The following is a 72,089-nucleotide window of genomic DNA, read 5'->3' on the forward strand; positions in this document are numbered from 1 at the left end:
CTTTGGGCGACAGCGGAAGCAGTCCACTGACCAGTAAATCCCTTCCTCTTGTAACCAAGCTCACGCAAACCACCCCACCAACTCCCTCAGTGTCAATTTCCTCCTTCCCCAGGAATGACAATAGTCCTGCAGGCCATGTCACTGGCAAGTCTGACGAGTCCTCTCCTGCCTGGGATTCCTCCGATGCATCCTTGCGTGTAACGCCTACTGCTGCTGGCGCTGCTGTTGTTGCTGCTGGGAGTCGATGGTCATCCCAGAGGGGAAGTCGTAAGACGACTTTTACTACTTCCACCAAGCAATTGACTGTCCAACAGTCCTTTGCGAGGAAGATGAAATATCACAGCAGTCATCCTGCTGCAAAGCGGATAACTGAGGCCTTGGCATCCTGGGCGGTGAGAAACGTGGTTCCGGTATCCATCATTACTGCAGAGCCAACTATAGACTTGATTGAGGTAGTGTCCCCGGTACCAAATACCATCTAGGTTCCATTTCTCTAGGCAGGCGATACCGAAAATGTACACAGACCTCAGAAAAAGACTCACCAGTGTCCTAAAAAATGCAGTTGTACCCAATGTCCACTTAACCACGGACATGTGGACAAGTGGAGCAGGGCAGACTCAGGACTATATGACTGTGACAGCCCACTGGGTAGATGTATTGACTCTCGCCGCAAGAACAGCAGCGGCGGCACCAGTAGCAGCATCTCGCAAACGCCAACTCTTTCCTAGGCAGGCTACGCTTTGTATCACCGCTTTCCAGAATACGCACACAGCTGAAAACCTCTTACGGCAACTGAGGAAGATCATCGCAGAATGGCTTACCCCAATTGGACTCTCCTGTGGATTTGTGGCATCGGACAACGCCAGCAATATTGTGTGTGCATTAAATATGGGCAAATTCCAGCACGTCCCATGTTTTGCACATACATTGAATTTGGTGGTGCAGAATTATTTAAAAAACGACAGGGGCGTGCAAGAGATGCTGTCGGTGGCCAGAAGAATTGCGGGACACTTTCGGCGTACAGGCACCACGTACAGAAGACTGGAGCAACACCAAAAACGCCTGAACCTGCCCTGCCATCATCTGAAGCAAGAAGTGGTAACGAGGTGGAATTCAACCCTCTATATGCTTCAGAGGTTGGAGGAGCAGCAAAAGGCCATTCAAGCCTATACAACTGACCACGATATAGGAGGTGGAATGCACCTGTCTCAAGCGCAGTGGAGAATGATTTCAACGTTGTGCAAGGTTCTGCAACCTTTTGAACTTGCCACACGTGAAGTCAGTTCAGACACTGCCAGCCTGAGTCAGGTCATTCCCCTCATCAGGCTTTTGCAGAAGAAGCTGGAGACATTAAAGGAGGAGCTAACACTGAGCGATTCCGCTAGGCATGTGGGACTTGTGGATGGAGCCCTTAATTCTCTTAACAAGGATTCACGGGTGGTCAATCTGTTGAAATCAGAGCACTACATTTTGGCCACCGTGCTCGATCCTAGATTTAAAACCTACCTTGGATCTCTCTTTCCGGCAGACACAAGTCTGTAGGAGTTCAAAGAACTGCTGGTGAGAAAATTGTCAAGTCAAGCGGAACGCGACCTGTCAACATCTCCTCCTTCACATTCTCCCGCAACTGGGGGTGCGAGGAAAAGGCTCAGAATTCCGAGCCCACCCGCTGGCGGTGATGCAGGGCAGTCTGGAGCGACTGCTGATGCTGACATCTGGTCCGGACTGAAGGACCTGCCAACGATTACGGACATGTCGTCTACTGTCACTGCATATGATTCTCTCACCATTGAAAGAATGGTGGAGGATTATATGAGTGACCGCATCCAAGTAGGCACGTCAGACAGTCCGTACGTATACTGGCAGGAAAAAGAGGCAATTTGGAGGCCCTTGCACAAACTGGCTTTATTCTACCTAAGTTGCCCTCCCACAAGTGTGTACTCCGAAAGAGTGTTTAGTGCCGCCGCTCACCTTGTCAGCAATCGGCGTACGAGGTTACTTCCAGAAAATGTGGAGAAGATGATGTTCATTAAAATGAATTATAATCAATTCCTCCATGGAGACATTCACCAGCAGCAATTGCCTCCACAAAGTACACAGGGAGCTGTGATGGTGGATTCCATTGGGGACGAATTGATAATATGTGAGGAGGGGGATGTACACGGTGATGAATCGGAGGATGATGATGAGGTGGACATCTTGCCTCTGTAGAGCCAGTTTGTGCAAGGAGAGATTAATTGCTTCTTTTTTGGTGGGGGTCCAAACCAACCCGTCATTTCAGTCACAGTCGTGTGGCAGACCCTGTCACTGAAATGATGGGTTGGTTAAAGTGTGCATGTCCTGTTTATACAACATAAGGGTGGGTGGGAGGGCCCAAGGACAATTCCATCTTGCACCTCTTTTTTCTTTCATTTTTCTTTGCGTCATGTGCTGTTTGGGGAGTGTTTTTTGGAAGGGCCATCCTGCGTGACACTGCAGTGCCACTCCTAGATGGGCCAGGTGTTTGTGTCGGCCACTAGGGTCGCTTATCTTAGTCACACAGCTACCTCATTGCGCCTCTTTTTTTTCTTCTTTGCGTCATGTGCTGTTTGGGGAGTATTTTTTGGAAGGGCCATCCTGCGTGACACTGCAGTGCCACTCCTAGATGGGCCATGTGTTTGTGTCGGCCACTAGGGTCACTTATCTTAGTCACACAGCTACCTCATTGCGCCTCTTTTTTTTCTTCTTTGCGTCATGTGCTATTTGTGGAGTATTTTTTGGAAGGGCCATCCGGCCTGACACTGCAGTGCCACTCCTAGATGGGCCAGGTGTTTGTGTCGGCCACTAGGGTCGCTTAGCTTACTCACACAGCTACCTCATTGCGCCTCTTTTTTTCTTTGCGTCATGTGCTGTTTGGGGAGTGTTTTTTGGAAGGGCCATCCTGCGTGACACTGCAGTGCCACTCCTAGATGGGCCAGGTGTTTGTGTCAGCCACTTGGGTCGCTGAGCTTAGTCATCCAGCGACCTCGGTGCAAATTTTAGGACTAAAAATAATATTGTGAGGTGTGAGGTGTTCAGAATAGACTGAAAATGAGTGGAAATTATGGTTATTGAGGTTAATAATACTTTGGGATCAAAATGACCCCCAAATTCTATGATTTAAGCTGTTTTTTAGGGTTTTTTGAAAAAAACACCCGAATCCGACAAAAAAAATTCGGTGAGGTTTTGCCAAAACGCGTTCGAACCCAAAACACGGCCACGGAACCGAACCCAAAACCAAAACACAAAACCCGAAAAATTTCCGGTGCACATCTCTACTAGAGTGAATGAATTTAGGAATGTGAATGATATTTCTCCACATAAAATAATACCAATATGCAAATGTCAGGAGAGAGGGTAAATCTGGGCTAGACACAATGGGGGTCATTCCGAGTTGATCGTACGCTGCCGTTTTTCGCAGTGCTGCGATCAGTTCTCTACTACGCATGCGTATGCACTGCAATGCGCATGCGTGTCGTACGGTTACACAGCGGATCGTTGCTGAGCTATGGATTTAACAAAGAATCCATTCGCATGGGCGATTGCAAGGAGATTGACAGGAAGAGGGCGTTTGTGGGTGGCAACTGACCATTTTCTGGGAGTGTCTGGAAAAGTGCAGGCGTGTCCATGCATTTGCAGGGCGGGTGTCTGACGTCAGTTCCAGCACCAAAAGACTGAAGTGATCGCAAGAGCTGAGTAAGTCCAGACCTACTCAGAAACTGCACAAAATGTTTTTGCACAGCTCGGCTGCACAGTCGTTTGCACACTTGCAAAGCGAAAATACACTCCCCCGTGGGCGGTGACTATGCGTTTGCACGGCTGCTAAAAGTAGCTAGCGAGCGATCAGCTCGTTATGAGGGCCAGTGGGCCTAATTCAGAGTTGATCGCAGCAGCAAATTCGTTAGCAGTTGGGCAAAACCATGTGCACTGCAGGGGGGCAGATATAACATGTGCAGAGAGAGTTAGATTTGGGTGGGGTGTGTTCAAACTGAAATCTAAATTGCAGTGTAAAAATAAAGCAGCCAGTATTTACCCTGCACAGAAACAATATAACCCACCCAAATCTAACTATCTCTGCACATGTTATATCTGCCCCACCTGCAGTTCGCATGGTTTTGCCCAACTGCTAACAAATTTGCTGCTGCGATCAACTCTGAATTACCGCCAGTACTGGATGCATCAGTCTGTAAACACACATGTGTATCCAGAGCTGGATTAAGGCTTTGGGGGGCCCGGGATACGAAAGACAGGGGGGCCCTAAGGTATAAAATTAAAATCATATACATATACCCTGTATACATATATCTGTGCCGTAACTAGACATTTTAGTGCTGTGTTTACGAAACAGCATCGGAGCCCCCCATATACAAAACAGGGCCAGTGTGTGCCGTAGGAGCATGTGCCAAAAATATAAGGACGTGGCTTCATGGGAAAGGGGTGTAGCCACTGATCTCCCTTTTACTCGTTATGGCAGGCACAGTCCTCTTTTACACAATAGGACAGGCAGAGCCACCTTTTATACAGTACGCAGGTAGAGTCCCCCTTTTACACATTAGGCAGGTAGAGCTCCCTTTTACACATTACAGCAACAGAGTCCCCTTTTTACCAATTATGACAGACAGAGACCCCTTTTTTACACATTAGGCAGGCAGAGTACACCCTTTACACATAGCAGAAGCAGAATCCCCCTTTTTACACATTACGCAGAGTCTTCTTTTTACACATTACAGCAACAGAGTCCCCTTTTTACCAATTATGACAGACAGAGACCCCTTTTTTACACATTAGGCAGGCAGAGTACACCCTTTACACATAGCAGAAGCAGAATCCCCCTTTTTACACATTACGCAGAGTCTTCTTTTTACACATTACAGCAACAGAGTCCCCCTTTTTTACACATTATGGCAGACAGTCTCCCTTTTACATATTATGGCAGGCGGGGGAATAGAGAGAGAGACTGACTCACCTGCAATGACCCGGCATGCCTCTCTTCTTCCTGCCACACGCTGCACTCTTCACAGTGAGGGCATTGTGGGTGGGATGGGGGCAGGCTAGGAGAGACGTCACCTCTCCCATCACTTGGGAAGGGAGCGGGGAGGATCTGCAGCATTGCCCGGCTACCTAGGGGAGAGGTAGCCAGGTAATGCAGCTGGGCGCAGGGCGGTGACAGCAGGGGGAGGCAGGCCGAACCCCACAGTGTGATGGTGGCAGCGGTGGCGATGGAGTGGCCAGGCTGGTGTTGCCAGTGATCCTGCACATCTGCGCTGTGTGCAAACAAAGTAGGATTCCCTAACTCAAGAGCCCATCCTACCCCCTGGTATCACATATAATATTTTACAGATTTGCTCCACTGACTGGTGTACTAAGACCGGAAGGAGTGCTTGTGCCTCTTAACGTTCCTCATAAACGGTGGGTACAGGAGGACACAGAGCACGGCAGGTAAAGGAGGACAAGGTACAGGAGGAGAGGGTACAGGAGGCATTTACAGGAGGAGGGGGTACAAGACGCGGGTACTGGACGAGAGGGTACAGGACACGGGCACAGGAGGAGAGGATACAGGAGGAGGGGGTACAGGATGCGGGTACAGGAGGAGAGGGTACAGGACGCGGGTACAGGAGGAGAGGGTACAGGATGCAGGTACAGGAGGAGAGGGTACAGGACACGGGCACAGGAGGAGAGGGTACAGGACACGGGCACAGGAGGAGAGGGTACAGGACGCAGGCACAGGAGGCGAGGGTACAGGAGGCGGTTACAAGAGGAGAGGGTACAGGACGTGGGTACCGGACGCAGGTACAGGAGAGGGAACAGAAGGTGGTTACAGGAGGACAGGGTACAGGACGCAGGTACAGGAGGCAGTTACAGGAGGAGAGGGTACAGGACGCGGGTACAGGAGGCAGTTGCAGGAGGAGAGGGTACAGGACGCAGGTACAGGAGGCGGTTACAGGAGGAGAGGGTACAGGAGGCAGTTACAGGAGGAGAGGGTACAGGATGCGGGTACAGGAGGCAGTTACAGGAGGAGAGGGTACAGAATGCGGGTACAGGAGGCAGTTACAGGAGGAGAGGGTACAGGACGCGGGTACAGGAGGCAGTTACAGGAGGAGAGGGTACAGGACGCGGGTACAGGATGCAGGTACAGGAGGAATTACAGGAGGAGAGGGTACAGGAGGCGGTTACAGGAGGAGAGGGTACAGGACGTGAGTACAGCAGGAGAGCGCAGATACAGGAGAGAGAGTTTCAGCGCACTTCCACTGCGCAATACAGGAGGAGTGAGTGTGTACCAGGAGAGAACAGCAGCACACGGCGAGTACAAGAAGAGATAGCGGCAGCGCACGGTGCTGTGCAGAAGGAGAGAGCGCGTGGCGTGACGTCTTCATGTCACGTGCGGGCGCCGGGACTAGCCGGGATGTGTTCTTATTGGTTGCTAGGTAGGGGTTGGTGCAGCATATTGCCGGCAGCTGAGTAACGGCTGAGTGTCAGTGGGCAGCACAGCACCACGCCGCGGATCGGTAATAGAGAACGATCTGTGGCGTGCGGCAGGGGGCCCTTTCAGATGGGGGGGCCCGGGGTACTTATCCCCAGAGCCCCCCCCCCCCCTTAATCCGGCTCTGTGTGTATCTGTGGTAGCAGCTGGGATAACTTGCAGCGACTCAGAACACTGGTGTTGTGGTGAGTAGACTGCGTGCAGGAGGTTTGGAAGCAGACTGAAGTAAGCACAGGTATAGCAGCAAGAGGCAGGCATGATGCTGGTGTTAATAGAAGCACTGATTACAATAGGAGTAGGTGGTAACTGTAGCTGCAGAATGGTGAGCACTGATGCAGGCTGAGTACACAGGAATGAGAGCAATTGGTTAGATAGTAGAAATAAAAGGAGGATGGAGCTCAAGAACTGGGAACTGCTTCTGCCAAAGGGGACCTTGTTGACTTTTAGTACTGGCAAATTCAGTGGCGGAACTAGCGAGCGGTGGGCCCGGGTGCGACAAAACGCTTTGGGCCCCCCCCCCCATCCCATCCAAGTCCACACCCTCACCCCTGGAGAGGATCTGGTGAGGGGGACCTGCTCAGGGCCAGAGAATTGGATACCTAGCAACAGTGCCGTAACTAGACATTTTAGCACTGTGTGCAAGAAACGGCATCGGAGCTCCACCCCTGCATGCCAAACAGGGGCAGTGCGCGCCGTAGGCGCGTGCAAAAATACATACGGGCGTGGCTTCGTGGGGAAGGGGTGTGGCCACAAAATAATACCAATTCATAAAACGGTGCACAGTAGTCTCCATTATTCAATTTACCTCGCACAGTAGCATCACTACACTAGTAGGGACCCTTTTACGCCTTACGGCGGACAGATTCCACTTTTTACACATTACGGCAGACAGCGTCCCCCTTTTTACACATTACGGCAGACAGCGTCCCCCTTTTTACACATAACGGCAGACAGCTTGCACTTTTTACACATAACGGCAGACAGAGTGCCCTTGTTACACATAGCGGCAGACAGCATACACTTTTTACACATAATGGCAGACAGCGTGCCCTTTTTACACATAACGGCAGACAGCGCGCCCTTGTTACACATTACGGCAGACAGCGTGCCCTTTTTACACATTACGGCAGACAGCGTGCCCTTGTTACACATTACGGCAGACAGCGTGCCCTTTTTACACATTACGGCAGACAGCGTGCCCTTTTTACACATAACGGCAGACAGTGCACCCTTGTTACACATTACGGCAGACAGCGTGCCCTTTTTACACATTACGGCAGACAGCGTGCCCTTTTTACACATTACGGCAGACAGCGTGCCCTTGTTACACATTACGGCAGACAGCGTGCCCTTTTTACACATTACGGCAGACAGCATGCCCTTTTTACACATAACAGCAGACAGTGCGCCCTTGTTACACATTACGGCAGACAGCGTCCCCCTTTTTACACATTACGGCAGACAGCGTGCCCTTGTTACACATTACGGCAGACAGCGTGCCCTTTTTACACTTACGGCAGACAGCGTGCCCTTTTTACACATGACGGCAGACAGCGTGCCCTTTTTACACATTACGGCAGACAGATTCCCTCTTTTTACACATTGCGGCAGACAGCGTCCCCTTTTTACACATCACAGCAGGCAGATTCCCCCTTTTTACACATTACGTCAGGCAGATTCCCCCTTTTTACACATTGCAGCAGACAGCGTCCCCTTTTTACACTTCACGGCAGGCAGACTCCCCCTTTTTTACACATGAAGAAAGAAAGAAAGAAAGAAAGAAAGAAAGAAAGAAAGAAAGAGAAAGAAAGAAAGAAAGAGAAAGAAAGAAAAAGAAAGAAAGAAAGAAAGAGAAAGAAAGAAAGAAAGAAAGAAAGAAAGAAAGAAAGAAAGAAAGAAAGAAAGAGAAAAAAGAGAGAGAAAGAAAGAAAGAAAGAAAGAAAGAAAGAGAAAGAAAGAAAGAAAGAAAGAGAAAGAAAGAAAAAGAAAGAAAGAAAGAAAGAAAGAGAAAGAAAGAAAGAAAGAGAAAAAAGAAAGAGAGAGAAAGAAAGAAAGAAAGAAAGAAAGAAAGAAAGAAAGAAAGAAAGAAAGAAAGAAAGAAAGAAAGAAAGAAAGAAAGAAAGAAAGAAAGAATTATACTTACCCTCTCCGCCGGCTCAGGCTCCTCAGTGGAGCTTCTGGCAGAGATCCCGGGCAGGAGAGAAGGAGGAGGAGGGAGGTGAAGGAGGGAGCCGCAGCAGCGCTGTGTTATTGGTGGAGGCGCTGCTGCTGCTGTCCCTCTGCTTCACTATAGGCTGTACTCCGCCGCTGTGAATGCTGGGATGCGCTTCACAGCGGAGGAAGACAGCCTATAGTGAAGCAGAGGGAAAGCAGCAACAGCGCCTCAACCAGTAACAAAGCGCTGCTGCGGCTCCCTCCTCCACCTCCCCCCTCCTCCTTCCCCCGTACTGCTGCGCTCCTCTCCTTTCTCTCCGGGTGGCTGTGTGCTGCGGGCAGCGGTTGCCCACGGCACACAGTGGCATGTAATGAGTCAGTTTGACTCATTACATGCTTTGGGCCCCTGGACAGTGGCGGGCCCCAGTGCAACGCACTGGTTGCACTGGTGGTAGTTCCGCCTCTTGGCAAAGTACAGGTGGCAGGGAGCAGTTTAAATGGTATACGTATAACGGTCGTTAGTTCGACCACCCTTAGGTCGACAGTCATTAGGTAGATCACTATTGGTCGACATGCATTAGGTCGACATGGTCTATAAGTCGACATGGTCACTAGGTCGACATGTACTAGGTCGACATGGAAAAAGGTCGACATGACTCTCACATATTTAATTTTTTTTAAACTTTTTCATACTTTACGATCCACGTGGACTACGATTGGTAATAGTAACCTGTGCCAAACACAGCGGTAGCGGAGTGAGGCACTTTGCCCGAAGCATGGTGAGCGAAGAGAGCCACGTGAGGGGACACGGGGCACTAATTTGGGTTCCTGGTCACTTAACAAAGAAAACAACACCAAAATTGTTTAAAAAACTCATGTCGACCTTTTTCCGTGTCGACCTTGTTTATGTTGACCTAATGACCGTGTCGACCTATGTCAGGTGTCGACTAATAGTGGTCATCCCTATGACCCATACCCATTTAAGCAGGGAGTTCCAGCAATGGATTGGATGTGTAAGTCATGTGCAGTGTAAGATCGCTGTGGATGGTTGATACTACTCAGCTGACCTTAGGCAAGATGGCAGCATCCTTGCTGCATCGGACTACAGCTACAAGAGAATACTGACATGACTGCCTAGCTGACATGCTCAAGCCAGTGAATTGTCAGCACTGGGTAGGGTAAGAAGGTCTAAGTACCTGATTTGTGACACTGCATCTCTAGTTAAAAAGAGGAATCAAATTTTGATCTAATTTTCACATTCATATTCCAGATTAAGGTAAAAAACAATTTAACATGTAACTGGCCATATGCAGCAGTGTGTTTTGGCCCAGAATGTTAAATGGGTGGATAGTAAATCCAATCAGACAAAGTATACAATCATCATCTGCCAGGGCTGTCAGCAGTAATTGTGGGACCCGGGACTGACGAAAGAGGCTGGACAGTACTGCTCACTTTGTCCCTTTAATATGCGTAAGCAGAGGATGAGAGCAGACACTGTATGAAATAGAATATATAAATTAGCAGTCAGGAGCTGATTGGCCGGTGCATTTATCACCTTGCACTTATCACTAGTTTATCACTTCCTTATGCCTTCTCCAGGTTAATACATCTGCCCCACTATGCTGTCTGCACTCTACGCCTGTCACATGCTCCACTGAGGAGATTGTTCTTCAGACCCTGCTCACCTATAGTAGTAAGTGGAGCTCTAAAGCAGGTGGCCTGGTCTGCTGGGATTTAATTAGAGATGAGCGCCGGAAATTTTTCGGGTTTTGTGTTTTGGTTTTGGGTTCGGTTCCGCGGCCGTGTTTTGGGTTCGACCGCGTTTTGGCAAAACCTCACCGAATTTTTTTTGTCGGATTCGGGTGTGTTTTGGATTCGGGTGTTTTTTTTCAAAAAACCCTAAAAACAGCTTAAATCATAGAATTTGGGGGTCATTTTGATCCCAAAGTATTATTAACCTCAAAAACCATAATTTCCACTCATTTTCAGTCTATTCTGAATACCTCACACCTCACAATATTATTTTTAGTCCTAAAATTTGCACCAAGGTCGCTGTGTGAGTAAGATAAGCGACCCTAGTGGCCGACACAAACACCGGGCCCATCTAGGAGTGGCACTGCAGTGTCACGCAGGATGTCCCTTCCAAAAAACCCTCCCCAAACAGCACATGACGCAAAGAAAAAAAGAGGCGCAATGAGGTAGCTGTGTGAGTAAGATAAGCGACCCTAGTGGCCGACACAAACACCGGGCCCATCTAGGAGTGGCACTGCAGTGTCACGCAGGATGTCCCTTCCAAAAAACCCTCCCCAAACAGCACATGACGCAAAGAAAAAAAGAGGCGCAATGAGGTAGCTGACTGTGTGAGTAAGATAAGCGACCCTAGTGGCCGACACAAACACCGGGCCCATCTAGGAGTGGCACTGCAGTGTCACGCAGGATGTCCCTTCCAAAAAACCCTCCCCAAACAGCACATGACGCAAAGAAAAAAAGAGGCGCAATGAGGTAGCTGACTGTGTGAGTAAGATAAGCGACCCTAGTGGCCGACACAAACACCGGACCCATCTAGGAGTGGCACTGCAGTGTCACGCAGGATGGCCCTTCCAAAAAACCCTCCCCAAACAGCACATGACGCAAAGAAAAAGAAAAGAAAAAAGAGGTGCAAGATGGAATTGTCCTTGGGCCCTCCCACCCACCCTTATGTTGTATAAACAAAACAGGACATGCACACTTTAACCAACCCATCATTTCAGTGACAGGGTCTGCCACAAGACTGTGACTGATATGACGGGTTGGTTTGGACCCCCCCCCCAAAAAAGAAGCAATTAATCTCTCCTTGCACAAACTGGCTCTACAGAGGCAAGATGTCCACCTCATCATCATCCTCCGATATATCACCGTGTACATCCCCCTCCTCACAGATTATCAATTCGTCCCCACTGGAATCCACCATTTCAGCTCCCTGTGTACTTTGTGGAGGCAATTGCTGCTGGTCAATGTCTCCGCGGAGGAATTGATTATAATTCATTTTAATGAACATCATCTTCTCCACATTTTCTGGATGTAACCTCGTACGCCGATTGCTGACAAGGTGAGCGGCGGCACTAAACACTCTTTCGGAGTACACACTTGTGGGAGGGCAACTTAGGTAGAATAAAGCCAGTTTGTGCAAGGGCCTCCAAATTGCCTCTTTTTCCTGCCAGTATAAGTACGGACTGTGTGACGTGCCTACTTGGATGCGGTCACTCATATAATCCTCCACCATTCTTTCAATGTTGAGAGAATCATATGCAGTGACAGTAAACGACATGTCCGTAATCGTTGTCAGGTCCTTCAGTCCGGACCAGATGTCAGCATCAGCAGTCGCTCCAGACTGCCCTGCATCACCGCCAGCGGGTGGGCTCGGAATTCTGAGCCTTTTCCTCGCACCCCCAGTTGCGGGAGAATGTGAAGGAGGAGATGTTGACAGGTCGCGTTCCGCTTGACTTGACAATTTTCTCACCAGCAGGTCTTTCAACCCCAGCAGACTTGTGTCTGCCGGAAAGAGAGATCCATGGTAGGCTTTAAATCTAGGATCGAGCATGGTGGCCAAAATGTAGTGCTCTAATTTCAACAGATTGACCACCCGTGAATCCTTGTTAAGCGAATTAAGGGCTCCATCCACAAGTCCCACATGCCTAGCGGAATCGCTCCGTGTTAGCTCCTCCTTCAATGTCTCCAGCTTCTTCTGCAAAAGCCTGATGAGGGGAATGACCTGACTCAGGCTGGCAGTGTCTGAACTGACTTCACGTGTGGCAAGTTCAAAGGGCATCAGAACCTTGCACAACGTTGAAATCATTCTCCACTGCGCTTGAGACAGGTGCATTCCACCTCCTATATCGTGCTCAATTGTATAGGCTTGAATGGCCTTTTGCTGCTCCTCCAACCTCTGAAGCATATAGAGGGTTGAATTCCACCTCGTTACCACTTCTTGCTTCAGATGATGGCAGGGCAGGTTCAGTAGTTTTTGGTGGTGCTCCAGTCTTCTGTACGTGGTGCCTGTACGCCGAAAGTGTCCCGCAATTCTTCTGGCCACCGACAGCATCTCTTGCACGCCCCTGTCGTTTTTTAAAAAATTCTGCACCACCAAATTCAAGGTATGTGCAAAACATGGGACGTGCTGGAATTTGCCCATATTTAATGCACACACAATATTGCTGGCGTTGTCCGATGCCACAAATCCACAGGAGAGTCCAATTGGGGTAAGCCATTCCGCGATGATCTTCCTCAGTTGCCGTAAGAGGTTTTCAGCTGTGTGCGTATTCTGGAAACCGGTGATACAAAGCGTAGCCTGCCTAGGAAAGAGTTGGCGTTTGCGAGATGCTGCTACTGGTGCCGCCGCTGCTGTTCTTGCGGCGGGAGTCCATACATCTACCCAGTGGGCTGTCACAGTCATATAGTCCTGACCCTGCCCTGCTCCACTTGTCCACATGTCCGTGGTTAAGTGGACATTGGGTACAACTGCATTTTTTAGGACACTGGTGAGTCTTTTTCTGACGTCCGTGTACATTCTCGGTATCGCCTGCCTAGAGAAGTGGAACCTAGATGGTATTTGGTAACGGGGGCACACTGCCTCAATAAATTGTCTAGTTCCCTGTGAACTAACGGCGGATACCGGACGCACGTCTAACACCAACATAGTTGTCAAGGCCTCAGTTATCCGCTTTGCAGCAGGATGACTGCTGTGATATTTAATCTTCCTCGCAAAGGACTGTTGAACAGTCAATTGCTTACTGGAAGTAGTACAAGTGGGCTTACGACTTCTCCTCTGGGATGACCATCGACTCCCAGCAGCAACAACAGCAGCGCCAGCAGCAGTAGGCGTTACACGCAAGGATGCATCGGAGGAATCCCAGGCAGGAGAGGAATCATCAGAATTGCCAGTGACATGGCCTGCAGGACTATTGGCATTCCTGGGGAAGGAGGAAATTGACACTGAGGGAGTTGGTGGGGTGGTTTGCGTGAGCTTGGTTACAAGAGGAAGGGATTTACTGGTCAGTGGACTGCTTCCGCTGTCGGCCAAAGTTTTTGAACTTGTCACTGACTTATTATGAATGCGCTGCAGGTGACGTATAAGGGAGGATGTTCCGAGGTGGTTAACGTCCTTACCCCTACTTATTACAGCTTGACAAAGGGAACACACGGCTTGACAAATGTTGTCCGCATTTCTGTTGAAATACTTCCACACTGAAGAGCTGATTTTTTTGGTATTTTCACCAGGCATGTCAACGGCCATATTCCTCCCACGGACAACAGGTGTCTCCCCGGGTGCCTGACTTAAACAAACCACCTCACCATCAGAATCCTCCTGGTCAATTTCCTCCCCAGCGCCAGCAACACCCATATCCTCCTCATCCTGGTGTACTTCAACACTGACATCTTCAATCTGACTATCAGGAACTGGACTGCGGGTGCTCCTTCCAGCACTTGCAGGGGGCGTGCAAATGGTGGAAGGCGCATGCTCTTCACGTCCAGTGTTGGGAAGGTCAGGCATCGCAACCGACACAATTGGACTCTCCTTGTGGATTTGGGATTTCGAAGAACGCACAGTTCTTTGCTGTGCTTTTTCCAGCTTGAGTCTTTTCATTTTTCTAGCGAGAGGCTGAGTGCTTCCATCCTCATGTGAAGCTGAACCACTAGCCATGAACATAGGCCAGGGCCTCAGCCGTTCCTTGCCACTCCGTGTGGTAAATGGCATATTGGCAAGTTTACGCTTCTCCGACAATTTTATTTTAGGTTTTGGAGTCCTTTTTTTACTGATATTTGGTGTTTTGGATTTGACATGCTCTGTACTATGACATTGGGCATCGGCCTTGGCAGACGACGTTGCTGGCATTTCATCATCTCGGCCATGACTAGTGGCAGCAGCTTCAGCACGAGGTGGAAGTGGATCTTGATCTTTCCCTCATTTTGGAACCTCAACATTTTTGTTCTCCATATTTTAATAGGCACAACTAAAAGGCACCTCAGGTAAACAATGGAGATGGATGGATACTAGTATACAATTATGGATGGACTGCCGAGTGCCGACACAGAGGTAGCTACAGCCGTGGACTACCGTACTGTACTGTGTCTGCTGCTAATATAGACTGGTTGATAAAGAGATGTAGTATGTATGTATAAAGAAGAAAGAAAAAAAAACCACGGGTAGGTGGTATACAATTATGGACGGACTGCCGAGTGCCGACACAGAGGTAGCTACAGCCGTGGACTACCGTACTGTGTCTGCTGCTAATATAGACTGGTTGATAAAGAGATGTAGTATGTATGTATAAAGAAGAAAGAAAAAAAACCACGGGTAGGTGGTATACAATTATGGACGGACTGCCGAGTGCCGACACAGAGGTAGCTACAGCCGAGGACTACCGTACTGTGTCTGCTGCTAATATAGACTGGTTGATAAAGAGATGTAGTATGTATGTATAAAGAAGAAAGAAAAAAAAACCACGGGTAGGTGGTATACAATTATGGACGGACTGCCGAGTGCCGACACAGAGGTAGCTACAGCCGTGGACTACCGTACTGTACTGTGTCTGCTGCTAATATAGACTGGATGATAATGAGATGTAGTATGTATAAAGAAGAAAAAAAAAACCACGGGTAGGTGGTATACAATTATGGATGGACTGCCGAGTGCCGACACAGAGGTAGCTACAGCCGTGGACTACCGTACTGTACTGTGTCTGCTGCTAATATAGACTGGTTGATAATGAGATGTAGTATGTATGTATAAAGAAGAAAGAAAAAAAAACCACGGGTAGGTGGTATACAATTATGGATGGACTGCCAAGTGCCGACACAGAGGTAGCTACAGCCGTGGACTACCGTACTGTACTGTGTCTGCTGCTAATATAGACTGGATGATAATGAGATGTAGTATGTATAAAGAAGAAAAAAAAACACGGGTAGGTGGTATACAATTATGGATTGACTGCCGAGTGCCGACACAGAGGTAGCTACAGCCGTGGACTACCGTACTGTACTGTGTCTGCTGCTAATATAGACTGGATGATAATGAGATGTAGTATGTATAAAGAAGAAAGAAAAAAAAACCACGGGTAGGTGGTATACAATTATGGACGGACTGCCGAGTGCCGACACAGAGGTAGCTACAGCCGTGAACTACCGTACTGTACTGTGTCTGCTGCTAATATAGACTGGATGATAATGAGATGTAGTATGTATAAAGAAGAAAGAAAAAAAAACCACGGGTAGGTGGTATACAATTATGGATGGACTGCCGAGTGCCGACACAGAGGTAGCTACAGCCGTGGACTACCGTACTGTACTGTGTCTGCTGCTAATATAGACTGGTTGATAATGAGATGTAGTATGTATGTATAAAGAAGAAAGAAAAAAAAACCACGGGTAGGTGGTATACAATTATGGACGGACTGCCGAGTGCCGACACAGAGGTAGCTACAGCCGTGGACTACCGTACTGTACTGTGTCTGCTGCTAATATAGACTGGATGATAATGAGATGTAGTATGTATAAAGAAGAAAGAAAAAAAAACCACGGGTAGGTGGTATACAATTATGGATGGACTGCCAAGTGCCGACACAGAGGTAGCTACAGCCGTGGACTACCGTACTGTACTGTGTCTGCTGCTAATATAGACTGGATGATAATGAGATGTAGTATGTATAAAGAAGAAAAAAAAACACGGGTAGGTGGTATACAATTATGGATTGACTGCCGAGTGCCGACACAGAGGTAGCTACAGCCGTGGACTACCGTACTGTACTGTGTCTGCTGCTAATATAGACTGGATGATAATGAGATGTAGTATGTATAAAGAAGAAAGAAAAAAAAACCACGGGTAGGTGGTATACAATTATGGACGGACTGCCGAGTGCCGACACAGAGGTAGCTACAGCCGTGAACTACCGTACTGTACTGTGTCTGCTGCTAATATAGACTGGATGATAATGAGATGTAGTATGTATAAAGAAGAAAGAAAAAAAAACCACGGGTAGGTGGTATACAATTATGGATGGACTGCCGAGTGCCGACACAGAGGTAGCTACAGCCGTGGACTACCGTACTGTACTGTGTCTGCTGCTAATATAGACTGGATGATAATGAGATGTAGTATGTATAAAGAAGAAAAAAAAACCACGGGTAGGTGGTATACAATTATGGATGGACTGCCGAGTGCCGACACAGAGGTAGCTACAGCCGTGGACTACCGTACTGTACTGTGTCTGCTGCTAATATAGACTGGATGATAATGAGATGTAGTATGTATAAAGAAGAAAGAAAAAAAAACCACGGGTAGGTGGTATACAATTATGGACGGACTGCCGAGTGCCGACACAGAGGTAGCTACAGCCGTGGACTACCGTACTGTACTGTGTCTGCTGCTAATATAGACTGGTTGATAATGAGATGTAGTATGTATAAAGAAGAAAGAAAAAAAAACCACGGGTAGGTGGTATACAATTATGGATGGACTGCCGAGTGCCGACACAGAGGTAGCTACAGCCGTGGACTACCGTACTGTACTGTGTCTGCTGCTAATATAGACTGGATGATAATGAGATGTAGTATGTATAAAGAAGAAAGAAAAAAAAACCACGGGTAGGTGGTATACAATTATGGATGGACTGCCGAGTGCCGACACAGAGGTAGCTACAGCCGTGGACTACCGTACTGTACTGTGTCTGCTGCTAATATAGACTGGATGATAATGAGATGTAGTATGTATAAAGAAGAAAAAAAAACACGGGTAGGTGGTATACAATTATGGATGGACTGCCGAGTGCCGACACAGAGGTAGCTACAGCCGTGGACTACCGTACTGTACTGTGTCTGCTGCTAATATAGACTGGATGATAATGAGATGTAGTATGTATAAAGAAGAAAGAAAAAAAACCACGGGTAGGTGGTATACAATTATGGACGGACTGCCGAGTGCCGACACAGAGGTAGCTACAGCCGTGGACTACCGTACTGTACTGTGTCTGCTGCTAATATAGACTGGATGATAATGAGATGTAGTATGTATAAAGAAGAAAGAAAAAAAAAACACGGGTAGGTGGTATACAATTATGGATGGACTGCCGAGTGCCGACACAGAGGTAGCTACAGCCGTGGACTACCGTACTGTACTGTGTCTGCTGCTAATATAGACTGGATGATAATGAGATGTAGTATGTATAAAGAAGAAAAAAAAACACGGGTAGGTGGTATACAATTATGGATGGACTGCCGAGTGCCGACACAGAGGTAGCTACAGCCGTGGACTACCGTACTGTACTGTGTCTGCTGCTAATATAGACTGGATGATAATGAGATGTAGTATGTATAAAGAAGAAAGAAAAAAAAACCACGGGTAGGTGGTATACAATTATGGACGGACTGCCGAGTGCCGACACAGAGGTAGCTACAGCCGTGGACTACCGTACTGTACTGTGTCTGCTGCTAATATAGACTGGATGATAATGAGATGTAGTATGTATAAAGAAGAAAGAAAAAAAAACCACGGGTAGGTGGTATACAATTATGGATGGACTGCCGAGTGCCGACACAGAGGTAGCTACAGCCGTGGACTACCGTACTGTACTGTGTCTGCTGCTAATATAGACTGGATGATAATGAGATGTAGTATGTATAAAGAAGAAAAAAAAAACCACGGGTAGGTGGTATACAATTATGGATGGACTGCCGAGTGCCGACACAGAGGTAGCTACAGCCGTGGACTACCGTACTGTACTGTGTCTGCTGCTAATATAGACTGGATGATAATGAGATGTAGTATGTATAAAGAAGAAAGAAAAAAAAACCACGGGTAGGTGGTATACAATTATGGACGGACTGCCGAGTGCCGACACAGAGGTAGCTACAGCCGTGGACTACCGTACTGTACTGTGTCTGCTGCTAATATAGACTGGTTGATAATGAGATGTAGTATGTATAAAGAAGAAAGAAAAAAAAACCACTGGTAGGTGGTATACAATTATGGATGGACTGCCGAGTGCCGACACAGAGGTAGCTACAGCCGTGGACTACCGTACTGTACTGTGTCTGCTGCTAATATAGACTGGATGATAATGAGATGTAGTATGTATAAAGAAGAAAGAAAAAAAAACCACGGGTAGGTGGTATACAATTATGGATGGACTGCCGAGTGCCGACACAGAGGTAGCTACAGCCGTGGACTACCGTACTGTACTGTGTCTGCTGCTAATATAGACTGGATGATAATGAGATGTAGTATGTATAAAGAAGAAAGAAAAAAAAACCACGGGTAGGTGGTATACAATTATGGATGGACTGCCGAGTGCCGACACAGAGGTAGCTACAGCCGTGGACTACCGTACTGTACTGTGTCTGCTGCTAATATAGACTGGATGATAATGAGATGTAGTATGTATAAAGAAGAAAAAAAAACCACGGGTAGGTGGTATACAATTATGGATGGACTGCCGAGTGCCGACACAGAGGTAGCTACAGCCGTGGACTACCGTACTGTACTGTGTCTGCTGCTAATATAGACTGGATGATAATGAGATGTAGTATGTATAAAGAAGAAAGAAAAAAAAACCACGGGTAGGTGGTATACAATTATGGACGGACTGCCGAGTGCCGACACAGAGGTAGCTACAGCCGTGGACTACCGTACTGTACTGTGTCTGCTGCTAATATAGACTGGTTGATAATGAGATGTAGTATGTATAAAGAAGAAAGAAAAAAAAACCACGGGTAGGTGGTATACAATTATGGATGGACTGCCGAGTGCCGACACAGAGGTAGCTACAGCCGTGGACTACCGTACTGTACTGTGTCTGCTGCTAATATAGACTGGATGATAATGAGATGTAGTATGTATAAAGAAGGAAAAAAAAACCACGGGTAGGTGGTATACAATTATGGATGGACTGCCGAGTGCCGACACAGAGGTAGCTACAGCCGTGGACTACCGTACTGTACTGTGTCTGCTGCTAATATAGACTGGATGATAATGAGATGTAGTATGTATAAAGAAGAAAGAAAAAAAACCACGGGTAGGTGGTATACAATTATGGACGGACTGCCGAGTGCCGACACAGAGGTAGCTACAGCCGTGGACTACCGTACTGTACTGTGTCTGCTGCTAATATAGACTGGATGATAATGAGATGTAGTATGTATAAAGAAGAAAGAAAAAAAAACACGGGTAGGTGGTATACAATTATGGATGGACTGCCGAGTGCCGACACAGAGGTAGCTACAGCCGTGGACTACCGTACTGTACTGTGTCTGCTGCTAATATAGACTGGATGATAATGAGATGTAGTATGTATAAAGAAGAAAAAAAAACACGGGTAGGTGGTATACAATTATGGATGGACTGCCGAGTGCCGACACAGAGGTAGCTACAGCCGTGGACTACCGTACTGTACTGTGTCTGCTGCTAATATAGACTGGATGATAATGAGATGTAGTATGTATAAAGAAGAAAGAAAAAAAAACCACGGGTAGGTGGTATACAATTATGGACGGACTGCCGAGTGCCGACACAGAGGTAGCTACAGCCGTGGACTACCGTACTGTACTGTGTCTGCTGCTAATATAGACTGGTTGATAATGAGATGTAGTATGTATAAAGAAGAAAGAAAAAAAAACCACGGGTAGGTGGTATACAATTATGGATGGACTGCCGAGTGCCGACACAGAGGTAGCTACAGCCGTGGACTACCGTACTGTACTGTGTCTGCTGCTAATATAGACTGGATGATAATGAGATGTAGTATGTATAAAGAAGGAAAAAAAAACCACGGGTAGGTGGTATACAATTATGGATGGACTGCCGAGTGCCGACACAGAGGTAGCTACAGCCGTGGACTACCGTACTGTACTGTGTCTGCTGCTAATATAGACTGGATGATAATGAGATGTAGTATGTATAAAGAAGAAAGAAAAAAAACCACGGGTAGGTGGTATACAATTATGGACGGACTGCCGAGTGCCGACACAGAGGTAGCTACAGCCGTGGACTACCGTACTGTACTGTGTCTGCTGCTAATATAGACTGGATGATAATGAGATGTAGTATGTATAAAGAAGAAAGAAAAAAAAAACACGGGTAGGTGGTATACAATTATGGATGGACTGCCGAGTGCCGACACAGAGGTAGCTACAGCCGTGGACTACCGTACTGTACTGTGTCTGCTGCTAATATAGACTGGATGATAATGAGATGTAGTATGTATAAAGAAGAAAAAAAAACACGGGTAGGTGGTATACAATTATGGATGGACTGCCGAGTGCCGACACAGAGGTAGCTACAGCCGTGGACTACCGTACTGTACTGTGTCTGCTGCTAATATAGACTGGATGATAATGAGATGTAGTATGTATAAAGAAGAAAGAAAAAAAAACCACGGGTAGGTGGTATACAATTATGGACGGACTGCCGAGTGCCGACACAGAGGTAGCTACAGCCGTGGACTACCGTACTGTACTGTGTCTGCTGCTAATATAGACTGGATGATAATGAGATGTAGTATGTATAAAGAAGAAATAAAAAAAAACCACGGGTAGGTGGTATACAATTATGGATGGACTGCCGAGTGCCGACACAGAGGTAGCTACAGCCGTGGACTACCGTACTGTACTGTGTCTGCTGCTAATATAGACTGGATGATAATGAGATGTAGTATGTATAAAGAAGAAAAAAAAAACCACGGGTAGGTGGTATACAATTATGGATGGACTGCCGAGTGCCGACACAGAGGTAGCTACAGCCGTGGACTACCGTACTGTACTGTGTCTGCTGCTAATATAGACTGGATGATAATGAGATGTAGTATGTATAAAGAAGAAAGAAAAAAAAACCACGGGTAGGTGGTATACAATTATGGACGGACTGCCGAGTGCCGACACAGAGGTAGCTACAGCCGTGGACTACCGTACTGTACTGTGTCTGCTGCTAATATAGACTGGTTGATAATGAGATGTAGTATGTATAAAGAAGAAAGAAAAAAAAACCACGGGTAGGTGGTATACAATTATGGATGGACTGCCGAGTGCCGACACAGAGGTAGCTACAGCCGTGGACTACCGTACTGTACTGTGTCTGCTGCTAATATAGACTGGATGATAATGAGATGTAGTATGTATAAAGAAGAAAGAAAAAAAAACCACGGGTAGGTGGTATACAATTATGGATGGACTGCCGAGTGCCGACACAGAGGTAGCTACAGCCGTGGACTACCGTACTGTACTGTGTCTGCTGCTAATATAGACTGGATGATAATGAGATGTAGTATGTATAAAGAAGAAAGAAAAAAAAACCACGGGTAGGTGGTATACAATTATGGATGGACTGCCGAGTGCCGACACAGAGGTAGCTACAGCCGTGGACTACCGTACTGTACTGTGTCTGCTGCTAATATAGACTGGATGATAATGAGATGTAGTATGTATAAAGAAGAAAAAAAAACCACGGGTAGGTGGTATACAATTATGGATGGACTGCCGAGTGCCGACACAGAGGTAGCTACAGCCGTGGACTACCGTACTGTACTGTGTCTGCTGCTAATATAGACTGGATGATAATGAGATGTAGTATGTATAAAGAAGAAAGAAAAAAAAACCACGGGTAGGTGGTATACAATTATGGACGGACTGCCGAGTGCCGACACAGAGGTAGCTACAGCCGTGGACTACCGTACTGTACTGTGTCTGCTGCTAATATAGACTGGTTGATAATGAGATGTAGTATGTATAAAGAAGAAAGAAAAAAAAACCACGGGTAGGTGGTATACAATTATGGATGGACTGCCGAGTGCCGACACAGAGGTAGCTACAGCCGTGGACTACCGTACTGTACTGTGTCTGCTGCTAATATAGACTGGATGATAATGAGATGTAGTATGTATAAAGAAGGAAAAAAAAACCACGGGTAGGTGGTATACAATTATGGATGGACTGCCGAGTGCCGACACAGAGGTAGCTACAGCCGTGGACTACCGTACTGTACTGTGTCTGCTGCTAATATAGACTGGATGATAATGAGATGTAGTATGTATAAAGAAGAAAGAAAACAAAAACCACGGGTAGGTGGTATACAATTATGGATGGACTGCCGAGTGCCGACACAGAGGTAGCTACAGCCGTGAACTACCGTACTGTGTCTGCTGCGACTGGATGATAAATAATGATATAAAAAATATATATATATCACTACTGCAGCCGGACAGGTATATATTATATAATGACGGACCTGCTGGACACTGTCTGTCAGCAGAATTAGTTTTTTATAGAATAAAAAAACACCACACAAGTCACACGACGAGTGTTTAACTTTTTCAGGCAATCACAATATAGTATACTATACTGGTGGTCAGTGTGGTCAGGTCACTGGTCAGTCACACTGGCAGTGGCACTCCTGCAGCAAAAGTGTGCACTGTTTAATTTTAATAATATGTACTCCTGGCTCCTGCTATAACCTATAACTGCTCCCCAGTCTCCCCCACAATTAAGCTGTGTGAGCACAGTCAGATATTATACATAGATGATGCAGCACACTGGGCTGAGCACAGATATGGTATGTGACTGAGTCACTGTGTATCGTTTTTTTCAGGCAGAGAACGGATTATATTAAATAAAACTGCACTGGTGGTCACTGGTCAGTGGTCAGTCACTAGTAAACTCTGCACTCTCTAGTACTCCTAAGCTCCAGTAAATCAAGTGTCTCTGTCTCAATCTCACTCTCTCTCTTCTAATCTAAATGGAGAGGACGCCAGCCACGTCCTCTCCCTATCAATCTCAATGCACGTGTGAAAATGGCGGCGACGCCCGGCTCCTTATATAGAATCCGAGTCTCGCGATAGAATCCGAGCCTCGCGAGAATCCGACAGCGTCATGATGACGTTCGGGCGCGCTCGGGTTAACCGAGCAAGGCGGGAAGATCCGAGTCGCTCGGATCCGTGTAAAAAAAGCTGAAGTTCGGGCGGGTTCGGATTCCGAGGAACCGAACCCGCTCATCTCTAGATTTAATACAAGACCTCCTTCATGTCTGGAGCAGCGCTGCCTCTGATGTTTGTCACTGCCCAGCAGCTACAGATGTAGCCACCTTTATCTTGACTGGCTGAGGCGTTTGTCCCGATAGAGCGTATGCAGCGTAGGGAGGCGCGCCTAGTCACAGAGAGGCGTACCTAATCGCACGGAGGCAGACATGGCGTTTGGCGTTACCTTTACGTGTAATACCTGCGATCAGCCACCAGATGTCGCTTTTTACAATCACCACTGCGCATGCGTGTGGTCTCCCGTAAAATACAATACTGGAATACATAATAAGGACTACTTTACTAAGGCGTCTCATTACGCTGCATACAGTAAATACTCATTACGCTGCATTATTTAATACAGTACTGTATATACGACACAGACGCAAATAGTACAGCATACAGTATATGATCCATCTACAATACTTTATGAATACTGTATGTGAGCGTCCAAGTCCCGCAGGCAAAACATAAAACCAGTAGTGTGCACTGTCGCAAATGGATGTGTGTTAGAAGTTCACTATTGCCTCTCAAGATTCGGAATTTTGTACAGTACTGTATGTTATCGTCCTAATCCCGTAGCCATTACAGCATAATCAAAACCAATGGATTTATACATTTGTCTGCGGCGAAGTGGTGAAGTGTTTCGCTTCCTATACTCAGAGTCCCGGGTTCGATTCCATGTACAGTACAGTACGAATGCATGTTAGTTTTTTTTCATACACTTTATTATTATTTTTATTCACATACAGTAAACCAGGGCAAAGCTGCATGAGTGGTTCTAATGTTAAGGTTCTATGCTCCGTACAGTACACATACAATTCTGTAGCTGGGCAGACTCAATAGAAATGGCTACCACCTACAGTATGACTCCTTGCCCCACAGAGGCCCTAGGCTACGGAGCAAGTAATAGTCCAAATTGTACAGACTATGGGGCAATGCTGAAGGAGCGTCACAATCCCCTAGCTAAAATACATACAGCAGTATGCACATTATGGTAACCGGACTCGATCGCATAGCACACTGGCAAAATGGCCGCCGCCCCTGAACCCTTTTGCAGGCTATGGGGCAATGCTGAAGTAACGTCACAATCCCCTAGCCAAAATACACAGGGGCGATGGGGATAAGTTACTATACTGTAGGATTGCATATTACGGTACACCGGACTCAATCGCATACTGTAGCACACTGTCAAAGTGACCACTACCCCTGAACCCCCACCTCGTGGCAGGCAGCAGTCGGGTATGGAATGAGAAATGGCATAAGTTGTGCAGGCTACGGGGCGATGCTGAAGGAGCGTCACAATCCCCTAGCAAACAGAGATACTGTAAGCAAGGTCTATGCACATTACAGTATGTTACACCGGACTCGATCGCATAGCAAGCTGACAAACCACAAGTTTTACATAAAGCAGGCCAAAGTTGCAGGAGAGTTTCTACTGTAAAAGTTCTATGCACCGTACGGTACACATACAATTCTATAGCAGGGCAGACTCAATTAAAATGGCTACCGCCTGTGACTCCTACTGTACTGTAGCTCCTAGGAAGCACTCAGCTACAGTATGGAGCAAATAACAGCACAGATTTTGCAGGCTATGGGGCAATGCTGAAGGAGCGTCACAATCCCCTAGCTACAATACACAGGGGCGATAGGGATATTCGAGTGGCTGGAGGGGGGGGGTCCCCTTGATTTAAGGGGTCCCCACTCCTCCAGGGTACCCCGGTCAGGTGTGACTAGTTGGGTATTTAATTCCATGGCCGCAGGGACCGGTATAAAAGTGTCCCCCGGCTGTGCATTATCTGTCCAGCTAGTGGAGCCCGGTGCTGGTTAAAAAAATAGGTGGAACCCCTATGCTTTTTGTCCCCCAAGCTGCAGGAGAGTTTCTACTGTAAAGGTTCTATGCACCGTACGGTACACATACAATTCTATAGCAGGGCAGACTCAATTGAAATGGTTACCGCCTGTGACTCCTACTGTACTGTAGCTCCTAGGAGGCACTCAGCTACAGTATGGAGCAAATAACAGCACAGATTTTGCAAGCTACGGGGCAATGCTGAAGGAGCGTCACAATCCCCTAGCTACAATACACAGGGGCGATAGAGATAATCGAGTGGCTGGAGGGGGGTCCCCTTGATTTAAGGGGTCCCCACTCCTCCAGGGTACCCCGGTCAGGTGTGACTAGTTGGGTATTTAATTCCATGGCCGCAGGGACCGGTATAAAAGTGTCCCCCGGCTGTGCATTATTTGTCCAGCTAGTGGAGCCCGGTGCTGGTTAAAAAAATAGGTGGAACCCCTATGCTTTTTTGTCCCCCAAGCTGCAGGAGAGTTTCTACTGTAAAGGTTCTATGCACCGTACGGTACACATACAATTCTATAGCAGGGCAGACTCAATTGAAATGGTTACCGCCTGTGACTCCTACTGTACTGTAGCTCCTAGGAGGCACTCAGCTACAGTATGGAGCAAATAACAGCACAGATTTTGCAAGCTACGGGGCAATGCTGAAGGAGCGTCACAATCCCCTAGCTACAATACACAGGGGCGATAGAGATAATCGAGTGGCTGGAGGGGGGTCCCCTTGATTTAAGGGGTCCCCACTCCTCCAGGGTACCCCGGTCAGGTGTGACTAGTTGGGTATTTAATTCCATGGCCGCAGGGACCGGTATAAAAGTGTCCCCCGGCTGTGCATTATCTGTCCAGCTAGTGGAGCCCGGTGCTGGTTAAAAAAATAGGTGGAACCCCTATGCTTTTTGTCCCCCAAGCTGCAGGAGAGTTTCTACTGTAAAGGTTCTATGCACCGTACGGTACACATACAATTCTATAGCAGGGCAGACTCAATTGAAATGGTTACCGCCTGTGACTCCTACTGTACTGTAGCTCCTAGGAGGCACTCAGCTACAGTATGGAGCAAATAACAGCACAGATTTTGCAAGCTACGGGGCAATGCTGAAGGAGCGTCACAATCCCCTAGCTACAATACACAGGGGCGATAGAGATAATCGAGTGGCTGGAGGGGGGTCCCCTTGATTTAAGGGGTCCCCACTCCTCCAGGGTACCCCGGTCAGGTGTGACTAGTTGGGTATTTAATTCCATGGCCGCAGGGACCGGTATAAAAGTGTCCCCCGGCTGTGCATTATCTGTCCAGCTAGTGGAGCCCGGTGCTGGTTAAAAAAATAGGTGGAACCCCTATGCTTTTTGTCCCCCAAGCTGCAGGAGAGTTTCTACTGTAAAGGTTCTATGCACCGTACGGTACACATACAATTCTATAGCAGGGCAGACTCAATTGAAATGGTTACCGCCTGTGACTCCTACTGTACTGTAGCTCCTAGGAGGCACTCAGCTACAGTATGGAGCAAATAACAGCACAGATTTTGCAAGCTACGGGGCAATGCTGAAGGAGCGTCACAATCCCCTAGCTACAATACACAGGGGCGATAGAGATAATCGAGTGGCTGGAGGGGGGTCCCCTTGATTTAAGGGGTCCCCACTCCTCCAGGGTACCCCGGTCAGGTGTGACTAGTTGGGTATTTAATTCCATGGCCGCAGGGACCGGTATAAAAGTGTCCCCCGGCTGTGCATTATCTGTCCAGCTAGTGGAGCCCGGTGCTGGTTAAAAAAATAGGTGGAACCCCTATGCTTTTTGTCCCCCAAGCTGCAGGAGAGTTTCTACTGTAAAGGTTCTATGCACCGTACGGTACACATACAATTCTATAGCAGGGCAGACTCAATTGAAATGGTTACCGCCTGTGACTCCTACTGTACTGTAGCTCCTAGGAGGCACTCAGCTACAGTATGGAGCAAATAACAGCACAGATTTTGCAAGCTACGGGGCAATGCTGAAGGAGCGTCACAATCCCCTAGCTACAATACACAGGGGCGATAGAGATAATCGAGTGGCTGGAGGGGGGTCCCCTTGACATTAAAAATAAGGTTGGCACTTCCTTCCCATTGGTGTTGGTTTACAGTATGCCGTAGTGTACTCGGACGCTCATGTAATTGCATTTCAAAGGCACAGTATTTTCCATCGTCTCCCCCCTACCCCCATCGCCCTTCCCCCCTGGGAGCCTGCACAGGGAGGAAATTCAGGTCCTGTGCAATACACAAACGCTGAAGATCTACAGTACTGTTTTGCTCAGTTGGTAGCGTCAGAATACACTCATTTCATTCCCGCTGTTTAGGTGCATTTAGCGTAAAGAATCGCTCCTGCAGATGTACTTTGATTTATGTGAAACCTGTGTGCATCCTTCCATTGACTGTCTTACAATGTAAATAAAATAATACAGTGTATTATTACAGAAAAAAAAAAAAAAAAAAAGAAAGCACATCAGGTCTCGAACCCTGGTCCCCCAGCGAGGCAGGTGGGAGCCTTCACCCCTAGCCCACGACACCTCATGAGAGATTTCCAATTTCATGTGTGAAAGTACTGCAAACAGCGCCCGGCCCCCGCCCCATTGCTGTTGGTTTATGCCTTAGAGGACTCGGACGCTCGCATTTGTAAAGCACGGTGTTTTCCTCCGCCTCCTGCCAGCTTGTTGCCCTTCCCCCATGGGAGCCTGCACAGATCATGCAGTAGACAGGGAGGGAATGCAGGTCATGTGCAATACACAAACGCCCGCTCCTGCAGATGTACTTTGATTTATGTGAAACCTGTGTGCATCCTTCCATTGGATGTACAGTACTGTATTGGAGAGAAAAAAAAAAATGTTAAAGTGAATGTCACGGGAACACATTAAAAATAAGGTTGGCACTTCCTTCCCATTGGTGTTGGTTTACAGTATGCCGTAGTGTACTCGGACGCTCATGTAATTGCATTTCAAAGGCACAGTATTTTCCATCGTCTCCCCCCTACCCCCATCGCCCTTCCCCCCTGGGAGCCTGCACAGGGAGGAAATTCAGGTCCTGTGCAATACACAAACGCTGAAGATCTACAGTACTGTTTTGCTCAGTTGGTAGCGTCAGAATACACTCATTTCATTCCCGCTGTTTAGGTGCATTTAGCGTAAAGAATCGCTCCTGCAGATGTACTTTGATTTATGTGAAACCTGTGTGCATCCTTCCATTGACTGTCTTACAATGTAAATAAAATAATACAGTGTATTATTACAGAAAAAAAAAAAAAAAAAAGAAAGCACATCAGGTCTCGAACCCTGGTCCCCCAGCGAGGGAGGTGGGAGCCTTCACCCCTAGCCCACGACGCCTCATGAGAGATTTCCAATTTCATGTGTGAAAGTACTGCAAACAGCGCCCGGCCCCCGCCCCATTGCTGTTGGTTTATGCCTTAGAGGACTCGGATGCTCGCATTTGTAAAGCACAGTGTTTTCCTCCGCCTCCTGCCAGCTTGTTGCCCTTCCCCCATGGGAGCCTGCACAGATCATGCAGTAGACAGGGAGGGAATGCAGGTCATGTGCAATACACAAACGCCCCGCTCCTGCAGATGTACTTTGATTTATGTGAAACCTGTGTGCATCCTTCCATTGGATGTACAGTACTGTATTGGAGAGAAAAAAAAAAATGTTAAAGTGAATGTCACGGGAACACATTAAAAATAAGGTTGGCACTTCCTTCCCATTGGTGTTGGTTTACAGTATGCCGTAGTGTACTCGGACGCTCATGTAATTGCATTTCAAAGGCACAGTATTTTCCATCATCTCCCCCCTACCCCCATCGCCCTTCCCCCCTGGGAGCCTGCACAGGGAGGAAATTCAGGTCCTGTGCAATACACAAACGCTGAAGATCTACAGTACTGTTTTGCTCAGTTGGTAGCGTCAGAATACACTCATTTCATTCCCGCTGTTTAGGTGCATTTAGCGTAAAGAATCGCTCCTGCAGATGTACTTTGATTTATGTGAAACCTGTGTGCATCCTTCCATTGACTGTCTTACAATGTAAATAAAATAATACAGTGTATTATTACAGAAAAAAAAAAAAAAAAAAGAAAGCACATCAGGTCTCAAACCCTGGTCCCCCAGCGAGGGAGGTGGGAGCCTTCACCCCTAGCCCACGACGCCTCATGAGAGATTTCCAATTTCATGTGTGAAAGTACTGCAAACAGCGCCCGGCCCCCGCCCCATTGCTGTTGGTTTATGCCTTAGAGGACTCGGACGCTCGCATTTGTAAAGCACGGTGTTTTCCTCCGCCTCCTGCCAGTCCTCCATTCCCATTATGCATTAGCGAACTCAGACGCTCATATATTTTAAAAGCACGGTGTTTATACATTGTACTGTACATTCTTCCTTTTACACAATTACTGTAGTTGCGTCTCCATACACATACAGTACAGTACTCCATACTTTTTCCACCGCCTCCCGTTACGCCTACAGTATTGCCAGAGCTGTAGATCAATCCGCCGCTATACTGTACGATCGAAAGTACTGGATTAGTGGAGCATTAGCCACACAGTGGTGGAGATGTGTAATGCATGATGAGTATCTAGATCGCCTCAACGCGCCTACCTGTGATTAAACTCAGCTATCGCCTTAGCGTGACTAAACGCCCGTCTCGGCGGAGAAACAGTCAAGATAAAGGTGGCTACATCTGTATATCAGTTGTTATTTGGAGTGAACGGGCAGGTCTTTAGACGGCTGCTGGCAGGCCTCCTCTCTGTCCAGGGCCCGGGACTCCAGTCCTGGCAGTAGCCCCCTGATGCCTGCCCTATCATCTGCCTACCTAATTTAGAGTACAATTTTTTACAAATATAGGTACTCCCCATGGGGCAGCCAGTGTTGCCAATTACGGGCTGCCAGACTAGATGTTTCACAGCAAGAACAGATCACAGTTTTGATTGCATCAGTAATGAACTGGGTTATTAAAGTAATTCAGCATGGGAAGTTTAAAATGAATGTAGCACCTAACTGAACTGGAACCAAGTCCACGGCACAACTCTTATTATAGAAGATTTAAGATTTGGATAACTACAGTCCTCAAGAAATAAAAGTTAATTTCTTTCCATGCTGACAAATGGAACACTACTATGTTTTATAAGGTAATGGATGGGGTGATATGAAACAGACTCCAGTACTTTATTGTTATGGTGGAGGTGAAGAAGGCGGAAAGAGAATTGATAGTCACAAACAAGACTTCCCCTTTACTTGCCTAAAATTACAGTTGATATACTGTATATTGTACTGATATAGTCCAAAGTAAACAGGAGCCAAAGAGAATCTGGGCAGTATTGCACTAACAGGACAATATGATAAAAACTAATTTTTCTGGGTTTTACTGCATTTTCCATATGTACAGAGCCCCGCACCATTGGGCTCCAACTGAGAGTAACGCCTTATTTTGCTGGCGTTACCCATAAGAAGCTTTTCTGCATTAGCTCTGTCAGAGGGATCTAATTGGATACCTCCCAGCACCGCCCGTGGCCATGGAATCACTGCGCATAAACCCGGAAGTCCAGGGACCAGCGGCCATCACAAAGGGTAGCTCTTATTGGGAGAGCTGCCTTTTGCAGTACATATGCGATTAGTAGCGGCGCGATGTGTGGTGGAATGTACCTCAAGAGGTTGGTACATCCCGCCTCTGTCTTAACACAGTACACAGTGTACCTAGAATAAGGAAAATAGGAATTTAATACATACCGGTAATACCTTTTTTCGTAGTCCATAGTGGATACTGGGGAATAGAAGATTACCATGGGGTATAGATTGGGTCCACTGGAGCCTGGCACTTTAGTTAACTAATAGTGTGTGCTGGCGCCTCCCCTCTATGCCCCTCCTAGCAGACTCAGTCTAAGAAACTGTTCCCGAGGAGACAGACATACTTTGAGAGAAGGATATAACACAAAAGCGGTAAGGTAACGAACCAACACACAAAAAATAAGATAGCAGAGCTAACCAGAATAGAGGAAAGCAATGCTAACTATAGAAGGATAGCAACATTAATCAAACATGGAACAGGGAAAGCAACAGCAAACCCAACCATAACACTTACAACGAGGTAAGCAGAAACGAAGCACTGAGGCGGGCGCCCAGTATCCACTATGGACTACGAGAAAAGGAATTACCGGTAGGTATTAAATTCCTATTTTCTCTTACATCCTAGTGGATACTGGGGAATACTAGATTACCATGGGGACGTCCCAAAGCTCCCAGAACAGATGGGAGAGTGCTGAGACCTCTGCAAAACCGCCTGATCAAACTGAAGGTCATCTTTGGCCAAGGTGTCAAACCTGCAGAATTTAACAAAGATGTTAACACTAGAGATGAGCGGGTTCGGTTTCTCTGAATCCGAACCCGCACGAACTTCATGTTTTTTTCACGGGTCCGAGCAGACTCGGATCCTCCCGCCTTGCTCGGTTAAGCCGAGCGCGCCCGAACGTCATCATGACGCTGTCGGATTCTCGCGAGACTCGGATTCTATATAAGGAGCCGCGCGTCGCCGCCATTTTCACACGTGCATTGAGATTGATAGGGAGAGGACGTGGCTGGCGTCCTCTCCATTTAGATTAGGGTTGAGAGAGAGAGAGAGAGATTGACCTGAGGCTGTGATACTGTAGAAGAGAGTGCAGAGTTTAGTGACTGACGACCACAGTGACCACCAGACAGTGCAGTTGTTTGTTTTATTTAATATATCCGTTCTCTGCCTGAAAAAAACGATACACACAGTGACTCAGTCACATACCATATCTGTGTGCACTGCTCAGCCCAGTGTGCTGCATCAATGTATATATATATCTGACTGTGCTCAGCTCACACAGCTTATAATTGTGGGGGAGACTGGGGAGCACTGCAGTGCCAGTTATAGGTTATAGCAGGAGCCAGGAGTACATAATATTATATTAAAATTAAACAGTGCACACTTTTGCTGCAGGAGTGCCACTGCCAGTGTGACTAGTGACCAGTGACCTGACCACCAGTATATATAATATTAGTAGTATACTATCTCTTTATCAACCAGTCTATATTAGCAGCAGACACAGTACAGTGCGGTAGTTCACGGCTGTGGCTACCTCTGTGTCGGCACTCGGCAGCCCGTCCATAATTGTATATACCACCTAACCGTGGTTTTTTTTTCTTTCTTTATAGTCATACTAGTTACGAGTATACTATCTCTTTATCAACCAGTCTATATTAGCAGCAGACACAGTACAGTGCGGTAGTTCACGGCTGTGGCTACCTCTGTGTCGGCACTCGGCAGCCCGTCCATAATTGTATATACCACCTAACCGTGGTTTTTTTTTCTTTCTTTATACATACATACTAGTTACGAGTATACTATCTCTTTATCAACCAGTCTATATTAGCAGCAGACACAGTACAGTGCGGTAGTTCACGGCTGTGGCTACCTCTGTGTCGGCACTCGGCAGCCCGTCCATAATTGTATATACCACCTAACCGTGTTTTTTTTTTCTTTCTTTATACATACATACTAGTTACGAGTATACTATCTCTTTATCAACCAGTCTATATATTAGCAGCAGACACAGTACAGTGCGGTAGTTCACGGCTGTGGCTACCTCTGTGTCGGCACTCGGCAGCCCGTCCATAATTGTATATACCACCTAACCGTGGTTTTTTTTTCTTTCTTTATACATACATACTAGTTACGAGTATACTATCTCTTTATCAACCAGTCTATATATTAGCAGCAGACACAGTACAGTGCGGTAGTTCACGGCTGTGGCTACCTCTGTGTCGGCACTCGGCAGCCCGTCCATAATTGTATATACCACCTAACCGTGGTTTTTTTTTCTTTCTTTATACATACATACTAGTTACGAGTATACTATCTCTTTATCAACCAGTCTATATTAGCAGCAGACACAGTACAGTGCGGTAGTTCATGGCTGTGGCTACCTCTGTGTCGGCACTCGGCAGCCCGTCCATAATTGTATATACCACCTAACCGTGGTTTTTTTTTCTTTCTTTATACATACATACTAGTTACGAGTATACTATCTCTTTATCAACCAGTCTATATATTAGCAGCAGACACAGTACAGTGCGGTAGTTCACGGCTGTGGCTACCTCTGTGTCGGCACTCGGCAGCCCGTCCATAATTGTATATACCACCTAACCGTGGTTTTTTTTTCTTTCTTTATACATACATACTAGTTACGAGTATACTATCTCTTTATCAACCAGTCTATATATTAGCAGCAGACACAGTACAGTGCGGTAGTTCACGGCTGTGGCTACCTCTGTGTCGGCACTCGGCAGCCCGTCCATAATTGTATATACCACCTAACCGTGTTTTTTTTTTCTTTCTTTATACATACATACTAGTTACGAGTATACTATCTCTTTATCAACCAGTCTATATTAGCAGCAGACACAGTACAGTGCGGTAGTTCACGGCTGTGGCTACCTCTGTGTCGGCACTCGGCAGCCCGTCCATAATTGTATATACCACCTAACCGTGGTTTTTTTTTCTTTCTTTATACATACATACTAGTTACGAGTATACTATCTCTTTATCAACCAGTCTATATATTAGCAGCAGACACAGTACAGTGCGGTAGTTCACGGCTGTGGCTACCTCTGTGTCGGCACTCGGCAGCCCGTCCATAATTGTATATACCACCTAACCGTGGTTTTTTTTTCTTTCTTTATAGTCATACTAGTTACGAGTATACTATCTCTTTATCAACCAGTCTATATTAGCAGCAGACACAGTACAGTGCGGTAGTTCACGGCTGTGGCTACCTCTGTGTCGGCACTCGGCAGCCCGTCCATAATTGTATATACCACCTAACCGTGGTTTTTTTTTCTTTCTTTATACATACATACTAGTTACGAGTATACTATCTCTTTATCAACCAGTCTATATATTAGCAGCAGACACAGTACAGTGCGGTAGTTCACGGCTGTGGCTACCTCTGTGTCGGCACTCGGCAGCCCGTCCATAATTGTATATACCACCTAACCGTGGTTTTTTTTTCTTTCTTTATACATACATACTAGTTACGAGTATACTATCTCTTTATCAACCAGTCTATATATTAGCAGCAGACACAGTACAGGGCGGTAGTTCACGGCTGTGGCTACCTCTGTGTCGGCACTCGGCAGCCCGTCCATAATTGTATACTAGTATCCAATCCATCCATCTCCATTGTTTACCTGAGGTGCCTTTTAGTTGTGCCTATTAAAATATGGAGAACAAAAATGTTGAGGTTCCAAAATTAGGGAAAGATCAAGATCCACTTCCACCTCGTGCTGAAGCTGCTGCCACTAGTCATGGCCGAGACGATGAAATGCCAGCAACGTCGTCTGCCAAGGCCGATGCCCAATGTCATAGTACAGAGCATGTCAAATCCAAAACACCAAATATCAGTAAAAAAAGGACTCCAAAACCTAAAATAAAATTGTCGGAGGAGAAGCGTAAACTTGCCAATATGCCATTTACCACACGGAGTGGCAAGGAACGGCTGAGGCCCTGGCCTATGTTCATGGCTAGTGGTTCAGCTTCACATGAGGATGGAAGCACTCAGCCTCTCGCTAGAAAAATGAAAAGACTAAAGCTGGCAAAAGCAGTAGCACCGCAAAGAACTGTGCGTTCTTCGAAATCCCAAATCCACAAGGAGAGTCCGACTCCAATTGTGTCGGTTGCGATGCCTGACCTTCCCAACACTGGACGTGAAGAGCATGCGCCTTCCACCATTTGCACGCCCCCTGCAAGTGATGGAAGGAGCACCCGCAGTCCAGTTCCTGATAGTCAGATTGAAGATGTCAGTGTTGAAGTACACCAGGATGAGGAGGATATGGGTGTTGCTGGCGCTGGGGAGGAAATTGACCAGGAGGATTCTGATGGTGAGGTGGTTTGTTTAAGTCAGGCACCCGGGGAGACACCTGTTGTCCGTGGTAGGAATATGGCCGTTGACATGCCTGGTGAAAATACCAAAAAAATCAGCTCTTCGGTGTGGAAGTATTTCACCAGAAATGCGGACAACAGGTGTCAAGCCGTGTGTTCCCTTTGTCAAGCTGTAATAAGTAGGGGTAAGGACGTTAACCACCTCGGAACATCCTCCCTTATACGTCACCTGCAGCGCATTCATAATAAGTCAGTGACAAGTTCAAAAACTTTGGGTGACAGCGGAAGCAGTCCACTGACCAGTAAATCCCTTCCTCTTGTAACCAAGCTCACGCAAACCACCCCACCAACTCCCTCAGTGTCAATTTCCTCCTTCCCCAGGAATGCCAATAGTCCTGCAGGCAATGTCACTGGCAATTCTGACGAGTCCTCTCCTGCCTGGGATTCCTCCGATGCATCCTTGCGTGTAACGCCTACTGCTGCTGGCGCTGCTGTTGTTGCTGCTGGGAGTCGATGGTCATCCCAGAGGGGAAGTCGTAAGCCCACTTGTACTACTTCCAGTAAGCAATTGCCTGTTTAACAGTCCTTTGCGAGGAAGATGAAATATCACAGCAGTCATCCTGCTGCAAAGCGGATAACTGAGGCCTTGACAACTATGTTGGTGTTAGACGTGCGTCCGGTATCCGCCGTTAGTTCACAGGGAACTAGACAATTTATTGAGGCAGTGTGCCCCCGTTACCAAATACCATCTAGGTTCCACTTCTCTAGGCAGGCGATACCGAGAATGTACACGGACGTCAGAAAAAGACTCACCAGTGTCCTAAAAAATGCAGTTGTACCCAATGTCCACTTAACCACGGACATGTGGACAAGTGGAGCAGGGCAGGGTCAGGACTATATGACTGTGACAGCCCACTGGGTAGATGTATGGACTCCCGCCGCAAGAACAGCAGCGGCGGCACCAGTAGCAGCATCTCGCAAACGCCAACTCTTTCCTAGGCAGGCTACGCTTTGTTTTACCGGTTTCCAGAATACGCACACAGCTGAAAACCTCTTACGGCAACTGAGGAAGATCATCGCGGAATGGCTTACCCCAATTGGACTCTCCTGTGGATTTGTGGCATCGGACAACGCCAGCAATATTGTGTGTGCATTAAATATGGGCAAATTCCAGCACGTCCCATGTTTTGCACATACCTTGAATTTGGTGGTGCAGAATTTTTTAAAAAACGACAGGGGCGTGCAAGAGATGCTGTCGGTGGCCAGAAGAATTGCGGGACACTTTCGGCGTACAGGCACCACGTACAGAAGACTGGAGCACCACCAAAAACTACTGAACCTGCCCTGCCATCATCTGAAGCAAGAAGTGGTAACGAGGTGGAATTCAACCCTCTATATGCTTCAGAGGTTGGAGGAGCAGCAAAAGGCCATTCAAGCCTATACAATTGAGCACGATATAGTAGGTGGAATGCACCTGTCTCAAGCGCAGTGGAGAATGATTTCAACGTTGTGCAAGGTTCTGATGCCCTTTGAACTTGCCACACGTGAAGTCAGTTCAGACACTGCCAGCCTGAGTCAGGTCATTCCCCTCATCAGGCTTTTGCAGAAGAAGCTGGAGACATTGAAGGAGGAGCTAACACGGAGCGATTCCGCTAGGCATGTGGGACTTGTGGATGGAGCCCTTAATTCGCTTAACAAGGATTCACGGGTGGTCAATCTGTTGAAATCAGAGCACTACATTTTGGCCACCGTGCTCGATCCTAGATTTAAAGCCTACCTTGGATCTCTCTTTCCGGCAGACACAAGTCTGCTGGGGTTGAAAGACCTGCTGGTGACAAAATTGTCAAGTCAAGCGGAACGCGACCTGTCAACATCTCCTCCTTCACATTCTCCCGCAACTGGGGGTGCGAGGAAAAGGCTCAGAATTCCGAGCCCACCCGCTGGCGGTGATGCAGGGCAGTCTGGAGCGACTGCTGATGCTGACATCTGGTCCGGACTGAAGGACCTGACAACGATTACGGACATGTCGTCTACTGTCACTGCATATGATTCTCTCAACATTGATAGAATGGTGGAGGATTATATGAGTGACCGCATCCAAGAAGGCACGTCACACAGTCCGTACTTATACTGGCAGGAAAAAGAGGCAATTTGGAGGCCCTTGCACAAACTGGCTTTATTCTACCTAAGTTGCCCTCCCACAAGTGTGTACTCCGAAAGAGTGTTTAGTGCCGCCGCTCACCTTGTCAGCAATCGGCGTACGAGGTTACATCCAGAAAATGTGGAGAAGATGATGTTCATTAAAATGAATTATAATCAATTCCTCCGCGGAGACATTGACCAGCAGCAATTGCCTCCATAAAGTACACAGGGAGCTGAGATGGTGGATTCCAGTGGGGACGAATTGATAATCTGTGAGGAGGGGGATGTACACGGTGATATATCGGAGGGTGATGATGAGGTGGACATCTTGCCTCTGTAGAGCCAGTTTGTGCAAGGAGAGATTAATTGCTTCTTTTTTGGGGGGGGGTCCAAACCAACCCGTCATATCAGTCACAGTCGTGTGGCAGACCCTGTCACTGAAATGATGGGTTGGTTAAAGTGTGCATGTCCTGTTTTGTTTATACAACATAAGGGTGGGTGGGAGGGCCCAAGGACAATTCCATCTTGCACCTCTTTTTTCTTTTCTTTTTCTTTGCGTCATGTGCTGTTTGGGGAGGGTTTTTTGGAAGGGACATCCTGCGTGACACTGCAGTGCCACTCCTAGATGGGCCCGGTGTTTGTGTCGGCCACTAGGGTCGCTTATCTTACTCACACAGCTACCTCATTGCGCCTCTTTTTTTCTTTGCGTCATGTGCTGTTTGGGGAGGGTTTTTTGGAAGGGACATCCTGCGTGACACTGCAGTGACACTCCTAGATGGGCCCGGTGTTTGTGTCGGCCACTAGGGTCGCTTATCTTACTCACACAGCTACCTCATTGCGCCTCTTTTTTTCTTTGTGTCATGTGCTGTTTGGGGAGGGTTTTTTGGAAGGGACATCCTGCGTGACACTGCAGTGCCACTCCTAGATGGGCCCGGTGTTTGTGTCGGCCACTAGGGTCGCTAATCTTACTCACACAGCTACCTCATTGCGCCTCTTTTTTTCTTTGCGTCATGTGCTGTTTGGGGAGGGTTTTTTGGAAGGGACATCCTGCGTGACACTGCAGTGCCACTCCTAGATGGGCCCGGTGTTTGTGTCGGCCACTAGGGTCGCTTATCTTACTCACACAGCGACCTCGGTGCAAATTTTAGGACTAAAAATAATATTGTGAGGTATTCAGAATAGACTGAAAATGAGTGGAAATTATGGTTTTTGAGGTTAATAATACTTTGGGATCAAAATGACCGCCAAATTCTATGATTTAAGCTGTTTTTTAGGTTTTTTGGAAAAAAACACCCGAATCCAAAACACACCCGAATCCGACAAAAAAAATTCGGTGAGGTTTTGCCAAAACGCGTTCGAACCCAAAACACGGCCGCGGAACCGAACCCAAAACCAAAACACAAAACCCGAAAAATTTCAGGCGCTCATCTCTAGTTAACACCAGTTGCTGCACGGGACAACTGTAATGCTGAGACCCCATTCCCCCGGATGGAAGTTATGCCTGCTTAGGAAGTCCGCTTCCCAGTTGTCCACTCCTGAAATGTAAATGGCCGAGATGGCTCTTGCATTGGCTTCCGACCAGAGGAGTATTCTTTACACCTCTCACATTGCAGCCCTACTTCTGGTTCCTCCCTGCTGGTTGAAGTACGCCACCGCTGTGGTGTTGTCTGACTGCACCTGGAAGGCCTGATTCAAAGGAGGGAAGAGGCCTGTATGTGAGCATTGTAAATCGCCCTGAGTTCCAGGATGTTGATTGGAAGAGCAGATTCCTGAAAGGACCACGTCCCCTGGAACTGTGCCCCTTGAGTCACAGCCCCCCAACCCCGGAGGCTGGCATCCATTGTCAACAGCGTCCAGGATAGGGTGTTGAAACTCCGACCCTCAATCTGATGGGAAACTTGTAGCCACCATAGAAGGGATATAAGTGCTTTTGGTGACAGGGTTATATGCTGATGCATGTCCAGGTGAGATCTCGACCATTTGTCCAACAAATCTAGTAGAAATGGACGCGCATGGAACCTGCCGTACTGTATTGCCTTGTAGGAGGCCACCATCTTGCCCAGCAAGTGGATATAAAGGTGAATCGAGATCACATGAGGTTTCAGCACCATCCAGACCATAGGCTGATTAGTGAAGGCCTTGTCCCTGGGAAGGTAAACCTTCTTAGACACTGTATCCAGGATCATCCCCAGGAACTGAATTCTCTGAGATGGTTCCAAGTGAAATTTCTGGAAAATGAGTATCCATCTGTGCTCCGTAAGCAAACGAGTGGTCAAGTTGATGCTGTGCAGAAGCTGTTCCCTGGACACCGCCTTTATCAGGAGATCATCCAGGTATGGAATTATTTGTATACCCCTCATGCGCAATTGTAGCATCATTTCTGCCATAACTTTTGTGAATAGCCTTGGGGTTGTGGAGAGACCGAAGTGTAAGGCCTGGAACTGGTAATGATGGTCCAGAATAGCGAACCTGAGAAATGCTTGATGAGGGGGCCAAATTGGGATATGCAGGTAAGCATCCTTTATATCCAGGGACACCAGAAACTCCCCCTCCTCCAGATTCGCTATCACTGCTCTTAGAGATTCCATCTTGAATTTGAACACCCGAAGATACGGGTTCAGGAATTTGAGATTCAAGATCGGTCTTACCGAGCCGTCCAGCTTCGGAACCACAAAGAGACTCGAGTAAAACCCCTTTGTGTGCAGCTGAGGAGGCACTGGAACAGTAACTCCTGTAGAAAGCAGTTTTTGCACCGCCTGCTGTAAGGAAACCCTGTCTTCCTGTGAAGCTGGTAAGCCTGACCTGAAGAATCTGAGAGGAGGTAGTTCCTGGAATTCCAGTTGGTATCCTTGGGATATGAGGTCCCTCTCCCAAGGATCCTGGCAGGACTCTGCCCATATGTGGGCAAAGTGTTGAATGCGAGCACCTACCTGAAAGTTGCCTTGCTGTTGGGACCAACCGTCACGCCGAGGGCTTTGTGGAAGAGGATCCTTAGGCTTGGTCTGCAGTTCCAGCAGCAGCAGTTTTACGGGACTTACCGCGAGATCCTCTAGCAGCATTGGAGGCACCTCTGGACCTGCCTCTGAATCTGGGCACCCAAAAGGACTGCAGGGAGGGAGTTGCTTGAGATATCCACTTGTTCAGTTCTTCCTCAAACAAGGCATCACCTGTAAAAGGAAGGTTTTCATCTCCTTTTTTGTAATCAGCATCCGCTGACCATTGACGCAGCCACAGGGCTCTACGAGCCGACACTGCCATAGCAGTGGTATGGCCATTAATGATACTAATCTCCTTAATGACCTCACTCATAAAGTTTGCAGCATCCTGGATGTGTTGTAGTAATGTAACTACCTCTTCCTGAGGTAGTGCGAGCAACCGTTTCAAAATTTCATCAGACCATTTTACCACTGCTCTAGAAATCCAGCCGCTCACCATGGTAGGGCATTGGGCTACACCTGCTGCAGTATAAATTGATTTAAGAGTGGTTTCAATTTTGCAATCAGCTGAGTCTTTAAGGGAAACAACACAGGTACAGGTAAAACTATCTTACGTGACAGCCTGAACACAGAGATATCCACTGTCGGCGGGGTTTCCTATCCTCTGTAGGGAAAGGGAATGAATTTAACACCCATTTAGGGGTAATAAATTTATATTCACTATTAATCCATGCTGCCCTAGCCAGGGAATCTAATTCTTTAGAGACCGGGAAGGTTGCAGAAGACTTTGGTTTCACATTAAAATATAATTCCTCTGCATACTCTTCCTCCTTATTAGAGATATAAAGCACCTCTCCAATGGCATGAATGAGGGCTTCAACAACCGGGGACAGGGATTTAACCTCGTCCACCTCAGCCTCTCCCTCATCAAGCTCTGGTAGTTCAGAATCAGAGTAAGATTGTAACAATTGAGGGAGAGTGCGTTGTGAGAGACCAACGGGGGGGCTGAATAGTAGAGATGAGCGCCTGAAATTTTTCGGGTTTTGTGTTTTGGTTTTGGGTTCGGTTCCGCGGCCGTGTTTTGGGTTCGAACGCGTTTTGGCAAAACCTCACCGAATTTTTTTTGTCGGATTCGGGTGTGTTTTGGATTCGGGTGTTTTTTTCAAAAAACACTAAAAAACAGCTTAAATCATAGAATTTGGGGGTCATTTTGATCCCAAAGTATTATTAACCTCAAAAACCATAATTTACACTCATTTTCAGTCTATTCTGAATACCTCACACCTCACAATATTATTTTTAGTCCTAAAATTTGCACCGAGGTCGCTGTGTGAGTAAGATAAGCAACCCTAGTGGCCGACACAAACACCGGGCCCATCTAGGAGTGGCACTGCAGTGTCACGCAGGATGTCCCTTCCAAAAAACCCTCCCCAAACAGCACATGACGCAAAGAAAAAAAGAGGCGCAATGAGGTAGCTGTGTGAGTAAGATTAGCGACCCTAGTGGCCGACACAAACACCGGGCCCATCTAGGAGTGGCACTGCAGTGTCACGCAGGATGGCCCTTCCAAAAAACCCTCCCCAAACAGCACATGACGCAAAGAAAAAAAGAGGCGCAATGAGGTAGCTGACTGTGTGAGTAAGATTAGCGACCCTAGTGGCCGACACAAACACCGGGCCCATCTAGGAGTGGCACTGCAGTGTCACGCAGGATGTCCCTTCCAAAAAAAACCTCCCCAATCAGCACATGATGCAAAGAAAAAGAAAAGAAAAAAGAGGTGCAAGATGGAATTGTCCTTGGGCCCTCCCACCCACCCTTATGTTGTATAAACAAAACAGGACATGCACACTTTAACCAACCCATCATTTCAGTGACAGGGTCTGCCACACGACTGTGACTGATATGACGGGTTGGTTTGGACCCCCCCCAAAAAAGAAGCAATTAATCTCTCCTTGCACAAACTGGCTCTACAGAGGCAAGATGTCCACCTCATCTTCACCCTCCGATATATCACCGTGTACATCCCCCTCCTCACAGATTATCAATTCGTCCCCACTGGAATCCACCATCTCAGCTCCCTGTGTACTTTGTGGAGGCAATTGCTGCTGGTCAATGTCTCCGCGGAGGAATTGATTATAATTCATTTTAATGAACATCATCTTCTCCACATTTTCTGGATGTAACCTCGTACGCCGATTGCTGACAAGGTGAGCGGCGGCACTAAACACTCTTTCGGAGTACACACTTGTGGGAGGGCAACTTAGGTAGAATAAAGCCAGTTTGTGCAAGGGCCTCCAAATTGCCTCTTTTTCCTGCCAGTATAAGTACGGACTGTGTGACGTGCCTACTTGGATGCGGTCACTCATATAATCCTCCACCATTCTATCAATGTTGAGAGAATCATATGCAGTGACAGTAGACGACATGTCCGTAATCGTTGTCAGGTCCTTCAGTCCGGACCAGATGTCAGCATCAGCAGTCGCTCCAGACTGCCCTGCATCACCGCCAGCGGGTGGGCTCGGAATTCTGAGCCTTTTCCTCGCACCCCCAGTTGCGGGAGAATGTGAAGGAGGAGATGTTGACAGGTCGCGTTCCGCTTGACTTGACAATTTTGTCACCAGCAGGTCTTTCAACCCCAGCAGACCTGTGTCTGCCGGAAAGAGAGATCCAAGGTAGGCTTTAAATCTAGGATCGAGCACGGTGGCCAAAATGTAGTGCTCTGATTTCAACAGATTGACCACCCGTGAATCCTTGTTAAGCGAATTAAGGGCTGCATCCACAAGTCCCACATGCCTAGCGGAATCGCTCCCTTTTAGCTCCTTCTTCAATGCCTCCAGCTTCTTCTGCAAAAGCCTGATGAGGGGAATGACCTGACTCAGGCTGGCAGTGTCTGAACTGACTTCACGTGTGGCAAGTTCAAAGGGCATCAGAACCTTGCACAATGTTGAAATCATTCTCCACTGCGCTTGAGACAGGTGCATTCCATCTCCTATATCGTGCTCAATTGTATAGGCTTGAATGGCCTTTTGCTGCTCCTCCAACCTCTGAAGCATATAGAGGGTTGAATTCCACCTCGTTACCACTTCTTGCTTCAGATGATGGCAGGGCAGGTTCAGTAGTTTTTGGTGGTGCTCCAGTCTTCTGTACGTGGTGCCTGTACGCCGAAAGTGTCCCGCAATTTTTCTGGCCACCGACAGCATCTCTTGCACGCCCCTGTCGTTTTTTTAAAAAATTCTGCACCACCAAATTCAAGGTATGTGCAAAACATGGGACGTGCTGGAATTTGCCCATATTTAATGCACACACAATATTGCTGGCGTTGTCCGATGCCACAAATCCACAGGAGAGTCCAATTGGGGTAAGCCATTCCGCGATGATCTTCCTCAGTTGCCGTAAGAGGTTTTCAGCTGTGTGCGTATTCTGGAAAGCGGTGATACAAAGCGTAGCCTGCCTAGGAAAGAGTTGGCGTTTGCGAGATGCTGCTACTGGTGCCGCCGCTGCTGTTCTTGCGGCGGGAGTCCATACATCTACCCAGTGGGCTGTCATAGTCATATAGTCCTGACCCTGCCCTGCTCCACTTGTCCACATGTCCGTGGTTAAGTGGACATTGGGTACAACTGCATTTTTTAGGACACTGGTGAGTCTTTTTCTGACGTCCGTGTACATTCTCGGTATCGCCTGCCTACAGAAGTGGAACCTAGATGGTATTTGGTAACGGGGGCACACTGCCTCAATAAATTGTCTAGTTCCCTGTGAACTAACGGCGGATACCGGACGCACGTCTAACACCAACATAGTTGTCAAGGACTCAGTTATCCGCTTTGCAGTAGGATGACTGCTGTGATATTTCATCTTCCTCGCAAAGGACTGTTGAACAGTCAATTGCTTACTGGAAGTAGTACAAGTGGGCTTACGACTTCCCCTCTGGGATGACCATCGACTCCCAGCGGCAACAACAGCAGCGCCAGCAGCAGTAGGCGTTACACGCAAGGATGCATCGGAGGAATCCCAGGCAGGAGAGGACTCGTCAGACTTGCCAGTGACATGGCCTGCAGGACTATTGGCATTCCTGGGGAAGGAGGAAATTGACACTGATGGAGTTGGTGGGGTGGTTTGCGTGAGCTTGGTTACAAGAGGAAGGGATTTACTGGTCAGTGGACTGCTTCCGCTGTCACCCAAAGTTTTTGAACTTGTCACTGACTTATTATGAATGCGCTGCAGGTGACGTATAAGGGAGGATGTTCCGAGGTGGTTAACGTCCTTACCCCTACTTATTACAGCTTGACAAAGGGAACACACGGCTTGACACCTGTTGTCCGCATTTCTGGTGAAATACCTCCACACCGAAGAGCTGATTTTTTTGGTATTTTCACCTGGCATGTCAACGGCCATATTCCTCCCACGGACAACAGGTGTCTCCCCGGGTGCCTGACTTAAACAAACCACCTCACCATCAGAATCCTCCTGGTCAATTTCCTCCCCAGCGCCAGCAACACCCATATCCTCCTCATCCTGGTGTACTTCAACACTGACATCTTCAATCTGACTATCAGGAACTGGACTGCGGGTGCTCCTTCCAGCACTTGCAGGGGGCGTGCAAATGGTGGAAGGCGCATGCTCTTCACGTCCAGTGTTGGGAAGGTCAGGCATCGCAACCGACACAATTGGACTCTCCTTGTGGATTTGGGATTTCAAAGAACGCACAGTTCTTTGCGGTGCTTTTGCCAGCTTGAGTCTTTTCAGTTTTCTAGCGAGAGGCTGAGTGCTTCCATCCTCATGTGAAGCTGAACCACTAGCCATGAACATAGGCCAGGGCCTCAGCCGTTCCTTGCCACTCCGTGTGGTAAATGGCATATTGGCAAGTTTACGCTTCTCCTCCGACAATTTTATTTTAGGTTTTGGAGTCCTTTTTTTACTGATATTTGGTGTTTTGGTTTTGACATGCTCTGTACTATGCCATTGGGCATCGGCCTTGGCAGACGACGTTGCTGGCATTTCATCGTCTCGGCCATGACTAGTGGCAGCAGCTTCAGCACGAGGTGGAAGTGGATCTTGATCTTTCCCTAATTTTGGAACCTCAACATTTTTGTTCTCCATATTTTAATAGGCACAACTAAAAGGCACCTCAGGTAAACAATGGAGATGGATGGATTGGATACTAGTATACAATTATGGACGGGCTGCCGAGTGCCGACACAGAGGTAGCCACAGCCGTGAACTACCGCACTGTACTGTGTCTGCTGCTAATATATAGACTGGTTGATAAAGAGATAGTATACTCGTAACTAGTATGTATGTATAAAGAAAGAAAAAAAAAACACGGTTAGGTGGTATATACAATTATGGACGGGCTGCCGAGTGCCGACACAGAGGTAGCCACAGCCGTGAACTACCGCACTGTACTGTGTCTGCTGCTAATATATAGACTGGTTGATAAAGAGATAGTATACTCGTAACTAGTATGTATGTATAAAGAAAGAAAAAAAAACCACGGTTAGGTGGTATATACAATTATGGACGGGCTGCCGAGTGCCGACACAGAGGTAGCCACAGCCGTGAACTACCGCACTGTACTGTGTCTGCTGCTAATATATAGACTGGTTGATAAAGAGATAGTATACTCGTAACTAGTATGTATGTATAAAGAAAGAAAAAAAAACCACGGTTAGGTGGTATATACAATTATGGACGGGCTGCCGAGTGCCGACACAGAGGTAGCCACAGCCGTGAACTACCGCACTGTACTGTGTCTGCTGCTAATATATAGACTGGTTGATAAAGAGATAGTATACTCGTAACTAGTATGTATGTATAAAGAAAGGAAAAAAAACCACGGTTAGGTGGTATATACAATTATGGACGGGCTGCCGAGTGCCGACACAGAGGTAGCCACAGCCGTGAACTACCGCACTGTACTGTGTCTGCTGCTAATATATAGACTGGTTGATAAAGAGATAGTATACTCGTAACTAGTATGTATGTATAAAGAAAGAAAAAAAACCCACGGTTAGGTGGTATATACAATTATGGACGGGCTGCCGAGTGCCGACACAGAGGTAGCCACAGCCGTGAACTACCGCACTGTACTGTGTCTGCTGCTAATATATAGACTGGTTGATAAAGAGATAGTATACTCGTAACTAGTATGACTATAAAGAAAGAAAAAAAAACCACGGTTAGGTGGTATATACAATTATGGACGGGCTGCCGAGTGCCGACACAGAGGTAGCCACAGCCGTGAACTACCGCACTGTACTGTGTCTGCTGCTAATATATAGACTGGTTGATAAAGAGATAGTATACTCGTAACTAGTATGTATGTATAAAGAAAGAAAAAAAAACCACGGTTAGGTGGTATATACAATTATGGACGGGCTGCCGAGTGCCGACACAGAGGTAGCCACAGCCGTGAACTACCGCACTGTACTGTGTCTGCTGCTAATATAGACTGGTTGATAAAGAGATAGTATACTACTAATATTATATATACTGGTGGTCAGGTCACTGGTCACTAGTCACACTGGCAGTGGCACTCCTGCAGCAAAAGTGTGCACTGTTTAATTTTAATATAATATTATGTACTCCTGGCTCCTGCTATAACCTATAACTGGCACTGCAGTAGTGCTCCCCAGTCTCCCCCACAATTATAAGCTGTGTGAGCTGAGCAGTCAGACAGATATATAATATATATAGATGATGCAGCACACTGGCCTGAGCCTGAGCAGTGCACACAGATATGGTATGTGACTGACTGAGTCACTGTGTGTATCGCTTTTTTCAGGCAGAGAACGGATATATTAAATAAACTGCACTGTGTGTCTGGTGGTCACTCACTATATAATATATTATGTACTCCTGGCTCCTGCTATAACCTATAACTGGCACTGCAGTAGTGCTCCCCAGTCTCCCCCACAATTATAAGCTGTGTGAGCTGAGCAGTCAGACAGATATATAATATTATATATAGATAATAGATGATGCAGCACACTGGCCTGAGCCTGAGCAGTGCACACAGATATGGTATGTGACTGAGTCACTGTGTGCTGTGTATCGCTTTTTTCAGGCAGAGAACGGATTATAAATAAAAGTGGTGGTCAGTCACTGGTCACTATCAGCAAAACTCTGCACTGTACACTACTGAGTACTCCTAATGCTCCCCAAAATTAGTAAATCAAGTGTCTAAACGGAGAGGACGCCAGCCACGTCCTCTCCCTATCAATCTCAATGCACGTGTGAAAATGGCGGCGACGCGCGGCTCCTTATATAGAATCCGAGTCTCGCGATAGAATCCGAGCCTCGCGAGAATCCGACAGCGTCATGATGACGTTCGGGCGCGCTCGGGTTAACCGAGCAAGGCGGGAAGATCCGAGTCGCTCGGACCCGTGAAAAAAAACATGAAGTTCTGGCGGGTTCGGATTCAGAGAAACCGAACCCGCTCATCTCTACTGAATAGCCTGTCTGCGGTCGGCAGCAGTTACCATAAACGTGTCCATAGTTTGTTTCAGGGTTTGCCTTTCTTGCTTAGCCATAGCTAACGCTGAATTAATATTGGCAATCATAGTTTTAAATGATTCCATTCACTCTGGTGCCTGCATATCACTACCTTGTGAAGGAATTGTGTATTGGGTACACATAAGTGATCCATGTGAGGAAGGTGTAAACCTAGCCTTGCATAAAGTACACACAGACTTATTAGCAGACATGCTTGAGCAGAAAGTACACAGATTAGTATGAAAAACACAGCAGTATTAGTGCGATATGCACATTAACCCAGACTACCCTGAATAGAGTGACACAGAGAGATATGGGTACCAGCACACTACACCACAGACTGAGCAGCGCCCAGCTGGGTGACCTCTGAGTGTAATTGTCCACACAGCGGTAAAACCGCTGATAATGAGCTCCCCTCTCACATAACCCCCTGGTACCAGTTTACAATGGTGATTCAGTGGGTGGTGGAGGAGCAGTCTCTGCGTACAGCCTGAGCAGCAGCAGCAGGAAATGGTGCCATTTGGCTTCTGGTCCCGCTCTCTGGGAAGCCCCACCCCCATAATTGTGCGCAGTACCTGTATTATTTTTATACTGGCTAATGTGTGTAAAACGAGAGTATTTTGCCCCCGTTTACTGTTGCCAGTTTGTGTACTCAGTGTGCACCGTGGCCCGGAGCTGGATGAACACTGTCCCTTATGCCACCATCATAACCGGGTCCCCGGTATAACACTCACCGCACCGAATCTATCTTCGGCATCTGTTAAGGGGTGGCGGCATGCTGCCGGCGTGAGCTCACCCTCTGGGGGTGTGAGAACATCACCTCAGGAGATCAGTGTCCTGTCAGCCGGGATGACGTACCATTAACTCTAAGGAAGTTGGTTCGGTCCCACTTAAGTCCCACGATGCAGGCAGACTGGTTGCCAACCAATGTGCCTGAAAATAATAAACAAATACATTTCTGAAGAAAACTCTCTGGAGAGCAACAGAATGCACCTGGCTCCTTGGGTACATTTTCTAAACTGAGTCTGCTAGGAGGGGCATAGAGGGGAGGAGCCAGCACACACTATTAGTTTTTTAAAGTGCCAGGATCCAGTGGACCCAATCTATACCCCATGGTAATCTAGTATTCCACAGTATTCACTAGGACGTAAAAGTAAAGGCCGGTGTGGGCAGAAAGGCTTAAACAGGTGGAGACTCTGAAGCCCTATAGAAGCAAGCCATAATGAAACTATGCCAGTTTGCGTTCAGATGAAAAGTGCCCACGTCACATTTTATAGTGCTACTCATCTGTCACCACTTCTGTGTGATACACATCTAAGTTCATGACCCATTGTAATGCAGGTGAAATTGTGTTGCTGCATTGACCTAGTCTTTCTCTGGCTCTCAAATTTCCTACCAGCAACTGTTATCTCTGCATTGTTCCTGTGCAAATGGATGAAGCGGGAAAGGGCCCTCAATCTGCCTGGATCAGTTTATCATCTAACATCATTATTGCACAATGTATAATGAGTCACACTCTTATGCTGATGGTTTAAACAGCTGCTTGGGCTCTGGACGATGTATTCACAGGTGTTGCTTTCACGCTGAGTGCCACAGTTGAAATGATTGCAGGAGAATGAATGCCCTTGATTTCTTATTTTAGTACAGATATCTTTATAGTGGATTCATTAAATCCAAATATATCATTAAATGTCAAAATTAAATTCATAAAGAAAAACAAATAAAGTCCAATGAAAATTAAATAAAAGATTTTTAAGTTCAGTGCCAATATCATGTCTTGTAAGACTAATGAAGTCAAAATTAATATCATCATTGTCAACATGTTACTTGATAATACGAGTTGTCTGCCATCACGTGTGGTAAGTACGTCTGCCCTGATATGTAGAATTTAAGATAATTACCCATTTTGTTATTTGAAATGATTTGCAGCAGTGGGTTCAGCCAAAAATGTTACTATGGGACTGTCCTTTAGCTTCCCTAGTGTACATATCTGTGACACACAAACACAAATTGCCCTTCTGTTGGAAGGCTTGACCCCAAGGTCCGTCTAAGATACAATTTATTTCAAAGCCAATTTGGAGATAGTCTGTATATTGTGAGAATGTAATCCCTCACAAGGGCCCTTAATTTCACTAATCCTACTGTGGACGTAGAAAAATCATTAATTTTGTCAGCAGTGTATTAGTTTTTTAGAAGCAATTTCCCGTTCACATGACTGAACCAATCTATTCTGTTAGAGGATGTGATAATATTAAATTTAGATTCCTTGTTATCCACAGTATGTTCCACCTCATATGATAATCTGATTCTCTGAAAGATTGTAATGGCCTAGCCCACATAAGTAAGTACAGTTATGGCTTAGAATGGAAATAATGGATTCTATCCTGCGAGACAAATCCTTAGGAAGAGTCTGTCACTCTGACAAAGGAAATCTTAAATATATCCAGTAGAGAGAACATGGTGGGGGAAGAAAATTGAATGATCTTGTCAGACCTCATGGTTTTATGACTAATTGCACTTGAAACAATGTCCGTTGTGACACATAATACACAAAAGAACTCAAGTGACAATGCAGTCTACACAGTAGTACAACACATCAAAGATATTTATTTTTGGCAGGATTTAAGGCATCATTTTTACATTTTTTTTACATTAAAATGTTGAAGCTAAACTGTCATTTTTTTATCTGTATAATTAATAATACATGCATGTTGATAATTAATTAAATTATTTAGATGAGTGGTCCCTAAAGAACTCCTTCTATTGTTATATATTTCCTAAATAATAAATGAATTAAATATGAATGTTATATAAAGTGTAGAAATGTCAGTCAGTGCCATTCCTTGTATACGTTGCATTGTTTAATTAATTCAATATGTATTTTAAACAGATTAAGTATTTATTCAATGTTTTCAAAACAAGTTAAGCATACATAACAAGATTTTTCACACTGAATAACTGTAATAAATGATGATTTATCGAAGACTTCAGTCACTTTAAACAGTTAGGAAAAAAACTTTAGTATATCATTAATTTAAAAGGAGAAATCCTTAAATTAGTAATTCCATTTCTAGTTACAACTAATACATACAGTAGCTATAATAGATGACATATCAGAAATATATTCTGCAGGTAACTGTATATTTCTAGCAACCAGATTATAACTGTATTTTGTTTAGTAATACAGATCAAAAATGAGTTATAATCTGGTTAGTTGCTACCATCATCAAATCACTTCTGCATCTGTAGGAGAATGAAAATACAAAAAACAAATATGATACTGCTGTACCTTTCCATCCATAACCCTACCAATAGATCCCTATTGAATACCAAAGAACAATGGTGGTCATTCCGAGTTGTTCGCTCGTTGCCGATTTTCGCTATGCTGCGATTTGCTGCTAAATGTGGATGCACATGGTACGCAGCGCGCATGCGCTTAGTTATGTAACTAAAAACTTAGCAGTTTTGCTGTTGTTCGTGCGGCGCTTTTCAGTCACACTGCTGATCAGTGAGTGATTGACAGGAAAGGGGCGTTTTTGGGTGGTAACTGAGCGTTTTCCGGGAGTGTGCTAAAAAACGCAGGCGTGTCAGACAAAAACGCAGGAGTGGCTGGAGAAACGGGGGAGTGGCTGGCCGAACGCAGGGCGTGTTTGTGACGTCAAACCAGGAACTAAACGGACTGAGGTGATCGCAATCTAGGAGTAGGTCTGGAGCTACTCAGAAACTGCAGGGAATTATTTAGTAGCAGTTCTGCTAATCTATCGTTCGCTATTCTGCTAAGCTAACATACACTCCCAGAGGGCAGCGGCCTAGCGTTTGCAATGCTGCTTAAAGCAGCTAGCGAGCGAACAACTCGGAATGACCACCAAAGGGTCTTATTCAGGTTTGTTAGCAAACCAAAAAAGCACAGCAGTGGGCAAAACCATGTGCACTGCAGGTGGGGCAGATGTAACATGTGCAGAGAGATTAGTTTTGGGTGGGGGGTGTTCAAACTGAAATCTAAATTGCAGTGTAAAATTAAAGTAGCCAGAATTTACTCTACATTGAAACAATATAAACCACCCAAATCTAATTCTCTCTGCACGTTACATCTGTCACACCTGCACTGCAACATGGTTTTGTCTATTAGTGTGCTTTTTTGGTTTGCTAACAAACTTGAATAACCCCCATTGTCAGTCCTGCAGTGCACTGCAAGCAGCTCAATCCACTGTCCCAGCAGTGGGGCTTTATTGCGCAACACAGATGGGGGACATAATTTCATATGGAAAACAGCCTTACTCTAGAACTTCTGGCATATGAATTTCTTAACCTTGCATAAATTCCAATTTTAACACTTACATTTCCATAGTGTATAGCATAGAGGTAACTGTGATTATATTACAAGAGAGGACATACAGTATATAAATAATTCATTTCAGATATGAGGACCAGAAAGTTGTAATTAAGTTATGGTCATTTTGTATTAAACTCATAAATACACTCAATAATGTATTCATTTCACAGTACAAACATTCAGTGAGTACAATATGTTGACATATCAGATGCATGCAAAGTACATTTATAACTGAGGTCTCTGAAGTTGCAGCTTCTCAAATACATGTACTGTATTTCACTTTAAAACTACCTCATATATAGCCTTACTATGTAGAGATACTGCATATTCCATGTCAGTCACACAACATCTGATCTAATTTGAACAACCATACAAATTCTGAAAACCTATGTGCCTGAAGCAGAATTGTTTGCAAAATCAGCATCATCTCTGCTCTCATACTGCATCATCTCTGCTATAAAAAGCATTGGCCCTCATTCCGAGTTGTTCGCTCGGTATTTTTCATCGCATCGCAGTGAGAATTCTCTTAGTGCGCATGCGTAATGTTCGCACTGCGCATGCGTCAAGTAACTTTACTAAGAAGAAAGTAATTTTACTCACGGCTTTTTCGTCGCTCCGGAGAACGCATTGTGATTGACAGGAAATGGGTGTTACTGGGCGGATGTACGGCGTTTTAGGGGCGTGTGGCAGGAAACGCTACCGTTTCCGGAAAAAACGCAGGCGTGTCTGGAGAAACGGTGGGAGTGCTTGGGCGAACGCTGGGTGTGTTTATGACGTCAGCCGGGACCGAAAAGCACTGAATTGATCGCACAGGCAGAGTAAGTCTGGAGTTACTCAGAAACTGCTAACTCGGTTTTGATCGCAATATTGCGAATACATCGGTCGCACATTTAAGATGTTTAGATTCACTCCCAGTAGGCGGCGGCTTAGCGTGTGTAACTCTGCTATAATCGCCTTGCGAGCGAACAACTCGGAATGAGGGCCATTGTATTATCACTCATACACAGAATCCAGTGCCAGATCAGCAGTATGTAGGTCAGTTTTACACCATGCAAAAATAACATTTCAGGTCATATGCAGGAAGTGCTTAAAGTGGTCCTAGAGAGGTGGTGGAACTCACCCCCCCTCCCCCCGATGCCCATGCATTAAAAGTATTGCGCGCGCCGTAGGTGTGCACCCAAAAAAAAAGTTGTGATCTCAAACCGAAAGGGGTGAGGTCACACAATAGTAATTATGCCCACAGTAGTAGCTCCCCTAATACACATAATGCTCACATTAGTAGCACCCCATAATACACAATGCCCACAGCAGTAGCGCCCCTTTTACAATGACCACAGTAGTAGTGCTCTTTATGCAATGTCCACTGTACTGGTAGTGCCCCTTATATATAGCCCATAGTAGTGGTGCCCTTTATGCAATGCCCCCAGTAGTAGTGCCCCTTATGTCCCCAGTAGTAATTCCCCTTATGAAGTGCTCCCTTTACAATGCCCTCATTAGTAATGCCCCCATTAGTAATGCCCTTAATGGTAATGGCCCTGTGTAGTATTGCCCCCAGTAGTAATGTTGCCTGTAGTAATGCCCCCAGTCGTTTAGCCCCCTGTAGTTTAGCAGCAGTAGTTATGCCCCCAGTAGTTTAGCCCCAGTAGTAAAGCCCCTGCAGTTATGACCCCAGTAGTTTACCCCCACTTTAGTTTAGCCTCCCAGTAGTAATGCCCCCAGTAGTTTAGCCCCTGTAGTTCAGTCCTCATGTAGTTTGCCCCATGTAGTTTAGCCCCCAGCGGTAATGCCCCCTGTAGTTTAGCCCCTGCAGTTATGCCCCCAGTAGTTTAGCCTCCCACAAGTAATGCCCGCAGTAGTTTAGCCCCATGTAGTTTGCCCCAAGTAGGAATGCTCCCAGTTTAGCCCCAAGTAGTTTGCCCCAAGTAGGAATGCCCCCAGTAGTTTAGCCCCTGTAGTTAAGCCCCCCTGTAGTTTGCTCCCTTGTAGTTTAGTCCCCCTTTAGTTATGCACCCAGTAGTAATGTGCTCCTGTAGTTATGTCCCCAGTAGTAATGCGCCCCTGCAGTTTGCCCCCAGTATTTAGCCCAATGTAGCTTGCCCCCAGTAGTTAGCCCCCTGTAGCTTGCGCCAAATAGTAATCCCCCCTTGTAGTTTGGCCCCCAGTAGTAATGCCCCTGTAGTTATGCCCCCAGTAGTAATGCACCCCTGTAGTTAGCCCCACGTAGCTTGCCCCAAGTAGTAATGCCCACAGTAGTAATGTCCTCTGTAGTTTGCCCCCTTGTAGTTTAGTCCCCCTGTAGTTTAGCCCCTTGTAGTTTAGCCCCACTGTAGTAATTCCCCCTGTAGTTTAGTTCCTAAATAGTAATGCCCCCAGTAGTTTAGCCCCTGTCGTTATGCCTCCAGTAGTGTGCCCCAAGTAGTAATGCCCCAGTAGTAATACGCCCCTGTAGTTTGTCCCCAGTAGTTTACCTCTTGTATTTTGCCCCCAGCAGACATGCCTTAAAAACCCCCAAAAAGCACCATACTTACCAAGCCCCGCTCCCGCGTCCGACCGCTGTGATCCTCCCGGCGTCCGGCTCCCTGCACTATGAGAGAGATGTCATGACATCTCTCTCATAGCGCACACTAGAGCCGGGAGCCGGAAGCTGGAGCTCAGTACTGAGCTCCTGCCGCTTGGCTTTCACTATGCGGGGAGAGCCGGGCGCCGCTGATAACAGCGGGCGCCCGGCATCTCCCTGCGACGCCGACACACATCGGGTTAGGTGAGCCAGAGGAGGCGGAACTGCGTTCCGTCTTCAAGTGGAACTGACGGAATGCAGTTCTGCCCCGTTCCGGCTCACTTTAACCCCTGTATGCAGGACATATCCACACCTCTGTATTAGAAACATATATGGTCTGAATTTACAAGTCTAATTTACAGTTAAACTAATCCAGAATGAAAATATACCAGCAGCTACAGTTACATTGTGAATATTGACAGTCGGCATGTCAACCATGCGGCTTTCCATAAGGGTCTTAAATATCCCAAAAACTAACCGTAACCCTAAGCGCAGGTTAACCCTAACATCAGGTCAACTCGCCCATTAACATTCACACTGTTGGCATTATGTCATGTTGGCATATTGAATGTTGACTTCCGATCCATGTTGATATTGTGAACATATAATGATTGAAATACACACTTCTTAAGGTGATAATGGACCAACACAAGTCTCACATCAGATGTGCATTATAGGTCTCATTCGGAGTTAGAAACGAGGTCAGATATTGGGAATCGGAGCATACTGCGCATGCGCCAAAGTAAGACATGGGCAACTACGCATGCACTAGATCAGGCACACACACTGACATGAAATAGATGTTTCTGGGCAGTGAGCATGAGGATGACTAGAACTGTTTCAGCATGTGGTGGTAGCAAGTGCAGATACTAATGATACTAATGATTACTGTTGTGGACATAAAAACAGTGTGAGTGATTGGCTTCCACATGCAGACACATAGGTCTTCAACATATATGGGCGAATTCTTACAATGGTGCAGTGGTTCTCAAACTGTGTGCCGTGGCACCCTAGGGTGCGTTGGGACACTTGCAGGGGTGCCTTGGATTGGTGGTCCAGGACCAATTCAAATTATTGATGGTCAATGTAATAGGCAAAACCTGTGCTGGTGGCTGTCAATCATAAACTATGTGGGCAAACAGAAGCGAATCCTGTCCCTCACCACACAATTATACTTAAAGATGTATAAACACAATTTACTTAATTTAATATTTCTTTCTAAATTTCTCAATAAGAAACTTGTGGCCTAGAGGTAGCGTGAATTTTTTTTTTGATACTCTAGGGCACCGTGATAAAAAAAAGTTGCATTAGTGCAGGGCCGTCTTAACAGCAGTGTAGGTACCTAGGCTAAGCAATGCACTGGGGCCCCTAACCATCCTCCAGCGGTGGTGTTCTATCTTCTGCTCAGCATGAAATGTTACATAGCATAGCATTTTGTATGCAAATACAGTCGTAGTCATACACAGAATATAGGCATGCTGCATATGACTATGAATCTCTGGATGATCAAGCTACAGTATGAGCCAAGTAATTGCTTACACTTTCCCAGATTCTAGAGAGGATTCATTTGTCTCCAACTCCAATTGGTCTGACCTTGATTCAGCAAGTAAATGTCTTGTTGGTTGCGGGATTAAAACAAATATTTTAAACTCTCCATGATACCGTAGAACAGGCATGTCCAAACTGCGGCCCTCCAGCTGTTGAGAAACTACATATCCCAGCATGCCCTGACACAGCTTTAGCATTCTCTGATAGCAAAACTGTGTCAGGGCATGCTGGGATATGTAGTTTCACAACAGCTGGAGGGCCGCAGTTTGGACATGCCTGCCGTAGAAGCTCCCAGAGTTCAGTATTCTTTGCACTGGGCTAACATGTTCCTACATATTATTATGAAAACATTATTTAAAACTCTGTAATTTTCGAATATCACACTGATGTCTAGTATCTATTTGGAAATGTTTAACAATTTTTCCATAGAGGCTTTTTGTCACTGCAACAAAGATACCTCATTGGGTAGTCTGATTCTGATGCATATCCAAACTTTTATCCCTTAGGAGCTCTGGGCTGCAAAGTACAGTAGGCAGTGAAAGAAAACACCAGTGTGTACTGTTCAAGGGGGAATACCTACTCCATACTGTATGTATTCCTGGTGGACGAGATACCAACTGCCAGTATCCCGCCAGCGGCACCTCACCCGCCAGAATGCCATCACCAGGGCGTGCGCTACGAGACACCTTGCAAGCTCGCTATGCTGCGGGCATGTTGACTCACTGCACTCGCCACAGGATCTATTCCCACTCTATTGGTGTCGTGAGAGTGGGAATAGCCCATGTGAGCAGTATTCCGGCTGTTGGCATTGTCGTCTGTCGGGATTCCGGCATCGGTACCCTGACCGCCAGGATCACGACAGCCGGCAAATTGATTGCTTCCCTTGAAGGGTTAATGCAGCTCCTGTATTAGGACCTCTGAGGGCACTGCGGGTTTAAAGCACCAGTGTGACTGATTTTCATGTTGACAAAAAATAATGGCATTAAAATTAAAATAAATAATGCTGCCCTAGAGAGCTCTGTGCAGTGCCCCAGTAAGGAGAATAACACTGTTGATTTTTGCCCTGACAGTCTAGTGACTGTACTCTCAGACCAGCGTCTGCTATGAAATTGCACCTAAATCACCACTGGAGGGACTTATATCGAATCCAAAGCATGTGCACTCCAACGCAGGGAAGATGACTTTTTGCCTAGTTTTGGAATGCGAGTCTGGAGGGAAAACCTAAGCGAGAGCTCGGATTCGCTCAGATCTCAAGTATTTGGTTAGTGGATTATGTTCAATATTTTACTTTGCAGAGACAAAATTCCATCCCTTTTGTCTTATCATTATGTTAGTGTTTGAATATGAGGGGCAGCATATAATAGCCTGTGATTTGCAGGCTGTTTGGTATTTTGCAAGTCTGACCAAAGCTTTCTGACCAAAGGAGAGATAGGAGGGTGGAGAGAGCTGTAAATGACACAGGGATCCCAGCTTCTCCTCCTCCCTGCCTGGGTATCCTGTATAACTAAACCATTTGGGTCTAGAGATAGACACACACAGAGTCCTCCTGTGTCCTGTCCCAGAGTGTAAGTAGTACAGAGGCTGATGCTATTCTTGCATGTGACAAGATAAATTATTTTATTTTTCTACGTGTATTTTAAGGTTGTTTAAATTGTCTTTGTTCTACTACAAGAAAATTTGATAAAATAGTTGTCTTTCAATTAGGTGGAGCAACTGTATAAACAGTACCCAGGCATTATTAAACTATTTTAAAACTAATATACACCATTGGTTTAAATTTAATATAAACAATCAATACATCTCAACATTCCAAGAGGGACAAAATCTGGGCCATCTTAACAGCAGTGTAGGCCCCTGGGCAAAGCAATGCACTGGGGCCCATACCTATCCTTCAGTGGTAGGGGTGGGAGATGATATCAGTGGCAGCTTTGATGTTCCGCAGGTGGTAGGGGGTGTTCTATCTTCATCTCAACATGGATAAATTCTGCTAATTACACTTTTACTGCACAGATGGTGGGAGATGGGGTGGAAGGAAGAACACTAAACTATAGAAAGGGCATTGGGTTGAATGAATGGGCCCCGATACATAACTTACAGGGTGGTAGGACAGGGTTTAATAGTATACACAGGGCAGTGGTGGATAGTGGAGTGGGCTTAATATTAATCATTTTCTGGTAGGAGGGCAGCTTGCTTGACTCCATATATCTCCTGTTCCTGGAAATAGATTTCTTAGCTTTCAATGGGGTATAACACTTGAGAGTCCCACGTTTCAGGAGGTACTGGGGACTTGGGACCAGCTGCTTAAAGGCTGATAGCTTTGGTTCTGGGCATAGCAGAGACAAGCTGCCAGTGTCCTCCAAAAGGGGAGAGTCCCAAATTTTGGAGTGTACTCTCAGAAAAACTATAAGTCAGACAGAACCCGAGATATCTGGCTGGGAAGAGCAATTAACAGGCTTGGATGGGGACCACTGCTTAGAAGTCAGATATCTCAGGTTCCCTAGGGCGGATTTTCAAAGATCTGGTACCCCTGGAAAGAGGGGACCCTCAGCTATCAGCAAGGGGCCCTTAGACTCCTGGGGCCCTTGAGCAAGTGCCCATTGAGCCCATACAAAAAGACAGTCATGGACAAAATGCTCTTTAAGTAGACTTCATTCTTATTTTATGATTGCAAACACCTGTGTTGAAACACCTTTTTTTTTATCAATTAAATAGTTCAACACAGGTGACATCAACCATATATTAAGTGGGAAGTCCAGGTAGAGAGCATTTTGTCACTCCTGAAATGGGACAGGTTGGAAGGTATGCACAATCTAATATACATCCCCCACCTTCCACCGGGGGCCCCATGTCTTAAGTGCCCCGGGCACCCCGAAGGCCCTGATCGCAGGCTATAAATAGTTGCAGACCAGCATGCCATGCAGCAAGCCATGTTGCAGCATGCTGCATCCAAGCAAAGATGAGATGGCTACACCTGTATATATTAGAGGGGTGGCACTTGATATACCGGCTCAGCATACCGACGCCGGAATCCCGACCACCGGTATACCGACAAGTATTTTCCCTCTTAGGGTGTCCACGACACCACTCAAGGGAAAATAAATAGTGTAGCGCGCATAGTGAGCCACTGTGCCCGCAAGGGGATCTTTTTCGTTCGCCCGTCTGCCGGCATTTCGGTGGTCAGGATCCCAGTGCCAGTATGCTTGGCGCCAGGATCCCAAGCGCTGGCAACTCCTACCACAGCCATATTAGAGATGTGCACCGGACACTTTTCGGGTATTGTGTTTCGGTTTTGGATCTGGATCTCCTTTCGTGTTTTGGATCTGGATTGGATTTGCCAAAAAAACCCTTTCGGGATTTGGTTTTGGTTTTGGATTTTATTGAAAAAAACATAAAAACAGCTAAAATCACAGAATCTTTTTTGTTTTGTTCATACAGTATTATTAACTTCAATAACATTTATTTCCACTAATTTCCAGTCTATTCTGAACACCTCACACCTGATAATATTGTTTTTAGGCTAAGAAGGTTGGACAGAGGTTGGTGCTGGATGACTAAGTTAAGCGACACAAGTGGGCGGCACAAACACGTGGCCAATCTAGGAGTGGCACTGCAGTGGCAGACAGGATGGCAGTTTTAAAAACTAGGCCCCAAAGAGCACATAATGCAAAGATGTGGAACAGATTGGTGTGGAACAGAAAGGACTTTAACCAAGCAAATGTATAATTACAACATTACTTGGCAAACTGAAAAACTAGGTGCCAAAACCTCCGAATTTGGACCCCCTTCTCCTTTTTCAGGGATTACGATAATCTCGGATTTAATGCTGGGATGCAAAAAAACTGGTTTATACCACTGAATTAAGATTGGATATTTTACCCTCCTCGGAGTCTGGAGACTTACAGTATTTTGTGAAAAACTTGTGGGTTTCTTTTTTTCCATTTTTTTAATTGCATTTTTATTTACATATTTTGTGGCAGATGTCTTATTTTTATTTTTCACAGCTCCCAGTTACATGCATGTGAGCATACCTGTGTGTTTGTTTATTTTATTCATATTTTATTTTTAAATAAAGTAGCCCCTTAGATGTTTTAGCAGCCCCTCGTGAGCTTCCACAGCAACCCCTGATCGGGCAAGTTGAGATCGGGTGGGTTCGGTAAAGTACTAAGAATGACTGCAGTGAATTTTTTGTTATTAAGTCCCTGCCCTAGTGGAGCTTACTATTCTACTTGAAACGAGTCCCTGCCCTAGTGGAGCTTACTATTCTACTTGAAACTCATTTCATATTATAAGTAGGACTGTGGGAGGAAGCAATGCTAACCTCTGTGCCACCAGCATGGTCAGCCTGGCAAGCCAGACAGCTTTCTGGCTGTAAACCACCATAAGACTCCATACTGGGCCCTTATTCAGTAACTGTTTGTGCCTCACAGTAGCTCCTGGCCCATCTAGTGCTGCAGTGCAATGGAAAGCTGATACAATGCAAGATCACTGAAACTCTGTTCATCTAACACCGCAAGATCTTGCAATAACCCTACGCAGCCCTTACATAGTACAATTATTAAGGAGAAAACATTTACAAAATAAAGGAAAAGAAACCTGTACAACAAATGCGCATCTTGTAAATATTCCCAAAATGTGGAACATGAATAAATCAAAATTGAGGTTGACTAATTGGAGCCAATCATTTGAGTCCCTAACATGAAATAATTGACAAGAACCTCTCTCTAATGCTGGGTACACAGTGCACACTAGAAGATATATCTACTAGAGATGAGCGGGTTCAGACAGGGCACCCCTGGAATTATATGGCAGACATATAGACTTAGGTGTGTTTAGAAAATCTAGTTTTCTCTGGCAGTTGCCAGAGAAAATGAAGTAGGAGATGTTGCCATGTCACGTTCCGCTGGATTATGATTCTGTCTATTCTAAGTCTGACTGACTTTGGCCATAAATGTGGTCTCTCACCACTTTATTGGAATACACTTCTTCAAACTTGGAATTTCCATTTCTATCTTTGCGGCTATATGTTTTCACAAATCTGGTTGTGATGTTGATGCTTGTTTCATATTCTGTTATAAGCTTTAGTTTAAACCTAGGATCAAGTACAGCAGCACCCCTGGAATGATATGACCGCGCCTCTGGATTTCTACAGCAGATAGGCAGCACCCCTGGACTTATACAGCAGATAGGCAACACCCCTGGACATACAGTATACAGCATAGGCAGCACCCCTGGAGAATTACACAGCACAGCAGAAAGGCAGCAGCACCCCTGGACTTAAACGGCAGTGGGGCAGCACCACTGAATTGATAGGACAGAGGGGCATCACCTCATATAGGCCAGCACCTCTGGAATGATGTGGCAAAGAAAAGACATGCACAATGGAATTGTCCTTGGGCCCAGCCACCCACCAACCCGTATTTTGTATAAACAGGACAAGCACATTTTAACAAACCAATCACTTCAGCGACAGGGTCTGCCACATGACTGTGGCTGAAATTATTGGTTTGTTTGGGCCCCCACAAAAAAAGAAGCACTTAATCTCTCCTTGCACAACCCATATTAAAAACAAACCACATCACCAACAGAATCCTCTTCATCAACTTCCTCCTCAGTGCCAGCTACACCAATATCCTTCTCATCCTGGTGTACTTCTACAGTGACATCCTCAATCTCAATATCAGCAACTGGACTGGTGGTGCTCCTTCCAGCACTTGTAGAGGGCATGCAAATGGTGGTAGGAGCCTCCTCTTCCCATACAGTGTAGGGAAGGTCAGGTCTAGACATCGCAACCGTGAACACACTTGTACTCTCCTTGGGGATTTGTGATATCTCCGAGTCTGAATGGACAGTTGTTTTTTGTGCTTTAACAAACTTTATTTTTTACATTTTTCAAGAGGGAGGGCTTCCATCTTCATGAGAAGCTGAACCACCAGTCATGAACATAGGCCAAGGCCTTATTCTTTCCTTGCCACTTCGTGTTGTGAGTAGCATATTGCCAATTTTACGTTTCTCATTAGATCATTTTTTTATTTTAATAAATTTTTGCTTCTTGGATTTTACATGCCCTCTATGACATTGGGCATCGCCTTTAGCAGATGACATTGATGGAATTGCATCATCAATGTCATGACTGGTAGCAGCAGCTTCAGCACTAGTACTAGGAAGTTGTTCCTGATCTTTCACTAGTTTTTCCTCTAAATTTTTGTTCTCCATTTTACAGGACAGCATTCCTTTATTATTGCAGCACACAGAACAATGCCTCTTTATTTTTACAGCAAACAGAACAGTGCCCCTTTATTTTTGCAGCACCCCTGTATTTTTACAGCATACAGTACAGGGCCACAGTGCTCCTTTAGTTTTTACAGCACTCCTGTATATTTACAGCATACAGGACAGGGCCACAGCGTTCCTTTATTTTTACGCACCCCTGTATTTATTTTTTTACAGCATACAGGGCACGGACACAGGGCTCCTTTATTTTTACAGCACCCCTGTATTTTTACAGCATTCAGGACAGGGCCACAGTGCTCCTTTAATTTTACAGCACCCCTGTATTTTTACAGCATACAGGACAGGGCCACAGCGTTCCTTTATTTTTACAGCACCCCTGTATTTTTTTTTACAGCATACAGGACAGGGCCATAGTGCTTCTTTATTTTTACAGCACCCCTGTATTTTTATAGCATACAGTACAGGGCCATATCATTCCTTTATTTTTAGAGCACCCAACAGGGCTACAGCACTCCTTTTTTTACAGCACTCCTGCATTTTTACAGCATACATGACAGGGCCACATCGCTCCTTTATTTTTACAGCACCTCAGCATACAGGACAGGGCCACAGTGCTCCTTTATTTTTACAGCACCCCTGTATTTTTACAGCATAAAGGACAGGGCCACAGTGTTCCTTTATTTTTACAATACCCCTGTATTTTTAACTTTTTTACAGCATACAGTGCAGGGCCACATCACTCCTTTTTTTACAGCAACCCTGTATTTTGACAGCATACAGGACAGAACCACAGCACTCCTTTATTTTATAGCACCACTGTATTTTTACAGCACACAGAACAGTGCCCCTTTATTTTTACAGCACACAGAACAGCACCCCTGTACAGCACCCCAAACAGCACAGGATACTCCAGAACAGCACTCCTGTACAGCACAGGACAGCAGCACCCCTAACAGCACAGAACAGCACCCCAAAACAGCACTCCTGTACAACACAGAACAGCAGCACCCCTAACAGCACAGCACACCAGCACAGGACACCACCCCAGAACAGCACAGGACAGCAGCACCCCTAACATCACAGTACACCAGCACAGGACAGCACCCATAACAGCACAGGAGCACCCCTGTACACCACCACCCACAGACAGACAGAGGTCTGTCTCCCTCACTTTTCAAGTTCAGAGTGAAAATGGTAGCAACACGTGGCTCCTTATATAGAATCCAAAACCCGCAAGATCCGACAGCAGGATGATGATGTTTTGCCTCAATCTGGGATCCAAGTCTGGCGAGAAGACGCGAGCCGTACTCAGATCCTGAAGTCCGGGGGGGGGGGGGGGTTCAGATCTCACAGATCTGAACCCGCTCATCACTAGTATATATATATATATATATATATATATGTATATATATATATATATAATGGAAGATCTGGCACTCACTGCTCACTTAGTAACTAGACCCTGTTGCCATCCGTACACACAGAACAGACATGCGCACCAAATTCCAACTTGCCTCCAATTCACTGGGATGAACTTGCGGCACTGGCCATAGAAAATAACGAGGTCCCTTTTCTATTCTTAATACTATACTGTAAAAAGAGTACTAGGAGCACAAACCTAGTGTAAATTAAAAGAGAAAAAGGGGGAGAATAGAATAGGAAAAGGGCGAGGATTTAAAAGGATATCAGTAGACACAATGTTTTCATTAAAATTGCTTAGTAAATTTAAACAGGTCCCCAAAAAAATTTTGTGCAGAAAATAATGCAAAACCAATGGGTATAGTTTTCATAAAAAATTGTTTGCAATGTGTAACACTTGACTGGACTTATGTAGCAGTTCTATATATTTAATAAAATAGTAAAGTTCAAATTAACAATCTTCCTTTATGCTATTCAGGCAATGAATGAACTCTTCCTATTCCTCCAATTCTCTGTTTACTCTCACACTATTCTCTCTCTTTCTTTCTTTCTTTCTTTCTTTCTTTCTTTCTTTCTTTCTTTCTTTCTTTCTTTGTTTCTCTCTCTCTCTCTCTCTCTCTCTCTCTCTCTCTCGCTCTCTCTCAGTTACTCTTGGTTTATTTGTTACTGTTATCACAGGAGTATCTTTAATGACTGTAGTGTGTGCAGTGCACATGGGCCCTGGAGTCCGGGGGCCCACACTGCACACCCATTTTTCAGTACTTACCCTGCCGAGTCCTGCGTCCGCAGCAGCTGTTATTGCTGGATTAGATTAGCATCTGATCTTGAATGGATGTGCACCAGTCTGGAATGACTTCGACCTGTGGTACGTAGATATCTGTCTTGTGTGCACAGGAATTATTCATGGTGTTGGTGAAAGGAGAAGGTGTTGTTTTTTATGTGCTTATATCCACAATATATATATGAATCATGCAAATAGCATAAGAAGTTTCCAAATATTTGGATTATAGGTAAATTCAAGTAATTAAAGATGATTAAAAGATACACTGGAGCTCAGGGCCATAGAGAGTAGGGCTGGGCCCGGGTAATGTAGAGGGAATGGCCTAAACAAGTGTATGCTCAGCACAATGAAGTAACATTGTGAGCTGCACAGGAGGGCACCATGGGTTCCTCAGCCAGAGGCAGATCCAGGGTGAGTGTGATCAGTGCACAGTTCTAAGCTGCAGCAGTATCCCAGTGTACTAGCAGATAAGATGCGGGGGGTCGAGTACCTGGGCCACTGCCAGGCCCCTCCAACAAGCCTTGGTCTCAAACAAGACTCATTGCTGGAGTCAATCCAGAAGGTTTGGGGAGGATAGAGAGCAGGGTCAAAACTAGGATTTTTGTCACCAGGGGCAAGGCAGCAATTTGGTGCACTCCCCCTCCCCCACCATTCAATTAAGATTACAACACACAGTAGCACCTTATACACCTAATGCCACACAGTAATATCCCTTACACATTATGCCATACATTAATAGGGCCCTTAAGCATTGTGCCACACCTTAGTAGTCCCATTACACTACAGCAGGCAGTAATTAAATGGCATGTAAAAATTATAAATGTATTTGCACCACTGACATTACAACATAGTTATTCCAGGTGTAAAGTTACAGATGTGTCCTCAAACATTGTTGCTGTAGTCATGTCAAACAGCCCCTTTCAGCATGTCAGGTACTGCCAGTCATAATTTTTAGCATCTTTTTACCTGAAAATGTATCTTATTCACAAAGCGATGCAGCTAGGACTTGCCAGAAGACTGGTGCATTATAGCTAGATGTATAAGGACACAGCTGTACTCACATTTTTTTTTTGCCTTTCTCCTAACTTCGAATCAGCCCCTATAGTATGTGTGAGTAAATGGTAAGACCCAGCCTGAGATGTAATAGAAGTTGTTTTTGCAATATTTATAAAGTGCATTGCCCGGCATGTGTTGCACTACTAGGACAGTGCAGTAGGACAGCTTGCCAGCCTTTCTGTTGTTCCTTATAGAGTTTAACCCTTTGTCACTGTTCTTCATGTGGAAAGATTGACATACTGTAAGATATTTCTTGCGGTTGTTAATTTGCCCATTTGTTTGGGTAGTTGCTGGAACCTTGTTAATTATGATGATGCCCAGAGGTGTAACTATAAATTTTGTGCCACCCTACTAAAAAAGTTTCTCTCCCCATGACATTTTAGTAAAAATAAAAATAAATTCTTGTCATTAACAAAATTTCATAGGTTTGCAAAATAAAATTTTACTCAAACAGTGCTACACATTTCCTTCCTCAGTTACACATTTGACTTTTGGATAACTATCTGAATTTCTTTGTCTGTGCTGTAGCTTCAGCAATGTTATCGATAACTTTCTCCATGTTCATTTCTCTAGCTGGCTCACATTTGATATTTGTGAGCATGTGAGCGGAAAGTAGGAAGCAGGCTGGCAGTAGCAGCCTAAATTTACATGGTAGGGAGTGACAATGCAGGTGCCCCCATGCCACCATGAGGTCTGCAGGGACTATTGGTATGCAACTGATGATGCCTATTTTTATTTGTTCAGCTTTACGCGTTAGACATGACCCTCCCCAATGTTGAAAACTATCACCAATATTAAAATATGGCATAAAAGGGGTGGAGGAGGGCAGGGGCCCTTTCTTCCACAGGGCACCAAAATGTCTAGTTACTGCTCTGTTCAGGTCAGGGGCAAACTCAGGATTTCTAAGGGGTGTGGGGCTTCCAGATACATGCTATGTGTATGTATTTATATATATATATATATCTAAAAAGAAAGACGGGGGGGCGCTCCATAGTGCAGAGTCAATTTTTTTATTTTAAAAGCACATTAAACACTGCGGTTTAAAACACAACGATAATTGCCCGTACCAGAACAAAATCCGCTGTGGGCTTAATACCACATGATTTAAAACACATATGCCCCCGGCAATTCTCCAAACCTCCGGCAGATCTCCTGAGACAGGACCTCAGCCCCGTGCCGCTAGACCGCTGGATACAGCCGCCGCACGTCGGGACACCGTCACCCGTCGATGACCACCGAGGCAGGAGGGGGCACGACCACACACGTCAGCAAGCCACGCCCCCGGGGCGTGGCTTGCTGACGTGTGTGGTCGTGCCCCCTCCTGCCTCGGTGGTCATCGACGGGTGACGGTGTCCCGACGTGCGGCGGCTGTATCCAGCGGTCTAGCGGCACGGGGCTGAGGTCCTGTCTCAGGAGATCTGCCGGAGGTTTGGAGAATTGCCGGGGGCATATGTGTTTTAAATCATGTGGTATTAAGCCCACAGCGGATTTTGTTCTGGTACGGGCAATTATCGTTGTGTTTTAAACCGCAGTGTTTAATGTGCTTTTAAAATTAAAAAATTGACTCTGCACTATGGAGCGCCCCCCCTGTCTTTCTTTTTAGATATCTATCTTCCCGTGGAATTCCGGGTTATTTGTGACGGCGGGGGAGCTGCGGTTATATTAAAAGAAGGACACTGGTGCACCCACTTTTTCTCTGATTAGAGAAGTGATTTTAAGCTGCATTGGCTTAAGACTGTTTCATTCTGACTGAGCGCATCTGATTATTTTTCATTTGTTTATATATATATATATATATATATATATATATATTAGTACATCAATTATTTAGTACATGTACTATTAATTAGTATGTCAGTTAATTTGATTTAACCATCTAAACTGAAGCCGGTATAGCCTTAAAACCCGGACTGTAATGGCGGAGTTTAGGAAACTCTGATGACAGTTAGTGGTAGATCTTATTTGTTCATTGTATAGCCTGTAGAAATTCCTTTAGTACATATTTGGTCTATCTTAGACTCAATAAGTATGTATTCCTTAAAGAGTATTTGAAAAACAGTTGATGGAATATTTGTGCATGCACTAAGTTATACACATTTTAATAGTACCAAGTATTCAGTTTTCACTATTTTGGACAGACTTGATACTCATCTCAATTACATACTGTACTGTATATGCAATGATTAAAAATAAAAAAAAGATCTGACTCACTACATTTCACACTTATCTCCAAGAAAGTAAATTATTTTTTTTCCAGGGTTTAACAGTTAAATGCAATTGCCATTTGGTAGGTTAACTTAAAATACAATTGAGTTTCTCCGTGAAGGTAAATTGTGAATACAAATGCGCTGAACTGTAAAATAAGTAAATTGAACTGGAAAAGCAGTAATAAAATACATTTAAAAGCTGTAACAGTGTTTCTTCTTCAAAGTCTCTGTCTTTTGCTGACTTGAATGAAAATTAGATGGCATAAAATCATTCTTACTTTGAGTATCTGTGCTGCTAAACTGTAGTTACTGTAAGTTATTGTTTTACTAGATTTGAAATAGTCAGCATAATGTAGAACTAATGAGACATAGCTGATCAATGGACATGGATTCTAGAGATAAAGCTGAGTGATCTATGGGCACACCATGTTTCCTTAGACTCCAGCTGAAGAAATGCACAGAGTTCAGGACATATTGGGGGTCATTCCGAGTTGATCGCTCGCTAGCTGTTTTTAGCAGCAATGCGAACGCTAAGCCGCCACCCTCTGGGAGTGTATCTTAGCTTAGCAGAAGTGCGAACGAAAGGATCGCAGCGCTGCTACAAAAAAAGATTGTGCAGTTTCTGAGCAGCTCGAAACTTACTCCTACAAAAGGACATTAACTGTTGAAAAAGCGCCTCAACAGAGGATAATCACATAATTTAAGTGTGTATTAAAAACACATTTCTGAAATCCCGCGCTAGCCAAACAACTATGTGTGATATTGTATGGCAGAGAAATAACAAGAAAAAAAGGCTGCGCTGAATGTCAGAAAGTATAATGAGAAGAGAGCCAACGTATAAATAGTAAAATAAACAGATTTAATAAATAAAAATTGTAAGATATGATAACATTAAAAACAATGAAGAATGAATGAATAATGCTCAGTCACTTGTCTTAAAGTGTCAACACAATTCAAGAGCTTATAACGTGCTGCAGCTGTAGTGTAAAAGCTGAAGTCCATATTCTGTAGCTGGAAATAGATGCTGCTGATTAAGCACAATAATGAACAGAGGGTGCAATGATTAGGCTCCAATGGTAGATGGACTGTATGTGGCCAGTGAACATTCAGTAATTGATACCTCTCCGATGGGCTGGTCCGTTTACCGTGCGTCCCCGGTCGGGTGTCCTGCGTTGCCCACAAGTGCTGTGCAGCGGAGAGGAGATGGAATGCTGTATACTGTCGGCCTGCTTAGGCGGCGTGAATAACAGCGGCCGCTGGAAACGAAGATGCAGTCAGGAGCGTAACCGACTTTTTCAAAGTTTTTTTCACCTTTGAAAAAGTCACGTGGAGCGTGACGAAACGCGTTAGGACCCGCCTCTCTACACACCTTGCTCAGGTGTCTCACGTCTGGTGCAGTGCTCAGTATTTCTAGACGGTTATGCTCCTGACTGCATCATCGTTTCCAGCGGCCGCTGTTATTCACGCCGCCTAAGTATACAGCATTCCATCTCCTCTCCGCTGCACAGCACTTGTGGGCAACGCAGGACACCCGACCGGGGATGCCCGGTAAACGGACCAGCCCATCGGAGAGGTATCAATTACTGAATGTTCACTGGCCACATACAGTCCATCTACCATTGGAGCCTAATCATTGCACCCTCTGTTCATTATTGTGCTTAATCAGCAGCATCTATTTCCAGCTACAGAATATGGACTTCAGCTTTTACACTACAGCTGCAGCACGTTATAAGCTCTTGAATTGTGATGACACTTTAAGACAAGTGACTGAGCATTATTCATTAATTCTTCATTGTTTTTAATGTTATCATATCTTACAGTTTTTATTTATTAAATCTGTTTATTTTACTATTTATACGTTGGCTCTCTTCTCATTATACTTTCTGACATTCAGCGCAGCCTTTTTTTCTTGTTACGAAACTTACTCCTAGCTAGCGATGACTTCAGACTGTTAAGTTCCTGTTTTGACGTCACAAACCAGTCCTGCGTTGGGCCAGCCACTCCCCCGTTTCCCCAGCCACTCCTGCGTTTTTATCGGGCACGCCTGCGTTTTTACACACACTCCCCAAAAACGGTCAGTTTCCACCCAGAAACACCCACTTCCTGTTAATCACTCACCAATCAGCAGTGCGATTGAAAAGCGTCGCTAGACCTTGTGTGAAACTGCATAGTTTTGTGTGAAAGTACGTCGCATGTGCACAATGCGCCCCATACGCATGCGCAGAAATTCCGCTTTTTCACCTAATCGCCGCACTGCGACCGAAAGCAGCTAGTGAACAACTCGGAATGACCCCCATGGTCTTTAAGGATTTTTCAGGATATAGGTCATCTGAGTTCTGAGTTTTGAGGTACTTGAAAATATTTAGATATGAACAAATCAGCCAAGATTCAGTTTGCCTAACCAATTTATTTGCTGGTTAGAAATGTCATGATGTGTTCAACATTCTGACTGAAACCTAATGTTTTTATAGAATAACACATTTTCAAAACCTTGTAATTCTGATTCCTAATAATGAATTTGTATTAGCAAAGATTAATAGGGAGTGCTTATAAACTGTGAACTTGAAGATTTTATTTGAAGAAATATGTCTCCACCTTCTTTATACACATTCTGCATGTAAATAACATTATTGCACATTTCTAATATGTATATTTCTTAACGAGTGCTTTTTTCATGTGCCAATATGTAAACAAAAAAACAATATGCATTAGGAAATTTCTATAAATATAAGTGAACTTCTTTAATTAATTTCAATTATGGTTTACAGTGATGGAGAAAATATGTGTATGAGAAACACATAACTAAGTGTAAATACTTGACTAAAATTATTGCAGATGTACTGTATGCTGTATTGCTTTAATGTGGATGGCGGACGTTGCATCACTGCAATCCATTTGTTATTCAGGAAGTGCCTCTGCAGCCATTTTGCTCAGCATGACTGCATCTATTTCTCCTCATTTCAAACAATCTCAAATGGGGCTGTTTACTAGAAAAGATGATTTTAGTATAGAATTAATTTCAAAACTGGTACAATTCTGTACAATATAAAATTTGTACAGAATAAGGCCATAGATCAAAAGGCAACACTATAATACCAATAAAGCAGACCAAAAAGTCCCATGGATTACTGATGGTGGATCTTCCTCTTATTGATGTTTCCTCCAGAAGTAGTACATGTGAATAAAGAGTAGAACAAAGCAATATGTAGTATTTTCTTAATTTGAGATATTATACAGTTTATGTGTTAAGAAATAGAACTCGTGAATTAGATAGAGTAAAATTCTCGTCACCAGAAATAACATCAAGCGTACCGATAACTCGCTTGTCGAGTGTGTACACCAGGTATTTAAAGGTTTCTTTACAAGTGAAAACTGAGCACTGTCAGCCCACAAACACTCAAGAGGGAGAAATTGATGTAGCATACTAAAAAAGTCACACAAATGGTGGCTTGGTTCCTCCTATAAGGGTTTTTTTTCATGTGACCTTCGGGGCCCAGATCTCCTCTAGATTACCTTTACTCTAGTTTTGACATGTAAAAGTGAAATAAAAATGTAACAATGTGTACTCATTTTTACTGTGGTAATGTATCACACTGCAGTGTAGGAAACCCTAGATGTGGGAAAATATAATATACACCATAGATCCCATCACCTTAATTGTAGGCATATCTAGGAACTAACTTGGCACAATAGTGGAAGACATATATCAAGATTTCTTTCAAAGATAATTATACCCAATCACCGAATGATAATAATAGGTGAATACCCAACTCATAGTTAACACGGTTGAGATCCTCACAAAACTGTTTCTTTGTAAATGGCCACAGACACATCTCACAAATTTCATCCAGTTAAAAAAATACTTTTTATTGTCCAAAATTGTGAAAAGACTTAAAAGCATATAGCAAGGTCCATTCCAAGTACAACAACATATAGGCAGGCAAATGGGGGGGT

The sequence above is a fragment of the Pseudophryne corroboree genome, chromosome 2 (genome assembly GCF_028390025.1).
Source record: "Pseudophryne corroboree isolate aPseCor3 chromosome 2, aPseCor3.hap2, whole genome shotgun sequence".
Classification (NCBI taxonomy): Eukaryota; Metazoa; Chordata; class Amphibia; order Anura; family Myobatrachidae; genus Pseudophryne; species Pseudophryne corroboree.